Source organism: Pseudorca crassidens, chromosome 4 (genome assembly GCF_039906515.1).
Source record: "Pseudorca crassidens isolate mPseCra1 chromosome 4, mPseCra1.hap1, whole genome shotgun sequence".
NCBI classification, from domain to species: Eukaryota; Metazoa; Chordata; class Mammalia; order Artiodactyla; family Delphinidae; genus Pseudorca; species Pseudorca crassidens.
In genome coordinates, this window is record NC_090299.1 from 154,079,524 (window position 1) to 154,140,471 (window position 60,948).

Here is a 60,948-nt window from a genome sequence, read left to right on the forward strand (position 1 = left end):
ATTGGTTTTATACCAGCAGATCTCAGACGTCTGCTGGGCCTATTTTGTGGGCCAGCGTGATTACAATTCCAGAAATCACTGAGTATATAGTCACCAGTTTCTACTGGATATGCATTTTGTTCTTGCTGGAGATCCCTGAAATGAGCCGGGGGCTGCTGCACCTCAGATTCATCTGGGGAACAAAACCAGCGCACAGGAATGCTGATGTTCACTTAGGACAACATCTTTTGCTGTTCTCTTCATGATACCTTCAGCTCGACTCGTGACTAACTCACTGCTTTGTGACTTTATGTTAGAGTTCTGGGGGTTCAGTAAAATCCATTGTAGATACTATCTCTTTATACATATCTTCATCTCTGTGTCTGTGTTCAAGTATATATATTAATTTATATATAAAAAAAGAAACAGGCACTGTCTTGTTTTGGGGTTTTTTTTTCCCACCATGGAACTCCCTGCACCTAGAACAGTAGCGATTACGTAGAAAGCATTTTGGAAATATTTTTTAATGAATGAAAGTTTGAGTAATGGAAAAAGACATACTTTAGGGCTAACTCATCTAGAAACTGAGGCTTCGGATTCCCACCCCAAGAATAATGCTTGGATATTTACAGACTAACTTATGGCCAATCAAACGGGCCCCCAGTAACTGAACGATTAGGAGTATCTCTCTACGGGGAAGGCAATTTTAGAAATCTGTGTTGGAGAATTTTAGAAATCTGAAGGAGAATCAAAGTGGATTATCAGATGCCCACCTGAAGACCCTGTGTCGCTGCAAATTTGTTTCTTAAAGGTTAGGGTATGGGATGCTCTCCCAGCCCAGATGGGCCTGAAGTTTAGTGACCACTGGCCTCCGGTGAGTCCTGTGCTAACCGGCAGTGCATTTCAGATAGAAAGAGATCTTTGGGTGAAAGTTTGAGAAGTAATATTAACTGAGATGTGTTATGTAAAGCGTATTTTTAAGCTCTCCACAGCAGCTATATGTCATAATAAAAGATTCACAGTTTTACTTATAAACCTAAATGTAAATGAAACTTGAGTAAACTATAATCTCAGGATAAAGGTATGTTTTCAGGGGTTAACCTAAAACTCCCCAGTGATGTCATAACTCATGAGATTGATTGGCCAGAGGAAAAAGTAAATTTAAGTTTGGAAAAGTAACATATGGAGTTGAATTCCTCCATCAAACTCTACTAAAAGGTGCAAAAAAGAATGGATTAAGGAGGGAATTGAGTCATCCCAGTGTTTAAGGACTGTCAGAAAACCTGTGAGACTGGTCATCGTCAGCATGTTTTGGAGAGGAAATTCCCACCCTTCAAGGGAAGCTACAAGTCCTGATTGCCGTCGGTGTTTCAGTGGGTCTGTCTCTATGGGTCAAATATTGTAGAAATTGCTGCAGTGAGAATTACAGGCGGTAGCTGGGGAGACGGGGCTGAGGATGAACTCGTGCTTCTGTGGCCTGTCCTCCAACCGCAAAGAGGAATTACCTTGAAACACAGGGAGTTTATGGAAGTAAACTTGGCTCAGATCCAAGATAACTGAGCATTCGGCCAAGGACTGTGGGTCCTGGGAAGCACCTGCGGCTGCATTTGGGGTTGTTCATTGAGCTGCGTGGGACCCAAGCGCTGCCACACACCCTGAGAACCCCTCACGACCGGTGACGAGTAGAAGCTGAAGGAGCCGCAGGGCTGAGGGCGTAGCGCCGGCTTGCACGATGGCGCACGTCCCGAGTGCACAGTGTCTGGGGCACACTGCAAACTCTTCCTGCAGTCACGAGACCTCTTCAATGCTGTGAGCATGAACTCGGTTAAAATTCAATACACCAGGGCTTCCCTGGTGGTGCAGTGGTTGAGAGTCCGCCTGCCGATGCAGGGGACACGGGTTCGTGCCCCGGTCCGGGAAGATCCCACATGCTGTGGAGTGGCTGGGCCCGTGAGCCATGGCCGCTGAGCCTGTGCGTCCGGAGCCTGTGCTCCGCAACGGGAGAGGCCACAACAGTGAGAGGCCTGCGCACCGCGATGAAGAGTGGCCCCCGCTCGCCGCAACTAGAGAAAGCCCGCGCACAGAAACGAAGATCCAACACAGCCAAAGAGAAAGAAAGAAAGAAACCTCTAAGTTTAAAAAAAAAAAATTCAATACATCTTGATCCTCCCTCCCACCCTCCCTATCCCACCCCTCCAGGAGGTCACAAAGCACCGAGCTGATCTCCCTGTGCTATGCGGCTGCTTCCCACGAGCTGTTTTACATTTAGTGGTGCATATATGAGGAGATATGGGGATATATGTATACGTAGAGCTGATTCACTTTCTTATACAGCAGAAACTAACACACCATTGTAAAGCAATTATACTCCAATAAAGATGTTAAAAAAAATCAATACAAAATGGAAACCAAGCTTGAGGATTCCCAGAGCAGACAAAACCACTGAAGCCACTGAGAAGCTCCCGGTTCTCGAGCTGTTTTGTGCCCACTAAACTCTTACTAAGTACTGTTTATTGAGCTGGTGGTTTTAATTTTGCTGTTTCTGGATTGTTGACAATGCTCGGTTCCTGCAGAGTGTGTGTTCCACCTCTAATCACAAAATCCTGTCCTTTCTCCTTGGACATGTTCTCTCCTTTCTCATTTTCTCTCATGCTCCATGGCCACTGCCTTAAGACAGGCTTTCATTCCTGAAACTGGACAATAAATAGTCTCCCAGAATTCAACACCTCCTCTCAACAATGTAGTACATGAGAACGTGTCTTAGGTATTATGTTTCTCTTTTCGTGGCATTCTCTCATCCCAAATGATTTTAGAGTTTCCAATTTCCCATCGCCCCTTGCAAGCTGTCCATCTTACGTAGTCAGCATCGTTTTTGACTTCCTTCTGGTCACACTAATCCAGGGCAGCTCTTTCTCTGTCCCACAAAGTCACCAGGATGATTTGTTCCTCGGTAAATCTCCTCATCTTCTCCTCTTTTTCAGCAATATCCTTCCTTTTCATGGAAGTTCTGAAATCTTCCGCACTCTTCAAGGTTCTGCCTTCTCTGTTTACGTTCTCCCAGATTCTTCAATCTCTACTTAGTTCCTTTTTGTCTAAATACTCTATGACATTTAATCAGCACTCATTTTAAAATTACTTAAAGGTTATAATAAATCGGTAGTTAAATAAGACAATTGAACACTTTATATAGAAATTAACATAGAAAATGAGATATATGCAATTGACACTTTTATGATTATTAAATATAATGAAAAATTTAAGAAAATAATAAAATAAACAGCCACAAGCCTACCATTCATATTTAACATTATAGTTTGCCCTATCTCCCTCAGATTTTACATGGATTGAGTCAGTGCTATATATGTCAGTCTAAAACCTAGTCTTTTTATTTTACATGTTTACTGTGTATTCATGTTAACACATGAAGATCTAGTTTATTTGTTGCACAAAATTACATCAATACATATACCATGATTTATTTACTGACTTTTCCCCAACTAATTCCTATTTACATAATTTCAGTATTTTACTATAGCAAAGATCTTGCAATGGAACAGTACATTTCCTTTTGGTTATGTTATTAGAAGCGAAATTGCTGGGAGTTTCTGGAACGTGCTTTTCCACCTCGACTGTCTACTGCCATGTCAGTCTCTGACTTTGCTGTCTTAGTTCACACAGACTGTGTTTCCCATCAGATTATAATGTGAGCCTTTGAAGTGTCTTTTTTGTCCAATCTGATGCGTATGCATCTTATCTTTGCTGTAAATATTCAGTAGACATTAAGAGGCAGGATGGAAGTTGAGATTCTCTAGAGAACAAGAAATTACCGAAAAGTAAGGAGCTACTGCAGCAGAACCATGACCAGGATCTGTGTAGCTCTGATTGGATTCAGAGGATGGTAACCTGCTAGGGAGACTGTGATGCCCAGAGGGTCAGTGGGACGGGCAGAGGGTCCTACCTAAACTCTGTCCCCTTTAACACGAGGGAGTAAGTATTGCACGGCTCTTAGGCTAACATCAGTACAGGCATCGGCCAAATTGTCGGGTTGTTTTGGCGAGTTGTAAGGCGAGTGATCCGGGTGAGTGTGGTAGTTACTGGAAGAAAAACTCTTCTGACTGAGAATTTATCCCCGAAAGTTGCCGGTCAGTGTATTCTGTTCTGATAATTCCTTTGCGAGTAGTCATCACCCGAGATTTATTGCAATTTTCCTTGTCATGAAGAAAAAAAATGAGAAACGATGTTTAGAAAAAGGAACAGTTACTTTATTTCATTTATTTATTTTAAGCTCCATAATACATTTTATTTTATTTTTATTTTTTAATGAGCATTTTTATGGTGAATATTTTTTCTTTTCTTTATTTTTTTAAAAATTTTCATTGAAATATAGTTGATTTACCATGTTGTTAGTTTCAGGTGTATGGCAAAATGATTCAGTTATACATATAAATATTTTTTTTTCTTTTTTTATATTCACTTCCATTATTACAAGATATTGAGTATAGTTCCCTGTGCTACACGGTAGGTCCTTGCGGGTAAGAACAGTTATTTTAAATCATTCAGAAAACAAATAAGTCCATTTGTTCAGCAAGAAATGAATGGCTGACTTTGGAAAAAATGTATCTAATGTAGGGACTCTGTTACTTATTTTGTTAAATCATCTCATTACTAAACTTCTGAAAGCCTATTGGAGCATCACTCTTCATCTTCATCACTTCAGGCAAAATGAATGTTGGCATGTGAGTAATTACTTTTAGATTTAAGGTGATAGAAAATTTTCTTCTAGGGCTTAGCAGGAATAAAAATGATCTCATTGGAATGCCTATATCCAAAATCAGAATGAAGAATGGGGAGTGGCAGGAATACAAGTCATATGAAAAGGGATTTAGATCTACAAATCCAATTTAAAATCAACTGACACAGATTTTTCCAGAGTTAGGGGTTCTGAGAAAATAAGAAAGAAGATGAATTACTGCAAAAGCTGCTCAACAATTTCTACATGTTGGTCAGTTATCATCCACACAATAATATGTGGCAGCTTTTATGCAAATCCATTATTCCACGTTCTTAACATCTGCAATAAGTAAATACCTGTGGAAAGAGGAAGGAGTAGCTCAGATGACTCAAATATCAATTTTCAATGACATTCAACTTTTCATATGGTAACAACCACAATATGTCACCAATTAAGTGTGACTTCTGTCAGTGACCATTCGGATGTTCTGAATAAATTAGTGCATCTTTCTAAAGCGCTGGCAAATTTCTATCTCTATTAAGAGCAAATCAAAATCTCCTTGGAGCTGTTCCCATATCCTCTTGAGGCCAAAAAGGAGCTTTCTTACAATAAACAGCCCTATATTATTTTTGTTTTGAGCAGGAGGGAGAGAGGGGGAGAGAGAGCGCGAGACAATGAGTGAGAGTGAGAGCCAGAGAGAGAGAGTGAGAGAGAATGAGGGGAAGGAAGGAAAGGAAAGGAGGTACCTACCCCTACGACATGGGAAGTGCATGAGTCTCATCTCATGCATGATTCTTTTAAAGATGTCTACAGCACTCTTTTTTTTTTTTTTTTTTTGCGGTACACGGGCCTCTCACTGTTGTGGCCTCTCCCGTTGCGGAGCACAGGCTCCGGACGCACAGGCTCAGCGGCCATGGCTCACGGGCCCAGCCAGTCCGCGGCATGTGGGATCTTCCAGGACCGGGACACGAACCCATGTCCCCTGCATCGGCAGGCAGACTCTCAACCACTGCGCCACCAGGGAAGCCCTACAGCACTCATTTTTAAACATGATTTAGGGAAGCAAAGGACACACAGTTTTGCTGCACTGAGGGATGCATGGTCTTATGAGCATGATGCAGGTAACTGTAAAAGAATTCAGTCTCTGATCTGGGCATTCCGGAGACAAAAAAACTCCACATAAAATACTTCTGCTACACAGATATACGACTCTCTACACGGTCAGAGATTGTCATAATGTCTACAAGACAAGGAAGAGAAATCCACCAGGATATTATGCTCAACCAAAACTAACATTACAAAAGGAAATGAAAATTAGGGGGGAAATACTGTGCATGTTAACAGAACACTAATATCTCTATTACATAGTGTGTTCCAAAGCGTCCATAAAAACAAACATCCCACCCATAAAGAGGTCAAAGAATGCAAATATGCCATACACACAGGAAGAGAGAGATGAGAATGGCCAGGAAATAATGCATATACTAAAACTCACTAAATAATTACAGAAATACAAGAAAATAATGAGATAGAAATCAGGGCTTGAAAGATTTAATGAATATAAAAATACTAACAGTACTCTGTCGTGTTGACAGGAAAATGAACACCATCCTAAAGCACTTACTGTCTGTCTGAAGGGTAATTTAGAAATACATTAAGAAGCATTAATTATTATCAAAAAATTGCTCTTCTTGAGTGTATCCTCTGAAAATAATAAGAAAAAAGCACAAAAATTTATGAGACTCATTGCAGCATTATTTGTAATGGTTAAAAAGTGGAAATAAACAATATTAAAATTTTGTTAAATTGAATTAATGACTTTTTTTTTAATGACACGGGAAAATTCTGAAAGACTTAAACGGTGTATACAATATTCAAATTTTGTGAAAGAATATAGGAAATTGTATTACACAAAGGCTTAATGAGGAGGCAAACTTGAGTACCTGTCAAAGCATACAGAATATGGAGGACAGAAAACAGGGACTTGACATCTGGGAATGTAAGAAGACTCCCGAACGAATATACGGTGTGCTAGACACAGCGTCATGTAATCTTTAATACAACAAAATATATAAATATGAAAGGGGAATATACTATAAATACATTTATAGTGTTGTTCCCTGAACATATTTTGAGAAAAATGAAATTTTCTATTATGCTAAGTAGACTGTAACACAGCGAGTTATTTTTAAGTACTCCAGCTACTTTTTACAGTGAAGCGAAACTCCTAGCCAAAAATATGGAATAAGTTAGCTCCAGGTACCTATTAATTAGTTTGATTTCATTTTAGATCTATTATTCAGACTCTCCAGATTTTTCTCTTTTATCCCCAAGTAGCTGATTCATTCGTAATTATTTCTATTGGAATTACTCCATAAGGAAGAGTTGTCCTATCTCCCTCTTTTATTTATTTTTTTTCAGTCACTGATTTAAATCAGCATGGATTCAGAAAGGTTTTTTTTAAATACTTTGGTTACAATCCAATATTATCATTATTTATTTTATTGCTCAAATAAGATTGATGATAAGAAACATTGAAGAAGTCAGGTCCCTCCTTTTCTTGGAAACTGATATAACACCAGAAGAATGAATAAAGATTTTATATTTCACTGTCACAGAGATATCTGTTTTTAGTCATCAACATTAGAACAAATAGAAGAATGGAAATGGATTACATCCAGGTACAACAGAAGATGGGAAATAAAGGAAATGTCTTGTATATTTCTGAGAGACCTTGTTTGAAGCCTTAGAAAGGAAAGTCAAAAACGTTCCCTTGGTCAGCAGCCCTCATAGATAAATAGAAAATGCTAGTGATGGGGGCAGGTGCAGGACGGTGAGGTCGCCACCCTCTGGAGGACTTCCTCTACATCCAGGGAGCCAGCAGTCTGCACTCTGAGCAAGTCCCTTCGTGGAAGGACTCGGCCAATGATGCTCTCTTCCTACTCCCCCTCCAGCCCAGCAGAGCCCCCTCTTGAATTAGTCGGTCTCACAGCCTGAAAACTCTAAGGCCAATCTGGTCTTCAGGCACAATGGGGCCAGTTACTAACAGGACATCTCTCCTGGTGCACACCATATGGGTTCTCTTGTTGTATCCTGTGATTGCTGCCTTGTGTCCCTCTCTAGACCTGCATTGGTCCCTTGCCTGTGCCTCAGGCCTCCAAATCCTGTTCTTAGTGTTAGTCATCAGATGCGGGACCAAAACCACCTGTCATACCTCCTTCACGCTCTTTGTCCACCTGTCCAACTAGAACTTTATTACCTGACCGACAATCTTCTAACGTTTGGACACACACTGGAAGTTCATCACTTGCCGCTGCTCTGCTCACCTGTACCCTGAGAGACCTCAGAGAACACTGGTTGGAAGCACGGGCTCTGTACCTGGTTACCGTGTATAATTACTGGTTCTTCACTCACTCTTGTCTGACCTTAGGTGAGGAACCCAAACTTTATGTGCCCCAGTTTCCTTCTAAGTAAAATGGAGGTGATAATAAGGATATTTACTCAATGGCTTGCTACAAGGATTCAACACACACAAAATGTTCCAAACAATGTTGGGGACAAGGGCATTCTGTAGTGACTGTAGTATTGCCCCCTGATTGCCACCTGGTGATGTAGGGACAGCAGGGGATCTGATCACCCCTTAGCTTGTTCTTGTCTTCGAAGTTCAATTAGTAGTTTCAATACAGAAAACACTTAAAGAAATGCACATTTTTAAAAGGAGTGTGTAACTTTTATTATAGCGTTAACACTATTTTTACAAGAACTCTTTTTAAAAGGGATTTACCTGTTAAGGAATACAAAGAGCTGTATTTAAAGAGTTATGAATCGCAAAAATACATATATCAGGAGCAACTTTTTGGTAAGATCACATAGAAGAGCTTGTGGTCAGTGTGGTAGGGACATTTGCTCCCACTAAAGTCTGAAGAGTCCCTAAAGTTTTGGGACATTTTGTTGAGCACAAGCAAAGTAAAAACTGTTCATGTATATACATGTGCAAAACTTCTAGCAGCTGCCTTTTGCATAATTAATTTTTAGTTAATACCTGGGTAATATTCCTGTCAAATGCAAAAATAGCAGGTTGGGTCGACAGGGAAAGAACAATCTTTAACAGGAATACAAATGAACAGGAGAATGGAGTGTGGGTGGTACCTGAGTGATGAACTAAATCTTTATAAAGAGTCTTAGCTTTGTCAAAAGATAATAGTGTTTCATAATTGCTTCTTATGCAAAAACATTGCAAAAGAATCATCACGTGAAAATGGAAGGTCCTTTATCATCTGAAAACGCTAAGTTGATAAATGTCAGCAACTTATAAAAAGGTCCAATTTCTTTTTCCTTAAATATTTTTCTAAAAATCTCTCAGATAGAACTCATTTTTCTTTATTACAGTTCTTATCACCGTTTCTACTGTGTCATAGTACATAGAGTGTTTACGTTCAAAAGAAATGCTCTATTCAAAACTGCATATTATAAATGAAAAAGTATGAGCATGCATCTACTTTTTTCTTTACTTAATGACCACTTTCAACTATTCATCTACTCTTCTTGTTTTGTTTTTATAAATAACAAGGTATGACTCAGTGTACTGACAAGGAGCAAACGATCAAGTATCTAAAGGGACTATTTGCTTTTCATAGAAGATCTGAGCACATGCATCTGAGCACATGTCTGCTTCTATGAGTTCGCCCTTCTTAGATTCCACACATAAGCGAGATCATGCAGTATTTCTCTTTCTGTGTCTGGCTTGATCTCACTTAACATAATGTCCTCAAGGTTCGTCCATGTTGCTGCAAACGGCAGGATTTCCTTCTCTTTAAAAACTGGACAATATTCTACTGTATATGGACCGCATTTTCTTTATCCATGTCCCACTGATGGATATTTAAGTGGTTTCCATCTCTGGCTACAGATTTCTTTTTTCAACAGGAAATATTTTGCAAGTTAATACAAAACGGGCAATACATTTTATTGGTAATAATTTTTTTTTAAAAAACTATATGTACCACTCACTGACACTTCCTGTCCTTAATTTTTAAGAGGTTATCTTCTACTCAAGAAGATTACTGCTTGAAATAGAGGTACGTTTTCTCCCCTTATTTTTAGAGAATCAAAAGCCCAGCTCTTTACTAAAGAATTTGGACTTAACATAATTAGGGAAATATTATAGGGCCAGTTTTTAATGCTTTAATACTTGTATACACTAATATGACCTAGTCATTCTGATTTTAGCTTGGAGTCAAAAGTCTTCAGCAGGTGTTTGCCAGAGAGTTGTTTATTTCTTAGAAATTAGCTTTAAAATCACCCAGTTGATCTGCTCATTGGTACTTGACTTAAAAAGAGTTAAGACTGGATTGTCTTTCTAAGAATTCCCCAGAGGGCCAGGCCAAAGTCACAGCATCCCTGCCCTGAAATTTTCACCACAGAAATGTTGGAATTTTGGAGCAAGAATTAACTGTAGACATCATCTTGTCCAGCTCCTTTCACAGATTAGGAATCTAAGATGCCAAGACCACAGGGTTGGCCTTGCCAGAACTGGACTCAGGTTCTTGACTCTCCGGACAGCGGTTTTTGCTTTTGTTTGGTTTCTTACATCTACCCTATACTATTTCCTCTCTCCAATATGGTAGAAGCAAGAGAGAATCATTTAAATGCATTTTTTAATGCAAAATAAGGGGTTTTCCAATTTTCTCCTTGTCAATAAACAATATTTGTATTTGATAGATTTTAACATGAGTTACATGCAACTTAGCTTGCCTATAATGATTCTGGACGAAATTATAGCTTCTAGTACAAATGGCCTGTTTGACACTTTTACACACCTTTCTACAGAATCAGCAGGAAAAATGTGGGTGAAATTTCTGAACATGATGCATAGGAGTAGATTTCCTGCTACACAAACGGTCATAATGGCGTAAAAATAATTACTTTCATGACGTTCCTTTGACCGTAGCGGACAGTGGGAGGGATGAATTCCAGATTGCACGCAGGGAGCGGCCTTTGGTCCGGAGCCGAGACACGCCAGCGGCGCTTCCTACGAGAGCCCCGTGTCCTTCCCCTCCCCCCTCCGCCCGCCCCCACTTCGATTCTGCACGGCCCCCTCTGCTGCCCCCTAGCGGTCCTAAGAGCCGGCAGCGAGGCTGCAAAGAGAAACCTAATTAATGGTGAGCAGAGACGTGACTCTTTTCTTCCCCTGTAAGAATCTGCACCCATTTACAGTGTGGGGTGTTTTCCCCACCACAGAGCAACTCTCAGGACTCCGGCCGGGTGTCCTACAATGCAGCTCAGTCCTGACACCATCTACGCCAAGATCGCCTCCGATTCCTCAAGTTCAGGGCTCAGCCCTATAATACGCACCCACTTGGAGACCAAAGCAAGGCCAGGTTGTCACCCGCGCTTGCGACCAACCGGCTGCAGACCCAAGGTTCCCTGCTAGAGAGAAACACAAACCGAGGGACCCATTTTACTTACTAGCTGCCTTGTAATTACAAGAGGCTGTGACTCAGAACAGCCAGACGGGAGACACGCAGAGCTGCAGGCCCACCGCTGCCTCGCCCCGTGTCCACCAACCCGGAAGCTCTCCGACCTCTGGGCTTTTCTGGAGGCGTCATCACACAGGCCTGCTTGACGAGATCACTGGCTGCTGGCAAGCATTTAACCTCCAGGCCCTCTCCCTTCCCAGGAGGCGCGAGGCAGTGTGGGACTAAAAGTTCCCACCCTCTGAACTCCAGGTCGGTTCACCTGGCAACAAGCTCCCCCCAACCCAGCGCAGGCCCCGAGTCACGTCACTAACATGATGAAAGACACCTTTGTCATTTTCATCACTTAGGAAATTCCTGGAGTTGTAGGAGCTCCGAGCCAGAAGGGGACGGGGGCTAAGACCAAACGTATACACCTCTTATCACAAACCACAGTGTCACACCTTCCATGATGAAGAGACAGAACATGTCATCTGGTGACTCAATCAAGATTTCAGTAAAATGAGATAACGAACTGGTTCTGAAATATATTTGTGCGTGGGTATAAATTGCTATTCTTCTGTAGAAGTTTAAAAACATGGACATATTACCCTCAAATCAAGCTGAGAAACTCTTACCTTTCCATAACATTTGGTTCTATTGGTGCTACCCAGAAGGGCTGAACAGATGGGACCCAGAGGCACTGAGAGTAGGCTTCTCCAAGGGACGCATTAATTTACCTTCAGACAAAACCATCACAAAACCCAGCTGGTCTCCCGCCGCCTTCTTCCCACCCCACTTCCGTCCTCTTGTTTCTCACGCTCTGAGTATTCTTTCTGTGTCTTGAACATATTTCATCACTATGAATATCAGACGGTTTGGCTATTTGTACGTGTCTTTCACCCCTAAAATGCCGGGAGCTCGTCAGTGTCACTTCACACGTATCTGTGCAAATATCCTCCCCACCGCTGCCAAGGTTGGTCTTGCCGCTGTCATTGGAGAAAAATACCATCTGGGAATAGGCCTGATGAAGAGGGACCATTCAGCTTTATCCTAACAGCAGGGAATCAAAATGAAAGCCTGTAACAGGCAAAGTGACAAGATGTATTCCAAAAACGGCACTAATCAATCAAATGACCGACAAGACTATTCATTTCATTTTCATTGAATTAAAAACTGTCTAGAGACAAGTGGAAAAAATAATTTATTGCAGGATCTCTTACACATGAACACAGAACATTTTACACAAATATCAATGTGCTGATAGGAAATGCTAAATTTAAAGACAAACATTTTCACACAAAAGTAATTGTACTATATTTTATAAAGATAGATGTTAATAAATTATCAGAGATATTGAAGGACGACAGGCTAACGAGTCCAACAGGAATGCGTTCTATGTTGGAATTAAAGTAAGTTTTCTGAACACGATGCCCTGGATATAGTCACATTCTTGTAAGCTACGATAAAGGAGCTAATTTCTGGGAATAAAGGGCCAGCAGGGGCTCTGACGAACAGGAACACCCCAGCCATGCTTCCAGCTTTTTCCTTGGATGTGGTCAGAGCCCCTAACGTTTACCCCAAACTAACGCAATAGCTCATTGTGAAACAGTGCCGCTTTAATAGCTGCACGGGAGTAGTGAGACTTATAATTACACAAGGGGCACAATGCAAACGACAGCATTTTAGAGGAATTGTAATTGCCACGTGATCTGAGTGAACAACCCAATAGTTTAATAACAGAAATGTGCATTCTCTATTTCTGAAGGAAAGTGAGCATAATTCAAACTAGTGAGTATTTTCTTAGCATGATATATTAATTCTTATTTGGGGAGTCTCAAAATAAATTGCATTTTTTCCCTAAAATTCTGAATTCACTCCTTTAGAAAATGATTTCTATAATGATATACACCAACACGACAAAACTTTTTTATATGTTATAGTCATTAAAATATACATATGCATATATATAGAGCACTGAACAGATATGGAAAACCATGGGGGGTGTGTGTGTGTGTATATATATATATATATATATAGAGAGAGAGAGAGAGAGAGAGAGAGAGGGAGAGACAGAGAGACAGAGAGACAGAGAGACAGAGAGACAGAGAGACAGAGAGACATGGCCAAATACTGTTCTGTTTCATTTAATTAAATTCAACAAATATTTATTGGGTGTCTACTACTTGCAAGTCACCATGTTAGGTGATGCTTGGAGTAGATTTTAAGCCACGTGACGCTCACATCACCCACACGAAGCCAAACTTCAGATAATATACTAAACCTTGAAAATACTCACAAGCAGAGCTCAAGCTGAATAATGAACAAGGAAAGAGAGAACCAGGAGAAAGGCTTGGGGAAATGGAAAAGGACCAAGGGAATGACTGCTCCCAGGCTTGGCAGGAGTTAGGGGAAGACTGGACCTCACCCCGTCCTCTTCACCTCAAGGTCCAAGATTCAGTTGTCATCCTGCTTTGTTTCCTTTACAAAGTGGAAAAAATAGGGTATTAATTTTCAGTGATAATAAAGCTTGTAGGACTCCCAAAAGATCTTCTTTCTCTTTTTAAGTAAAATTTGATCTGCATTCATATCTACAGTTTTTCTAAGTCATTCCCAGCATCACGCTGGATGAGACACAAGCACCCAAGTCAAATGAGCAATGCTGGTGGGAAGCTAATTTATCAGAACATCGGGAAGCAAGCTAGCACCAGAGGTGAAAACAGTGAAGAGAAGATGAAGATAAGTATTTCAGAACTTGGCATTCCATTCCTTTTAGGACTTCTACTCTAAACGTATTTATAACGAATGTGTACATCCAGGAAAAGACATATAGTCAAGGAGTCTCCCCCCCTCTAAAGAACCAGCGCATCAGCGGGGAACAAAGCATCAGACTTGTTTCTGATGCAACCCACTGGGAGGGGGGAAAGCTGGCAGGACCTCGGTGTCACGAGCCACCCTGGGTCACAGGACCACCGAGCGAACCCCAGAGTTCTGAGGCCCCCCAGCACCTGGGTTCAGGCTGGAGTACACCCAGGGCACGAGCAGGCACCTATAGCCTCCCTGCGGAATCATTTAGATTCCGGAAAAGTATAGATCACTCTTCTCTCCAGGAAAGACACACGAGGGACCAGGATGTCCAAAAATGCCCAAACATCCCCCGAGGTGACAGCGTGGCCCTTACAAGGAGCTGGAGCGTCATGGTTAGGAAACCTCCCGCGAAGGCGGCCCTGTCTTGGCCCTGATGGCGCCCTCACGACAGCTGAGGGCGCTGGGGAGGGCCCGGGGGCGCCCCTCACCGCCCACTCCCCAGCTGGGTCTGAGCCAGATTGCGGAGGAACAACCAAATCCAGGTCTCCTCCGTCTACTGCTTTGGTTTTAATCTCATGAGAGGACAAAACCAGCAACCATAAAGTCTCCGCTAAGAAGTCTGTATAGTTCTAACCGGCTCACTAATGGTTCAGTATTTCTGCTGCTCTACTGAAGAGTTCGCGTAAGCAAGAATTCTTTGCAAATGAAGCGTGTTTTCAGTGATTATGATTTAGCTCCCATGTTTATAGTCTGTCTTAAAAAAGGAATTACACTCTGATGAGTCATACCTCTGTTCCCGTAATTTTTCTGGATAGAAACCAAACTTGCATTGGCTCTTTTTTGCCCTTCATGGACACTGGGCCTCTGTGCTCCAAATGGAATTGTGGGTCTGAATTTTCTGGTGTCATGAGACATCTAAAGGGGACAGGGAACAGGGAGAGAAACGTGGAGCATGGCTGCACACAGAAAGTGACACACATCAAAGCTATTTAAAGGTACCTTGAGGTTTTAGTAACAATGATCATAGCAGAAACTCCTAAGATGGTGAAGCATCACTTAAATTGGAAATAATGACACCATCTTCTCAAATAAATAATAAATAATCCTAAGAGCAGAGGTGGTAAATGTTAAAGGCAATAAAAGCACCCAGGGAATTAAAACACATGCAAAGAGACATTTTTCAAATCAGTAAACACCTAGATGTGTCTCTTACCTGTATGTATATTCAGACACATTTATTTTTCCTTTTTGTCCAGTGGTTTCTGTTCGGCTTGTGAGGTTGACAGTATTTCCAAAAAGACAATAGCGAGGCATCCTCTGCCCTATGACACCGGTGACTACCTCCCCTGTGTGAACTCCTATTGTTATCTGCAGAAATCAAAGCTCTGCCTTAATAAAGTCAATACTATGAATTATTGCTTCCTCTATATTAAAGAATAATGCAGAGTCATCATATAAAAATCATAAGAATTCTCTAGAACTCCAAGCATATTACAGACAAAAACCCTCACAGAAATCTTTCAAGAGAAACATTCTTTTTGTCAAGTTTGAAGCTTTCAAAGATGTGAATCTGGCAACTTACATGAGACACAGGAAAGAGATTTTAAAAAATAAACCAGAAGGGACAGGGGTTTTTATCTCATCCTCATGACTTTCAGCACATGCAATAAAGAAGATTTCAAACAGGTGGACAGGTTTCCCATTTCTATGGAAGAATGTAATACAATGGGTTCAATACAATATGAGTCTTTGTTTATACAGATGGCCAAAAGGCACAAGAAAAGATGCTCAACATCGCTAATTACTAGAGAAATGCAACTCAAGATTGCAACGAGGTATCACCTCACACCAGTCAGAACAGCCATCATTAAAAAGTCTACAAATAACAAATGCCGGAGAGGGTGTGAAGAAAAGGGAACCCTCCAACACTGGTGGTGGGAATGTAAACGGGTGCAGCCACCATGGAGAACAGTATGGAGGTTCCTTAAAAAAACTAAAAGTAGAGCTGCCATATGACCCAGCAATCCCACTCCTGGGCATATACCTGGAGAAAACTATAATTTGAAAAGATACACGCACCCCAGTGTTCACTGCAGCACTATTCACAATAGCCAAGACATGGAAGCAACCTAAATGTCCACTGAAGGATGGATAAAGAAGATATGGTGCACATATACAATGGAATATTACTCAGCCATAAAAAAGAATGAAATAATGCTATCTGCAGCAACATGGATGAACCCAGACATTATCATACTCAGTGAAGGAAGTCAGACAAAGACAGATATCATGTGATATCACCTATATGTGGAATCTAAAATATGACACAGACGAACATATCTACGAAACACAAACAGATTCACAGACATAGAGAACAGATATATGGTTACCAAAGGGAAAAGGGAGAGGGAGGATAAATCAGGAGGAGTTTGGGATTAACATACACACACAACTCTATATAAAATAAATAACCAACAAGGATCTATAGTATAGCACAGGGAACTATATTCAATATCCTGTATTACCATAATGGAAAAGAACATGAAAAAGAATACACGTTATATATGTGAAACTGAACCACTTTTCTGTACAGTAGAAACACAACATTGTAAATTATACTTCAATTAAAAAAACATTAAAAATCTTAGTCTTTGTTGTCAAGATGTTATTCCTTGTACATAATTAATGATTAGCTGGTCAAGAATATAAATCAGTTGTCCAAAAGGTCTATTACTACCATTATAATATCTGTTTTATCTACTAACCTGAACAGATTCACCATCTACCTGCACCTGGCCGGCAATTTCCATCATGTCCAAAGCCAGGTGGCAAATGGAACGTGCATGGTGGATGCAGGGCTCTGGTAACCCACTCACCGTCATGTACTTATCACCGACCGTTTCCACCTAGCAGGGCACAGATTGGTCAGTACAAACATGACTGTTTCACTTGCTACCCTTACACAGAACATGTTCTTCCAATTGCTATCAATAACTTTCAACTTTCCTCCCCTGAATCTCTTAAAATTCTGATACCTTCAACTCCAACAAGAAGAAACGTCATTATTTGAATGTACACATCTGGCACTTGGAGTCTGATTACAGGCATTATTTTTCCTCTAGTTAAGTCCCAGTTTCTCAGCTCAGATATGCTTACTACCCAGTAGAACAATTTACTACCCTATTTCCCCTTAAAACACTGATGGTTGGATGGGCCAAAGCTCCACTGCCCCCAGTTCAGTGATTTATCCTGGTCATTAACCACTGATTTTTATGATGTGCTCACCAAGTGTTACACTGTTCCTCAGAAAAAGACTATAAAATAAATAGTCCCTGTGACACTTCTATGACTCCAGATGCCTGGGTGTGGTTTAGTTCACATTCTTGCCTTTACGAAGCAATATTTCACTGACTGCATTTTTCCAATATTATATTTGTTACTAACTGAAACCAAGGGCAGAAATGCCTTATAAACATTTCCCTTCAAGCTGATGTTATCTAGAAGCAGGTCTGAGTCCCCTTCTTATGCTCCATGGCTTCTTTACTGTGCAAATCACTTTTACCTTTCAGTAAAAATGTTGCTTACAGACCAACGACACGAATGCCATGTTTATATTACGTGTGATAAACCACCTGCACTGATTTAACATTTTATTTTAACTAGGGAATCGTCTGTTCCATTCATTTGGGTTACAAGGAAGAGAATGTTTTAGAACGAGAGGTATTATTTATGAAAATGGTAAATAACGAAGGCATGAGAGCTGCCCGTACCAAGCCTGCAGGGCTACAGTCAGGGAATGGCACTGCATTAGGACAGGACCTGGACTTGCCTTATAAACAAATGGATTTTTCCGGGAATCCGTCAGAGTGTCGAATCTGGTATAGAGGTCGTTGAGGAGGTTGACAATCTTCATGGCCCCTTCCCCAGACGCATGCTTGCTGCAGAAGGCGTTGAAGCCCACGATGCCGCTGAAGAGGATGGTCACGTTGTCGTACCTCTTCGCGGGCACCGGACGCTTGTGCCTCAGCTCGTTGGCCACGGACGGAGGAAGGACAGAGTACAGCAACCTGTCCAGAGGGGTGAGGACAAAGCCACAGTGAGAGATGCTGAGAGCAGCTTCAGTGCCTCTCCGGCCCGCTTCGTAGACTTCAATGCCATGTGCACTGTGCAGGCTTGGGTTCTGACAGGACACCCGCTATTAGCCATCTTTGTAAGTCAAGTCGAGAAAATATAAATAATTGGTTTGTTTTAATCCCACAGAACATCCCCAAATCCAAACCAGTTCAAAGCAAATCAAAATAAGCCAAACGAAACAGAGGACTGACACCGGGAAGTCGAAGTTGTCTTGCGTGGTCTTGTGTGTCGACACTCCTGCTGGGATGTTCACAGGATGAAAGAAGCCATTCAAGCACTTAGCACTGTTTGGATCCCACAAAACCAGGGATACGTTCACCTCTCAGGGATAAGCCATCTGCCTCAACGTTTGTCATCTGACGTGAAAAGCAGATTTCCCCAACAAGGACCTACTGTACAGCTCAGGGAACTCTACTCAATATCCTGTAAAAACCTTTAACAGAAAAGAATCTGAAAACGAGTATGTATATATGTATATATAACTGATTCACTTTGCTGTGCACCTGAAACTAACACAACATTATAAATCAACTATACTTCAATGAAAGAAAGAAAGGAAGGAAGGAAGAAAGAAAGGGCAGATTTTTCTGTTTCATTCCTGCCTCACTCCTTCATGGAAGAAACGGATAAAGCAGGTAGAAATTGGTCTAGACAAGAAAAGATCCTATTTCCGTCGACAATCCTGAGACCACGCTGATGGGACCAGGGGCCCTGGGGAGCAGGGAGAGTGGTGAGCACACGGGAGGGGTGAGAGCTGAGCAGAGAAGCGGAAGCAGGCAGACCTGCGGTTCCTTGACGTGACGGCGCACAGGAGTAGCCACCACCTCCGAGCCTCTTCCTCCCCTAAGCCAGACGGCACCGGTGCCAAGGTTAAGGTGCAGAATGGTGCTGAGGTCTCAGTTTTTCGCTACCTTTAGTGGAATTTATTCAGTGTTTCACTTTTCACTTTCAAACAGAGAACATTTTATACAACATTTTAAAGCTGTATTTGAATATTAAATGTGACCAGTACAACTACTTCATTTCAACAAAAATTCATAGTAAATGTTTATAATTAAATCACCTTGAAAACCAAACACCAATGAAGATGGAAACCTTGGTGGTTTTCTAATATAACAGCCGAGCAGGGTCCGAGTAACTCAGACTTACAAATCCAGGTGACTGTGAGCCTTGGTGCTAAGTGCTATCTTACAAGCTCCATAAAATGTGTTATTTTTCATGGTGGAAGCTGTACCACAGACTGATAAATATACATTTTGAGTGGTTTCTCGAGCAGTAGGAGGAATCTGACTGGCCCACCTCATCCCACGTACTTTTAGAAATTTGCCAAATACCGGAACGCTTAAGGGGTTCCCTTCAGGGCTGTGAGGAAAGTAAAGTGGTGTCGAAGAAACTAGTTTTCAGCTTCATTATACAAAGTAAGAGAAGGGCAGGGAGAAGCTAGGGATGAAGACAGACGTTTACGTGGATTCTCTATCCATCTAAGCTGCCAATAAACAGTTAATTGATGTGTTTACCTGTGGGCACAGCATCCAGCCACAGGCAACACACACACATCAATGCAAGAAAAGGACAGGAAGCGGTGCTGTTACCAACCCTATGGTGTCAAGTAGAGTGACACAGTTCCTACACGAAGGAAGATGAGGTCAATTCTCCAAGACAGCTTCCTATTATGCAAACGTTAAAAATGAACACGCAAGACCACCGGAAAAATTCTCTTACGAAAGTCAGTGATTTCATGCTTTTAATTGATTTTAATTAATATACTCAAGCAAGGCCAAGCAGTATGCACAATGTGTATCTGTTTAAATGAATTACTTGAAAACGAAATATTATCTTAAATGTTACTTGCCCAGTAGTTCATAATTTAATCCACCATTCGTAGAAAAATAACAGTTTTGTGTTTTGATACCTTTGTTCATGTATCAAATTACAGATGCAACTGCTGTCATCACAGATGACACTACAGTCTGTCAGACTCACACCTGCTGAACCCAAAAATAATTTGGAGTCCAAGAACAGAACGCTTTTAAAATATAATGGCCAAATCTAAGTTCAGTGTTCTGTGTCCCCCAGCACCTGGGCAGCCCTGGCACCTAGAGGTACACCTCTTGTGTGAAGAACTGGATGAACGGGTAGTTGGACTTGAAATATGCACTTGAATTATTCTTCTAATGATTTCCAGAGACATGCTTTAGCGTATATTCTTCCAGCTTGGCTTGTAAAATCACTATTAGGACTGACTGATTTCTGTGTGCATAACTTCTATTGAAGTGATGTGTTAGAGTTTACCTAGGACTCCAGACCTACGGCAGGTCCCACGCCTCGGAGTCCTGTTATAGGGAAGAACCTCTGTGTTCTATTACAAGCTAATCACTAACGGGGTGTTGCTTATCAGATTAAATTGTACACGATGGCCCATCTCTGGGAACCCTGCTCCCCAGGTCACGAGCCTTAAGCTAAATACCTTTGTTTAGCTCCTAGGAAACAGCCTAACCAGGTTCACCAGGGAGCGGCCGCAGGAACGAAGACATTCACACCTCCCAGCCCCAGACGCTGCCCGGAACCAGGAAGTGCTTAGCTTTAGCCCCGCCCCTTTGGCGGGCCCCACCCACCTTTGGCTTTAGCCCCTCCCCTTTGGCTGGTCCCACCCCCTTCGGCTGGTCCTGCCCCTTTTAGTACAAAAGGAGCCCGAATTCTAACTCAGGCCAGATGGTCGTTTGGGACACGAGCCCGCCATCTTCTGGGTCTGCCGTCTTTCCGACTACGATCGCTGTTCCTTGCCCCAGCAACTTGTGTCTGGATTTACGGGCCTGCTGCGCAGCGAGCAGCCTGACGGTCAGTCTTAACTACGGCAGGGCCACCGGCTACCACGCAGGCCAGCCCCGCCAGCCCTGCCCGCCCTCTTTAAGCACAGGGCACGTGCTTACGTGTCTGTCTTCTTCTTTTCATCTTCCAGGGCACGCAGTGTGAGCTGCAGCCTGTCCGTGAGAATCTCCAGCTCCTGGGTCAGCTTGTACTCCTCTCGGAACTGCTCCCCCAGCAGCACGAGGTCCCGCGTGGCATCGTGCAGGGGGATGTCGCTCAGGTACAGCCCTCGCCGGGTCAGGTCGTCCAGGTTCATGACACTGTCACAGGGAGAAGGAGGCACTGTCAGTCCCCAGGGTCCCCACGGTAACACTGCCCTTGCTCCTGTCCAGGAGTCTAATCCCGCCGCCTGCCATTCAGCAGGTCAGGCGGAAGAAGATTTGGAGAAAAGCGAGAGGAATGTGCTTCATTCTTCTCAATATTTAAACATCTGTCAAAAGAGCAGTGAACCTGACATGCAGTGACCTGACATGCAGTGAACCTGACATGCAGTGAACCTGACATACAGTTTTGCCAAATGGCACTAAGGCCATCAGCCTAAATTAAAAGATAATGCGAAAAACTGCCCTACGAAACCCGCTCGGGTTTTTAACACAAGCCTGTTCCTTATTATTGCCACAGTTTTCCCTCATTATGAAGAGATGAAGAAAAAGTTATCTTTCCTCTCTTTAACAAGGATAACAGTGTTTCTTCTGAGAAGCTAGTTCATTGTTGCCTTGGGGTTCTATGACGTAACTAGGCATCTTCTCTTTCACAGACAATGATGAAAGGTTTACAGCCTGATTTATGACCCATCTTCAACATGACTTTTCTGTACTCATGACTTTCTAACATGCACTTTCTATTCTGCTCTTACTTCTGGCTCTAATTTCTTCTACTACTCTTATTTTCTTTGACAAATTTTCTCATTTATTTGAAACAGTATTTGCTCTTGCTGAATTCGATGCATCTTCGTAACTTAAGTCATTCTTAGAACAACGTGATATTTATTGATTCGGTGAAGATCTACCAGTAAAAAGTTGACTTTTAAAAAAATTTAGTATTTGGTTAAAATGTCTGAAGGTTACATTCTTGGTTTGAATTCTTTAAATGCAAAGTAATTATTTCTAGTTGTGCATAATAATAATTTCTCTAAAATGACATAACTGTGTTGTGACTTTACTAAAGAAATTGGGATTAATAAAATGTTTCCCTGCAATATATTCTCAGCATAAATGTCCATACATCAAAGCAAAAATTAGCATGCTAATAAAGAAAAATAAAATGATCAGTTTACTATTGACACACACCCTTCAGGAAAGAGGCCAGCTCATCCAGCAAATGGTCTACAAGACCTGCCAGTGAGCAGAGGAAAAATGACTATAACTGTGAAATGAAAACGAAGGGTTAAAATGCTCATACTGAGTGAGAAAACTTAATCAAAGTATGTCTCGATCTCAAAACATATTTATTATTATTTTAATGAGCTAGTATTTTTTTCCTGTTTTTTTCTTAACATTTTTATGGGAATATAATTGTTTTACAATGGTGTGTTAGTTTCTGCTGTATAACAAAGTGAATCAGTTATATGTATACTTATATCCCCATATACCCTCCCTCTTACATCCCCCTCCCACCCGCCCTATCCCACCCCTCTAGGTGGTCACAAAGCACAGAGCTGATCTCCCTGTGCTATGTGGCTGCTTCCCACTAGCTATCTATTTTACGTTTGGTAGTGTATATATGTCCATGCCACTCTCTAACTTCGTTCCAGCTTACCTTCCCCCTCCCTGTGTCCTCAAGTCCATTCTCTACGTCTGCGTCTTTATTCCTGTCCTGCCCCTAGGTTCTTCAGAACCATTTGGTTTTTTTTGGTTTTTTTAGATTCCACATATATGTTTTTCATACGGTATTTTGTTTTTCTCTTTCTGACTTACTTCACTCTGTATGACAGACTCTAGGTCCATCCACCTCACTACAAATAACTCAATTTCATTTCTTTTTATGGCTGAGTAATATTCCATTGTATATACGTGCCACATCTTCTTTATCCATTTGTTTGCTGATGGACATTTAAGTTGCTTCCATGTTCTGGCTATTGTAAATAGAGCTGCAATGAACATTGTTGTACATGACTCTTGGAATTATGGTTTTCTCAGGGTATATGCCCAGCAGTGGGATTGCTGGGTCATATGGTAGTTCTATTTTTAGTTTTTTAAGGAACCTCAATACTGTTCTCCATAGCGGCTGTATCAATTTACACTCCCACTAACAGTGCAGGAGGGTTCCCTTTTCTCCACACCCTCTCCAGCATTTGTTTGTAGATTTTTTGATGATGGCCATTCTGACTGGTGTGAGGTTATATACCTCATTGTGGTTTTGATCTGCATTTCTCTAATGATTAGCGATGTTGAGCATCCTTTCATGTGTTTGTTGGCAATCTGTATCTTCTTTGGAGAAATGTCTATTTAGGTCTTCTGCCCATTTTTGGATTGGGTTGTTTGTTTTTTTGATATTGAGCTGCATGAGCTGCTTGTAAATTTCAGAGGTTAATCCCTTGTCAGTTGCTTCGTTTGCAAATATTTTCTCCCATTCTGAGGGTTGTCTTTTAGTCTTGTTTATGGTTTCCTTTTCTGTGCAAATGCTTTTAAGTTTCATTAGGTCCCATTTGTTTATTTTTGTCTCCATTTCCATTTCTCTAGGATCAAAAAGGATCTTGCTGTGATTTATGTCATAGAGTGTTCTGCGTATGTTTTCCTCTCAGAGTTTTATACTGTCTGGTCCTACATTTAGGTCTGTAATCCATTTGGAGTTTACTTTTGTGTATGGTGGTCCGGATTCTTCTAATTTCATTCTTTTACATGTAGCTGTCCAGGTTTCCCAGCACCACTTATTGAATAGGCTGTTTTCTCTCCACTGTATACTCCTGCCTCCTTTATCAATGATAAGGTGACCATATGTGCGTGGGTTTATCTCTGGGCTTTCTATCTTGTTCCATTGATCTATATTTCTGTTTTTGTGCCAGTAACTGTTTTCCTCTTGGGGTTATTTATTTTGTAAGTAAAACTGCTTTCAGTTGATCTCATTTCGTGTGAGTACTGGTTTCTCTATACACATGAGCAGGTCCCATATGACAACGGGTGAGTGTGTCACTATGTAGCCAATTTCTACATATGGTGATTAACAAGTAGACTCTAAATTTCCTGCTTATATTTCGAAAGAAACCTTTCTCTCCATGAGTAGAAACTGTCCCTATTGAGAAGCTGTCATTCTACCGATGCTCAACTTGGAAAGCGGCCGAAGGAAGAACACTTATTTATAGCAGTTGAAGATATATAGTTAGATCAATGGAGTTTATTAATAAAAAATATAAAGATTTTATATTCCCTAATTTTGTCTCTTTTATTTTCGTAATATATATTCTCAGGGGAAAAACCCATCATTAGTCTTATAGAGTCTTTAATACCATATTAATAATTTCCAAGGAAGGTGTTACAAAATTCATTTGATTTTTCAGAAATTTTAAGACAATATCTTTAAATGAAAAGTGATCAATTGGACTTTAAACTAAATTTTTAATCAACAGCCCACCAAAACATCCTTTCTTGAGTGTTACTAGATAATATGCATACATTTTGCCTGCACAAAGTTATAAATACACAAACTATCACCTAACAACAAGTTCTCTAGTTATCTGTGTCTACTGCTCTCAAGTAAATTTAGATATGTGTTTCTTATTCTAAATCCCCATGCATCTTTTAGTAGAACGCTTGTCACGCTGGGAAAATACCAACCTACAGTCTTACTTCCCTCTAATGTTTATTATATCTATTTTTTTAAATTAATTAATTAATTTATTTGTTTTTGGCTGCGTTGGGTCTTTGTTGCTGTGCACTGGCTTTCTCTAGTTGTGGCAAGCAGGGGCTGCTCTTCGTTGCAGTGTGCGGGCTTCTCATTGTGGTGGCTTCTCTTGTTGTGGAGCATGGGCTCTAGGCGCATGGGCTTCAGTAGTTGTGGCACGTGGGCTCAGTAGCTGTGGCTCGCAGGCTCTAGAGCGCAGGCTCAGCAGTAGTGGCTCACGCGCTTAGCTGCTCTGCGGCATGTGGGATCTTCCCGGACCAGGGCTCGAACCCATGTCCCCTGCATTGGCAGGCAGATTCTTAACCACTGCGCCACCTGGGAAGTCCCTATGTTTATTATAAAAAACGTTATTTACATAAATGTCAACTTAAAACTATATTTTGAATAGTATATCTCAGTTAAAGTAGTGAAACAGTTTTAATATAAAATAGCTTACATCCAGAAATCATTAGAAAAGTAACTTCTTGGTGCCAAATATAACCATGTATTTCTGCCATCGCATTACATGCTTTATAGGTTTGCTTATGGACATATGATGTGTCTTTGGAAGGTACAAAGCTACAGAGTTAGCTACCTTCAGATTAGGTATCCCCGGATCTAATGGCATAAACACTCAGCAAATTGAATAAGATATGGCAAACAAAACAGAAGACATGACTCCTTCCGAGTTTATTGCAAATGTTCAATGAAGTTATCCTTGTTATAGAGAGGCGTATAAGAAGAGTTGTGAAGTCTAAGCATACTTTGTAGAAACAATTGAATAAAAAGATATTGGACTCCTTCATTAGCGCCAGATGGGTACTTCTATCTATTATAATTCACCTCGAAGTGATTACCTTGGTGAGCACAGGAAAAGTATGCTGTCTGCTTCAGGTAAGTAGATCATCTGGCCCTTGAGCCGTAAGCAGCTGATCTCAGTGCCCGTCAGTTCATCCTCACACTCTGATTTCTCTACATCCAACAACCCTTCCTGGAAAAGGCAAGACACAACCGTCCACTCATGCCTTTGTCTCTACCTAACGACTCAGCCGAGGAGGACACAGAGACCCTCATTCCCACCAAGCCGTAAGGGAGAACATCGGCCCAGGTAGAACAGGAGAGGCGTTTCACCAGAGTCCGCCAGGTAACAAGCAGACAGCCTTACATCACTGCAGAAAAGCCAACTGGCCGCTTCCTTTGAACCCAGAAAGACAGTAGCTGTGCTACTTTCACATCTTTATGGAAAGCTGCAGTGAGTCTTATTTCTGATTTTCCACCATGGCCACAGCACGTAATCCCAGGCTCTAGCAAAGGCCAGACCCAGTGTCCCCATGCCCACCCCTACATGCACAGAGCAGCTGGAAGCAGCTGGTTCCAAATACAGGAAGCAGGTGTGGGGAAGACCTTTGTAGGTGGAGGGCGGAAGGGAGGGTGAGCTTTGTCCTCTGGAACACTGGCTACATCAGCCCCAAGAACAGAAACTACGAGATCTGGGTACCACCAACTATCAACTGAATGAAAATGTTATCACGTGTATTTCCCCACAAAAATGCCCTGAAGAATAACAGACAATTTAGGGAACAACAAACCAGCGGCTTTGGGTGAAGTTTAAAAAATCTTTATTAGTTCCCCAGATTTCTAAAATAGGAGTCTGTAGCTGTATATTGAGTAAAAGGTGTTGGTTTCATCGTGTGCACCCGGGCAGCCTGGGCGAGGCCTTCTCCAAACTCTCACGCGTTTATTCTAACCAGAGGAGAGGGTCCCACTTCCCTACAGGCAAACCCCAAATCAGCACCGTTGCCTTTGAAATAGGACTCCCTTCGGGCTCTGGCGTTTCTCTCTCTACACCTTCTGCATCTCACAGAATGTTTTTGCAGCTAATTATCCCTGTGGAACACTTCTAATCTGTAACAGACCTTACTTCCTCACACTTACTGAAATAATATCTCAATTACCTTGCTTCTCAGTACGAAGACCGTATTGATGTGTGAGAGGATCCCATGGAAACTGATGTCAATATGAGGACGGACCAGGGAGAAGACAGACAGGAGGCTGCAGGTCCCAGGCTGGAGCTAAAATGCAGATGAAAACAAAAGGATACTTAGTCAACAATTCTTATGATCTGATAGTAGTTATTAGATCAGACCAGCTCAACAGCACTTAAACACAGAAAATCGTAATTATTTCGTAGGAAAGTGACCTCAACTGTGGACTCACAGCATCATCTAAGCAGCTTGGCGACTAAATGAACATCCAGTAGTTGCCTGAACATGAAACCTAATATGGAATCAGGGGACTAATATTCAAATATAAGCTAATCTAAACAAGAGAAGAATTTTTGAAGAAAAAAGAATGGAACTTAGCTTTTAAATTGTAGCATGAGGTGTTAGATGTCCATGGCCTAAAATGAAATTTAAATAGCAAAACCACCCACAACACTCATAGTTTATCGGGAGACGGCTAATTACCAATAAAAGGGAAAGTGGGTGACTGCTTACACTAAGTGATGTTCATCCACCCTCTAGCCTCACAGTATAACAAGGGAGAGCAGGCCAAGAGGGACGTGACACAGTCAAGGTCATCAACGGAGGAGAGGCAGAGGCAGCATAACAGCCCAGTCCACACATGGTTCTGCCTCCAGATTTACGGGTTCATGCCAGATCCCATGGGAGTTCATCCTGAAAGAGTCCTTAATTACAAGCAAAAAGTATCTCTAGACACATGTCATGTGCAATTCCAAAAGTCAGAAACGGAGAGAAAAGAAAAAGTAGGAAGAGAGGACTTGACAACAGGTCTGAATAAGAAGATAATATAATAACAATAATAATAATACAAGTCAAACGTACATTCCTGGCATCACCCAACTGCTGTCCTTTGATGCTTTTTCTACTAAACCCCACAGTAACCTCTATCGCTTTCCTCTTTGGTGTATTTTAAATTCCTTCCTTTTCCCTGCAAATGTCAGTGGTTGATTTTGAAAGTTATTTTCAGACAGTAGATATTCAGTGACTATTTGCTCCATGTTGAATAAATTAAGTGAAAACTGATTGTTACTGGAAAGTTACTCACTTCCTCATTAAAACGAGTACACTATTCCCACAGAATTCTCCCACTGCCCTTGTGATTAAAACAGAAAAAAACAAGTAGCTGTCCTAGGCAAAGCTGCAGTATGCTGAAACACACTTAGTGTGCAGTTACGGAACTTCTGTGACGTACCGTGTGCTCCACGTTACCTGATACATAAGCAAAGGGTTAAAGGTATGAATGGTCACCTGTAACGATAGTGTCTTTGTGGCCTTCTGTCTCAGGCCCCAAGGGAGTGTGATGTACTCTTACCTGGGGAAGGACTCTGTAGATGGCATTGCCACACTGAGTGACCACGAGATCCCGGTTGAAAATGATGTGAAAGGGAAAAGCTTTGCAGAAGGTATATGGGCTGATGCGTGATTCCTGGGTACCATTTTCTTCAAATCTGTCAAGATCTTCATAAAAATCCTCTTCTTTTGACTCTTTTTCTTCAATCAAAAATTGAGTATGATCGCATTCTTCGTTTCTTTGCTGAATAACCTGGATGCCAAAAGGGGAAATGGTGTTAATTGTCTGCGTTTAGTCACAATACCTAAATACCTAAGAAACTGGTGATGAGAACTTCCCTTAGCAGGTTAATTTTAAAACTTCAATATATGCAAACACTATACACGCCTAACATAGAAAACTATTGCTGGACATTGATTTATGAAACCTGAAGACTGACTAAGTAAATTCACAGAAAGGTAGCAAATCTGGTACGAGTCCCCTAGTGGTCCATGCAGCCTCTTTGGTAGAATTTGGGGGAAGCACCCCCTTGTCCTGGTGGGCTCAGCACCCCTCAGCCAGGCACACGTACAGTAGACGCCCTACACATCATACAGAGTGGTATGTTTAATATGATCAAAAATGACACGCACAAACAGGGAAATGAGACGACAGAAATACGTATTTAATATGCCATGTCATTTTTTTATCCATCCATCGGCAAGTATATAAAAATTACAGTGCCACATGAGGTAGGATACAGAAGAAGAGTCATTTCACATGCCACTAATGGGGGTATTTTGACTAATCTTTCTGAAGAATAGATCGACAAAATGCATAAAAATCCCCCCTCCCCAAATTACCTTTTTTGATTTAATTCCAAATCTAGGACTTTATTCTATGGGAGTAATCATGATCATGAGCGAAGCTCTCTAAAGAATAACTACATTTCCAAATATTATTCACAGGCAAATAAATGATTAAGCTTTAAAAAAGATTTTTCCTTTCGAGTTTAAGAAACTTCAACCAACACATCCTCTTATAAAGGGAAAAAACCGTATCTCAAATTGCGGCCAGATCAAAATGGGAAATAGCTGAATGAATATTTCTTCAGCTGCAGCTAAATGAAGGCAAAACATTGCTCTTTTTCACTTTTTTCCTTAGTTCACTGCAGCCAACTCTGACACTTAAGAACAAATCTCAATTAATATGGACGCTATTGTATATGTTTTCCCAAATGTAGTTTCACGGTGAAATCAGGATATTACTACTAAAACTGTCACACTAATCTACTACACTGCTGAAAGATTAGTATTCTTATTTATGATTGGAAAATTCTGCCCCATGAAGATAATTTCCCTAAAGTCTCATAAAGAAAACAAAACAATCTTAAAATTTTGATGTTCTGCTGTGTTTCCATTTCAGCTAGAAGAACTGAATTATATGCAACCTAAATTTACTAATGAATTCCTCAATTATACCCTTTTGCCTTGGTTAAATCAGCGAAATGAACAGCTTTTCTGATCATGTTTTTAACCTCTCCTTCGTGTATCACCTTCATGACATGGTCTAATATTCCTGAAGTAGTTAAATTGTCTGGTAGCTCTGGACCTATTAAACTTAGGGATTCAACATAAGAATACCTCAGGAAATTAAAACAGTGCCTTTGAAAAACATTAAATATACCAAATATAATTACCAAATGCAAATATTTCAGACATCTATATTGGAATACTTGAATAAATGAAGGTCACAAGACAACCCACATTGTATAAGTGGGATGTATAAAGTGAACCCCATAATTATACAGAGCGCTAATGCTGTCAACCTCCCATACCAAAGGCTCTAATAACCGTGGCAACTGCAGTTTCCAAGGGTGTCCAGTTTATGCTGCTTTCCTGAGGTTTCTATGCCCTTACTTCTTGCTCAGCTTGGCTACGTAATGAACAAACCAAGAGCAGACCCAGTGTTTACAACCCCCATGATACAGGCTCATGTGCTAAAAGTGAAGTGTTTATATTCGGTGTCAGGATCCAGAGCTGGAAATGAAAGGCGTATACAATTTTAATTGAATTCCAGTGAGATTCCTAATCACAGGTGCATTTCAATCCTTGACCCAAGTTTTTAAATGTCTCTGGATTTGATAATGCTACATTATCCATACTCCCACTTTCTAGTTGTAGAGAAACTAAGGATGCACCTGGGGATCACGTAAAAAATGACACCAACTCTTGAAAGTAAAAACACCCGTGAAATCTCATGTGACATTACTAGATTAAATATACGGCATACTTTTCTAAATTAATCAATTTAAATGTTACAATTTCTATTTGTGTAATACTGTACTTAAAGTGTGGGCTTCCCACACATGTTAGAATGTAACTATAGATCTAAGAAAGCACTGCCTATTAGATTTTCCATAAAGAAAGCAAACCGAAATAGGGTACCCTCGGCCCACTTTTCTCAAACCTAGGGCCACTGAAAAATGTCTCTTGGGGCTGAGCACACAAAACACAGCTCCCTGGGAGCGACTCTCTGGATTAGAAATAAGGAAAAATGATAGCTCCCTTTATTGCACAGCTATTGTATCAGTACCTTGAAATTATCACTCAAAACTGACAGGGGGAATTAGCAACAGCAACATATTTTTTAAAGTCTGAGACCAGCTTCTTTTACCAAGTGATCTAATTAAAAAAAAAAAAAAAAAAAAAAAGCAAAGGTTTTAGCCCACAAAAATGAAATATTCAAACCACATTTCAGGGACAGACCAAAAAGTCCACACACACACACACAAAAACCCAGTAAAATAATACTTCATCTCATATTACTTTAGAATGTGTCCATGTTACAGGGGTTTTTTTTGTATTCTGAAGGCCACAGCTCAGCCAGACAAAGGTCCTCCTGCTTCCCAGCTAGTGTGAGCTCACAGGAACTGCAAATTAAATTTCCCGTTGCCTTGAGCAATATATATAATTAGAAAGAAAAATCTGTTCCCACAAGGAAAAACTACCCTGTGTGTGCATTCCAAGCCAAATATAGAAGACTGCCAGTGTTACGGCTGGTACTACCTCTGCTGAGCGCCAGTAGCAGCGCTGACCAGGGGCACGTTCAGAGCACCTTTCTAACACCCCGCATGTCACCTGTGCCCAGAAGAGCCCCAGGTACTGACCATTACCTTCATGTCTATTTCAGTGTCGTGGATCTGCTGAGCTACCGTCTTAATGATCCCGATGACAATGTCCTGCAGGCCTTCTCTCTCTGAGTAGTAGTGCAGGATGAGCCCTTTGCCCTTCTCTGCATCGGTGCACCTAAAGGAAGGTGCTCGCATGCCCGGGTAGATGGTAGCAAGGTGGTCGTGCAGGGCATCGAGGTTCTGCAAGGAAGGGGACAGAGTGATGAGTAAGTCCTGCTCCCATGTGGCAGCTGCCCTCGGGAGAGAAGGCTGAGGAAGCAGACTCAGGTCTGAGCTCAGGCGCCCACGGGCCATGCGAACATGCACAGGGCACAGCCTTCCCTGCTGCATCCAGACGTCGGTAAGGCAGGAACCACAGAGAACTTGAAACTAAGGTGATGAAATTAAGAAGAACATCTGTGTGAATGGATAAAGAAGATGTGGTACACACACACACACACACACACACATAATGGAATACTACTCAGACATAAAAAAGCATGAAATAATGCCATTTGCAGCAACATGGATGGACCTAGAGATGATCATACAAAATGAAGTACATCAAAGACAAATACCATATGACATCACTTATATGTGGAATTTAAAATATGACACAAAAGAACATATCTACGAAAGAGAAACAGGCTTACAGACATAAAGAACAGACTTGTGGTTGCCAAGGCGGGGCAGGGGGGAATGCACTGGGAGCTCGGGGTCAGCAGATGGAAACTACTGTGTATAGGACAGATAAACAACAAGGTCCTACTGTAGAGCACAGGGAACTGTGTTCAATATCCTGTGATAAACCATAGTGGAAAAGAATATGAGGACTTCCCTGGTGGCGCAGTGGTTAAGAATCCGCCTGCCACTGCAGGGGACACGGGTTGGAGCCCCGGTCCAGGAAGATCCCACATGCCACAGAGCAACTAGGCCCGTGTGCCACAACTACTGAAGCCTGCGTGCCTAGAGTCCGTGCTCTGCAACAAGAGAAGCCACCGCAATGAGAAGCCCGTGCACCGCAACGAAGAGCAGCCCCCGCTCGCCGCAACTAGAGAAAGCCCGCATGCAGCAACGAAGACCCAACGCAGCCAAAAATAAATAAAATTTAAATAAATAAATAAATAATAAACCTTTGCATTAAAGAAAAGAATATGAAAAAGAATGTGTATATATGAGATAACTGAATCACTTTGCTGTACAGCAGAAATTAAGACGGCACTGTAAATCAACTATATTTCCATAAATTAAAAAAAAAGAAAAACATCTGTGACTGCTAACAGTGGAAATATTTTAAAGAAGGTAAACAAACAAGGGGGTGTAAAACGGATACCTGAAGCAGAAAAAAGAAACACAGTTATGAGCTAAGACAAAGGTATGCATACTTACAAGAGTTTGGGGCAGTTGTATATTTATGTTATGATAACCAGCATGGAATGCCCAAAGTGATCACATATTACACTTTGTTTCCACTACAATCCTAAAACTTGACTATTAATTCAAAAACTACATCAGAGTTATAAGCATATGAAAATATAAGCATACTCTTTGTGAAATAATATTTTAGTAATTAAAATTATTTTGGAAATTATATCAGTATAATTTCTTCATGTTCATTTATAGTCCCCAAGCAAGGTACAGCCTCATAGCTAACCTGTGAAACTGAACCTTTTGGAACTGAAGTCTTGGAAAACTAATAAATTTGCAAATAAATATTTTCTGTTCTGATAGCCTTGTGATTAATTTCTTTTTGATTAATTTAGAATGTACCAAATTCCCCACTTTCTTGTATTACTCTCTAATATTAAAAAAAAAATTTTGTTTAAAGATCACCAGAAGAAATGGTACAAACTATACTACTGACTGGGTGCAACATGGCTTTCCAACACTTAATTCATAATGCGTGTTGTGTGTGTGTGTGTTGCACAAATATAGTAGCGCACACACATAGCATAGCATGGTACAGGAGTTAAGAGCAAGGTGGCTAGAAGGAATAAAGACGGAGACGTAGAGAACGTACTTGAAGACACGGCGGGTATGGGGAAGCTTGGACCAAGTGAGAGAGTGTCGTGGACATATATACACTACCAAATGTAAACTAGATAGCTAGTGGGAAGCAGCCTTACAGCACAGGGAGATCAGCTCGGTGCTTTGTGACCACCTAGAGGGGTGGGATAGGGAGGGTGGGAGGGAGGGAGACGCAAGAGGGAGGAGATATGGGGATATATGTATACGTATAGCTAATTCACTTTGTTATACAGCAGAAACTAACACACCATTGTAAAGCAGTTATACTCCAATAAAGATGTTTTTAAAAAAACCCAAATATAAAATTAATCACTTATTATAAAAAAAAATCAAGCTGACTTTGGGAATTTGCTGGTGGTCCAGTGGTTAGGACTCTGTGCTTTCACTGCTGAGGGCCCAGGTTAGATCCCTGGTTGGGGAACTAAGATCCCGCAAGCTGAATGGTGTGGCCAAAAAAAAAAAGAAAAATGAAAAAAAATTCAACTATTTAAAAAATAACTTAAAAATAATCAAGCAAACTTGGATTTAAATCATGACACTGTCATTTCATGATAATGTAGCCAACCTACCCGACCTTTCTAAGGCTTGATTTCTTCTGATAAAATGGAAATAACTGAGGTGATGTATACAAAGCATGAGCCCACCCCAGATGCAGCAGGCAAAATAACGGTGTCCCCGAGATTCCAGACCTCGGCCCTGTGAACATGCTACCTCACGCGGCAAGAGGGATTTTGCAAATGGCGCTAAGCTTACAGACCTTGCTTGGGAAGATTACGGTTGGGCCCCAGCCTAATCCCATGAGCGACTGAGTCCTTAGGTGCCAAGACCCTTTCCTGGTTGCAGGGAGGGACGTGGGAACTGAGGAGGAAACAGGGTCTGAGGAACAGGACACCGCACGCAGGGCCTGGCGAGAGCCTGGGGCCTTACAAGCCCCACCACCACCGCCCCCCTATGGCCGGTAAGGAAACTGGTCCACAGCCCTACGTCTGGCCCCGGGGGCTGAATTCTGCCTACACCAGAACGAGCGAGGAAATCTTCCCCATCCCCCATCCCCGACCGCAGCCCTGCTGGCCCCCTGACCATGGTCCAGGGAGACCCCTATGGCCTCCCAACCTACGCAAATGCAGGATAATAATGTGTGTTGTTTTAAGCACTTATGGTTGTGGGCATTTGTCATGGTAGCAGTAAAACAGCTAATTCACCAAATAGGAACCTGTCAATAACTGGTGATTATTACTGAAGAGAATGGGAAAAGCAAAACGATCTCAGGATGCCCTGAGCCTCGAGGAGCACATCTGAAAAGGAGGTGTGGAAAGGGGCCAAAACGGAAGGACGGTTCTCGTTCCAGATGTCTCAGAGAGGCCAGTTTAGGGAAACAAGGATCCAGTAAGACGTCAGTTAGGACGCGGCGCGAGTACGGCAGGAGGTGGCGCCCTGAGGGCACGTGCGGCCCTGCGTCGCCAAACACTCATCCGTGCGCTGTCTGTGCAGCGTATAAAAGCATGTGCACTGCGCATGCGTCACGCAGGTTGTGCGCTGCAGCCAGGGGCAGGGGGCAGGGCCGGCCCAGATCTGCACCACACGGACCCGGACTGTAAGCGGTTCATGGTTTAGCTCACAAACCAATGTGCAGAGTGGCTTTGGGTGCCTACAAGGGTTAGGGTTAGACTAAAGGACGGGGTCCAAAGACGCAGAGTGCAGGTAAGAGCTGAGGTCACAAAGGCTGACGTTCTGATTGGGATACATGGCTCAAGTCCCCTCAACTGGTGAAGCGGCTTCTTTTTGAAATGCCTTCAGGCCTAGGGCTAAAATTTGGTTTTCTGCCCCCCAGTTCCACCTGTTATAATCAAGTCAGGCCAGTTCTTAACTCAAATACCAAGTGGTCCTGATTGCTCCACAGGCTGCCGTTGCCAGGTAAGAGGAACCCAACACGGCAGATGCTAAGGGCGGACAGTTTACAGAAACCTCGAGCAGCTGAAGGCCTGAGACGACTTCACTTGCTAAGTAACACGGAGGGTTTTCCTATGACGAGGTCTTCCCACGGGAACCCTTTCCTGGGAAGGGAGACATGAAGACTGCCCCTCATAACCCTGCCAGACCCCTTACACGTCTGCTGATGCTGCAAAAACGCTGTCATAGAAAAGCTGGTGAGAAAAAAGATCATCAAGAGAGTTCTGTATGTGTTTCCCGCAAAGTCAAAATTCAGCCTGTTGCTGCTAAATTAAATTTCTGTCCTTGTTCCTAAAATAATTTCCTAATGTAGTCAGGCCCGGGTACTGTGTTGCGGCTCATTTTCATGAAAAAATTTAAAAATGAGTCAAACAGTAACTTGAAATATGTAGGGTTTTTTTTTTCAATTTCTTTTCTATAAAATGTTCGCATACAGTACATCTTAAGTCAATATGCCTAGATTACTTTCACACTCATCTGTTTTCATCTTGTGTCATATTATATGAGCACATTTCTATACGCAGATAAGCAGATGGCAGGAGGCGGTACCCGATGGTACCATTCACCTTCTCTGCATCACTGATGCTAAAGAAAGCGAGAGATGGGCCAGGAGTCACACAGGGACATGCACTGCTCCCTAAATGTGGGGACATTTTAATTTAAATAATTCAATCAAGTAATGCCATTTTAATTTAATATCTGCCTTAAAGGTATTGTTAATACTAAAGTATTAATAATAAAATGTTGCTTAAATTTATCAATTCAAAGCAAGTGGGAAATCAAGACACATGAGGTCATGTCAATCTTTTAATAAGTCTCTGTGGTAACCAACTCTCCAGGGACTGACTGTTTTGTTGAGTTTGCTATTAATTAGACAACTAAAGTGCTTTCCTGGAGCATGAAAGATTTAACACCACTTAATGTAATATTGATTTTCTTTAGGTAGTATCTAACCATAAAAAGTACTCCTGGGATTTCTTTAGTTACAGCTTCCCTTACTGGGTCTTACTCTCTCAAAATTGAAGTGATTACCACTGCCTATTATGAGAAATGGAATTCATGATTATATATTAAATTATTTTCAACTGAGTACATCTGTACTGCTAAAAATGTACTTTCTTCACAGACTTCACAGATAATTGTTTGCAGGAACCTCAAAGGCCACAACAAAGATACTCAAAATAGCCAAGAGAAAAACCTTGTCTGTCTACATTTTATAACACCATCTATACAAAGGTAATTATTCGTCCACATGGTTGTAGCAATATATTTTGGAAAACAAGAGTTTCAATTAAAACTGGTTTTGTTTTATTTCTAAATATACCCATGGAGGTGGCTATACAAAGAAAGGAGCTGAATGGCTAGTTACAAAGAAGTACACAAATAAGAGAAAGAAAAAAATATAAACGCATGTATTTCTGCACAAGTAGATTCCCAGGAAACAGTAAAGCAAACCTCAAATACGCTTTCACGTCATTCTCCTTAGCTTTATGACACTAGGAAACAGGAAAGGAACAGAGAGCAGGTTCATTCATCTATTTTGCCTCAAGATGCCAAAAGGCTGGTCTGAGGTTTCCATTTCATTTCTCTGAATGTCCTGGTATCACTTTACTGCTTTTTCTACAAGCAAGATGAATGCACTGTTTCTCAGGAATTCTGCTACTTATAAGTCCTCCAGCCTTTATCATTTACAGAAGAAAAAACTAGTGCTGGCGTCCTGGGATTTAGTACACCCCACAGATTTAGGACCAAAAGAGACTTTATTAATCCTTTGAGAAATATTACTTTGAAGTTCCATATTTTTAAAGATCTTGGAATGCTTCAAAATAAATGCAAAATTTCTCTTTGTACTATGCATGGCACAAATAAGCTTATACATACTTACAGAGGCAAAGTTTTCCGGGAATTAACGACCTCATTCCCGTTTCCAGGGCATCTAATTAAAAATTCCTAAATGATGCACATAAATGGGTGTAGTAAGACCCTGCCTTGAAAGTGTTGAGAGAGAGAGAGAGAGATTTTTCAGCATTCAAGAACCCTTATTCTAGGGAGGTCCCCGGCGGCCTGGTGGTTAGGATTCCGGGCTTTCACTGCCGTGGCCTGGGTTCAGTCCGTGGTCGGGGAGCTGAGACCCCGCAAACACAGAGCCAGAGTAGCATGGCCAAAAAAATCAATTAACTAATTAAAAGAAAAAAAGAACCCTTATTCTAGGGGATGGGGAGAAGGGAGCTGTCTCTGTTACTTGAGAGCATTACTGCAGTCAAGAGCTGGAAAGAATCTTAAAACTCAGTCACTGCAAACCTCCCTGTTTTTAAGGAAAGAGGATGAGGGACAGCATTTCCTTTCTTTCTATTCCTCACACTTCTGAAAAGCAAGACCAACATCAATACTTACTTGTCAGAGTCGTGCACTTTGAAAAGCATTTTAAGTTTCAGAAGCAAGATGTTATGTTAGAATCTGAATGTGAAAAACGGAAACGAGCAAGACGCAGATGAAGCGGAAAAGTCACCCCTACACACCGGGAAGCAGCAGGTCCGGGCGTGAGTAGCACGAGCTCACAGCAAGTAAGGGGCAACGTTTAATGATACTTTTGTGCCTTTTCTACTTAAAGCTGCTCCTTGAGAAACAGCCTTCCAACCGAAAAGCTACAGGGAATCTTTTTTAAAAGAAATAATGTAAGGCCTTATTTAAAAAGAAATTGTACCAGAGTCACTAAAAATATTTAAATGGTGATATTTTTAAAACTACTTATAGTTATCATTACCATCCTCTCAAGAGAAAATTTAATTTTTTAAAAAAAAGGCAAAGAGTCATAGAATTACCTGTGTAAGCTATTTCACTTATTATAATACTGCCTTTAAATTCATGTTTAAAAAAATCTCGTTCATATACAACTTCTGACAATCGATATCTTGTAAAATTGTGAAAATATATACGAGTTATTCAAAGAAAAAGTTCTTAGAATTGTAAAATATTATCTTCCTTCAAGAGTTCTAGCATGTCGACTTTAAAATTGCAGATGCCAACTAAGGGATGTCACTCCTCACCTGGTTCTACAAGAATTTAGTCATTGAGCCCCTGCAGTTGCTGACCTTCAATACACCCAGGAAAGAATTCAGAGTGAAGATCAGGGATGAAAAAAATGTTAGCACAGGCCCTCAGGTAGTTAGGAAATTCTGATGAGCCTGGATTCTTGCATCTTCCGCCAGTCAGAAAAGCACTAAAGCCATTAACTAAGATCCCTGCTCCTGGTGGCCAGCAGACACCTGGTACCGAGACGTGCGCCTGACTGCACATACCCCTTCACCAACACCACATACACACTGACCTGCCCCTTCCATCTGTGCCACGGTTTCTCAGAGTCACCCGAGAGGCTGTGTCCCTGGCTACAGTCCTCAGCAAGACACCGAATCAACTCATGGCTCTCACATTGTGCGTTTTTTTTTTTCAGGTAGACACAGGTTATAGAAATTGGTGTTTGGGATTTTGAGAAAAGCTCTTCTTGAAATTCAAAAGTTAAAAATAAAATGAATGGTGCATTTTTTTCTAAGAAACATTATAAATAATTTAGGGAAATATTAGAATTTCACAGCTGTTCAGGAAAAATCCCATTTCCCGAAATAACACTTTGCACAAACATTGAAGACTTTCCGATCAGCCATCAACCCCAGATTGCTCCTGGCGGGCTGGCCAAATTACAGTGTAGTCTTTTAGAAGCCAAACCCTGGAGCCGACACAGATTGAAGAAGATCCCGTTGCAGGCTGAACAAAGGCCCTGGCAGAAGACTCTGAGGTCTATGAACTGGGAAAGTAAGTGAAAACGCCACCAAACCCAAAGTAGTGGAAGAAGCCAGTGTTTCCAGTGACCGATGACAGAATATTTGTTTGCTTATTCCACTGAGATTCCTATGCATGTTTAAGCAGGCTCATAATTTAAATCCTGACTGGTCTCTAAGATTGCACATTGCTCCTTTATTTTTCAATAGTCAGCTTTCCACGCTCATTTAGGTTTCATTTTACCTCTGTAAAATTATTGGGGAAGTAAAAAATATATAACATAATAAATAACAAGACACCACTGGAAATGAATCAGTAGCCCTGCTGTGGACTGACTTGGGTTCCAGACCCAGAGGTCGTATACCATCTTATCTCTTCAAACATGGACAACTCAAAGCTCTACTCATCCATCCGTAAATACAGGTACACATGTACACACACACACTAACACAGACACAAAACATAAAAGGAAAAACAACACACAGAGTGATTTCCCAATTATCCACCGCTGCATATCAAAGCACCCCAAACTTACTGGCTTAACACGCTAATATTATTTCTCATGGTTTTGTGGGCTGTCTGGACTCAGGTGGGAAGTCCACTCGGGTTGGAGTGAGACAGGCTGGGACGGACTCATCGTAACAGCTGAGAGCGCAGCCAGCAGCGCTGTCCGAGGGCCTGCACAGGCCCCTCCTGTGGCTTGGGCATCTCGTGTCATGGGCTGGGTTCCTACAGGGAACCTCCCAAGAGCAAATGCTCCCAGATACTCAGATGGGAACTTTAAGAGTTCTTATGAACTAGCCTAGGAAGTATCAGAATGTTACTTCTGCCATATTCTACTGGCCAAATCATCACTAAAGCCAACCCAGATCCAGGGGAAGGGGACTCCACCCTTTCATGGGGGAGAGGCACAGCCACACTGCAGCAGAGCGTGTGAGATGGGAGACATCAGTGTGGCTAGCTGGGGAAAAGACAATCTGCAGTAATGCAACAGGGCATCCGAAAGTAAAGGGGAGCGTGACTTAGGCCGGGAATACCATCAGACTGGACATTCCTTACCAGCTGTATGTTTTATGGGGCTTTCAAGTCCCATCTGTTCTCTGCATTCTTTTAATCAATACACTAGAAGCTTCAGATAGAAATTTACTACAGCAGCAGCATGAAACCACACTTTATTCCTAAATTAAGAATAAGAAAGCGGCAGAATAGGGAAAAAATTCTTGCTGAAATATAGTCTTACCTTTAAGACAATAAATCCAGATAAAATGTGTAAAATCCAAAAATCTAAATCAAAATGTCTTCCTATTCTTGTTTATCTCTTTTTTTTCTTCTCTACTTATTATTTTATTTTATTTTATTGGCCACACCACATGTGGGATCTTAGTTCCCTGACCAGGGATCGAACCCCCTGTACCCCCGGCATTGGGAGCACAGAGTCTTAACCACTAGACCGCCAGGGAAGTCCCTTGTTTAACTCTTTTTGATAAATCATGTTTTCGGTCGCTAAATCAGCAAAAGGATAATAATTAATTGCAAGGACTATCTACTTTTATCAATAGTCGACAAACTGATGGTTTCATAGGACATTTAACAAAAATCAATTCCAAATTGTGTGATGTCTTTGGAAGAATAATGTTTCTCAAAAGTTTCCTCTAAAACCTGTATTTTATTCCATTATCCATTTAAGATGTGTAGCTCTTTTCATGAAAGTCTTGAGGTAGACTAAAAATAGGCATGATGTAAAAATTCTTAAAATGACTTTGAAAATGCAAGGGAGAGTGTGTAAGCAGAGCCGGGAATTTGCTATTGGCAGCAAAGCCTTTCAAAGGAGAACTGTCCATTATTCAAGCTGGTAAATTGTTAAATTGTTTAAGTTCACTAATCAAAGGAAATGACAAAATCCATGAGAGAAACAAACATTTTTCCGGAACTAAACTACAGATACTATCTATACAGCGTCTCCTTGAGTATAAAATGTGCATAAAGGAACAGAGGTATTATCTGGACAATACAGCCTGGGCCAAATAAAAAGTATACACATAGAACTCAGAATTAACTAATGCTACCATTTGAAGACTCTTTATTGATTGCCTGTTATATGCTGTGCCTGGTACTCAGAAAACTTAAAAATTATTTCAAGAAAAGCAAAAATATGTATATTTAATAGGGAGTCGCTGTTAATAATGTATCCCACTGAGAGGCCGGGAGAGACACCCCCCAAGGAAGCCCTCCTCAGAAGGATGGGAGTGGATGAAGGAACCCAGCCTGACGCATGGCCAGTGGTCTCCCGTGGTACAGTCTCAGTAGCTATTTTCTTGTTGCCTGAGAGCCTCAGATGGAAATATTAGAACAACATTTTAAAAGAAATTTTAAAACATTTTCTTTTAAAATTTCTTTTAAAACAACATTTTAAAGGAAAACATTTTAAAAGTTTCAACAGATACAAGTAATGTCACTTGTATGTTAATGAATAAACAGTAATATGCCACGCCCGCATGAAGAAGAAATTGGTCTAGAGTGTGTCTATTCGTCTATATTTCAATCTACAATCAATCTCTAAACAAAGTTATATAGGCTCACTCAAAATGGGTTATTATTATTCTTAATAAAAAATTAATCTTGAGCTATTGGGGTATTCGCTTCCTATTTTTGTATAAACATCAAATATTCATTTTAAAAAATGTTCTTTCAGTCCCAGATAAAGTCTGTGATGATACCATCATTAAGAGACTATACACGACCTCTGGCCTCATGGCATTTACATTCCAGCCCCAAACAGGAAATGATCTACGGTGCGAGACCTCCTATGGGTGAGGAAATAGATGTACTGTGAAAACATGAGAAATGTCAGTTCCCTGATTCAAACAGGGTAGAGCCAGGAGAGAGGAGGGGAGCCTTCCTGGAAGAAGTAATTTGACCAGCAGGATGACGAGGACAGGTCCAGCTGAAAAGGACCAGGAACAGTGTTGCAGACAAAGGGAAGAGCAGGTGCAAAAGCTCAGAGGACAGAGAGAGCAAGTTTAAAAAAAAAAAAAAAAACCGTTCTGGAAGAAGTCCTGTTTGGCTGGGCTGGGGGGAGCTTAAGAGGAGAGATAGACGGGGATGTGAGTAGTTTCAATTATTTTAATTGCTTTTTACATTTCCAATGAGCAATTGGGAATCACTGAAGGGTTTAAGCAAGTAACTGATGGGAGGAGATTTATGTGCATTTCAGAAAAGTCACTAGTTATAGAATGGAGAGGAGATGGAAGGGTCACATGCAGAGAGATGCGGAAATCGATCCGTCACTGTATATAATGGTAGACTGTCCCACGGAAGGGTAGGGAAATGAAGAAAAGTGGTAGGATTCTGAAAATTCAGTACTTACGACGTAGAGTCTAAGGATTTAGTGACTGTGTAAAGTCAGGTGGTGAAGGACAAAAATAATCTTTTAACTATCCTTAGAATAAAACCCAGTTTATCTAACTCTTTAAAGTCTACCGTGAAGAATGTTTTATTATTTTATGTAATGAAGAACGTCAATTTTTAAATGCAAGCTAGGATCTTAAAACAATTTAAGAAAATCAGTTGCTTTATTTCATAGTCAGTTTTACAGAAAAATGGTCCATTTAATTTGTTTGTAATTAGCCTACTCATAACACAAATATCTACTTTTAAGAAAAGCAGTATGTTAATGTAGCCAATTTGCCATTAAGATATTAATTTCAAAACCAGGAAAAAAAACAATTCAATCAAAAATAGACAATACTGATGAAAACTTTACAGTATTCTAACTTTCCAGTTTCCTCACTGTTCACACTGGCACTGAAAGAAAAAAATAAAATAAAGTCGTGTGTAATTTAAAGGTATATTAACTAAAACTGCCTATTGACTTTGAGGAAAACAGACTCAGGACTATTTAAAATAATGCTGCCCAGGGAAAATAAAAGGCATTAACAGCCATTAAGGCAAGTCACAAATATTAGTCTTCAGGTCATGTTAAATTTTCTAGTGGCCATGTTTAAAAAAGGAAAAAGAGCCGCGTGAAATAAACGTCAATGATACATTTTCATATAACTCAGCATTTCCAAACTTTTACCATTTCACCATGTAATCAACATAAACTAGGTACGAGCTATTTGCATTCTTTTCGAAGCCTGGTGTGTTTTACCCAGAGCACGTTTCACAGGCTGAGCGTTCACGTGGAGACCACCCTGCCGGGCAGGGCAGCTCTAGAACAGGAGAAACCTCCGGAGCTGCCCATCCTCTGCTGTCCCACTACACACCTAGCAGTCGGTCACAATGAGTAAAGGGTAAAAAAAAAAAAAAAAAAAAAAAAGTAAACCGTTTGTGGACACAGATGTGGCCACTGACAATGTTAAAATTAAGGGAGAGGAACTGCAACTGCAACTTAGCTGAGGTGACAGCAGTCAACAGAAGTATTAAAAATGGAAATGTATTCAAAACCCCCAAATCCCAAACTACTTGTACATCTCAAACTTTAATCCATGTGACGTAATCCATTTAGATACGACCTGTTAAAGGTTAATTTAAGTATCTCCTGGCAGCTACTTCGTTTGGAAGTGGCAGCTTTTTCCGACACCAGCAGTTTCGTAAATCCATGGCAGGGACCACAAGCCAGTTTCCATCTTGATTTAAGGCTGTTTTTAGTTTATAAGAAAAATGTCACTATGTAAACCACCACCATTTTGATTAAACACTACAGTCCTTATTTTGGCTGTTAAATCAGTAATGCAGCCGGATCGCAAGCAGTTTACATTCCCCCCAAACTGGGCTCCGGTTCAGCTAGTACTGCATTGACATCATTTTCCAGCAAGACCTGGCTGCTTTCAGCGGCCAGTTTAGAAACATCCTTTACAAACAACTACATAACATTCAATGTTAACACATTTCAAGAAGAGGGTCTCACAAGTGCCTGTGCTTAAAATAGGACAGTCAATCCCAAAATAGTCTCCCACCTAATGTGTCATTTGCTAGTATAATACAAAAATAATAATAATAAGGTAATTTTAACAAGAAGACAAAGGCCTTTGACGTCATTATTTACCTTTGACCGCACCTGAGACTGACTTTGGACGATTTCCTATTTTCCTCTCCAGAGTAGATTGACTAATATGTAACCGGCAGCAATGATTCTCAAACTTGTTTTGGTGGCAGGCACTTTCTCCGAAACAGCGAGCTTCAGGTAGAACATCACAGATACTGATACACTCTTTAATTACGCTATGCAAACTCGGAGTGACTTGCAAGTAGAAAGTAAGCCCACGTTATATACATAAAACCACAGCTACTAGCACAAAGAACTATTTTTAAAAAGGCAGCTGCAAAGATCACAACATGTTGAGTCTTTCAGAGACCACTGCTTTACAACTTGAGTATTCAGCATCAGTACCAAAAATTAAAGGAAAAATGCTAAAATGTATTCAAGACCATCCAATAATTATTATTTTACGTGAATTAGGAAAAATGTCACTATGATTCCATTTCAGCAGTTAGACACTCATCCAGCTGGCTGAATAAAAGGATTCTAGAGACTACACTGGAAAATCAAAACCTCAGAACTTTTAGCACCAGGACCTCAAACTGCTCACCTGCAGAAATTCTCTGACATTAGATCCCAGCACACGCAGGATTGTGTCATAACCAGATTCTTGACAAAAGACGAAAAACATCTTCCCAAACATTTGGAGGATTTCTCCAGCATTGAGATCTAGTTTATAGATTTGAGAGGCAACAGAAAGAAAATATATTAGAGATGGAAAATTGTTAGTGGGAGGAATGAAGACAAGTGCATAATAAAAAATGTTAAATATCCTCAATTTCTGTGCAGAGTGAACAGATCACAGGAAAAACATCTGGCCAGGAAAATACAATGAAATCTGAGAAGACAGCGTATTGACGTGTTAACAGGGTAAGTCTGTACTTACAGCAAAGCAGTTTCTCAGCTTGCATGACAAAATTTTGAGCTTTTTTAAACTTATACTTAAGGTATAACCTACTTTTTCCAAAAAAATACAGAAGGATCTTGAAAATCATCAAGAATGCACATGATAATATTGTGGTGCAAAATTATTTTTCTTTATATAAATATCCATATTTAATAACTCGGTTGCATACAGTATGTACCCTAAGACCCTGTGTTTTTCTTAATATTCAATTATTAATATTTCCTAAAATTTAAAATTTTTTCTTAATATCAATTTTAATCACTATTTTATCCAACACAGATATGCAACAATTTATTTCACCAATGCCTGCTTGTTCAAAATGTAGGCTTTTCCAATTTTTGATAATGTAAGTAACTCTGAAATGAAAACACCCATAAATCTTAATGTTAACAAATCTAATCATTTCTTTAAGAAAAATTTCTAAAGGATTTGAACATTTTTTAAAAGATTTTGACTGATGACGCAAAATTATCCTCGGAAAAAACTCTTATCTTACCAACAGATTTTAAACGTGCACCATTTCCTCTTTAACTCTACCCTTGACTACACTAGATATTTTTTTTAATTGCCAAATTTGTATAAAAATTATTTCACATTTGTGTCAATTCTGATTACCAATAAGGCAAAATATTTTTCTTCTTATTATTAACCATTTACCATACTTTTTTTTTTGGTAATTCTTGTATCCTGCAAAAGGTAGCACTTGCTCTTCTAGCTGTATTTGACAAAGCCAAAAACCATCCATCTAGTCTATCCGACCTGTAGCCTAGCTGTAAATTAAGTGCCACGAGGATGCGAGATACTACTCTGAGAACAACATTTTTCCCATGAAGTGTTTTTTTTTTTTTTTTTCCTCGGAAATAAAAGCTCATTTAATAATCTGTCCATGAAGGTTTTTTTTTTTTGGACTTTGCCTTCCTTGCATGAGTTTTGCCTGATGCAGACCTCAGTTTCTTGTTTCTTTTACCAATACCCAACAAAACCTGTGATTACAACAGAGATTTGGAGATAATATTTTCTTTATTCTACACTTTTGAAATTACTGTGCTGTTGACATGGCAACATTAAATTATTATCATGTTATTAACTTATTACATTAAGTATCAATACTTTTTTTCCTTCCTCAACACATGGCTTTTTGTGGGGAGGGGCAGAGAGCTCCTCTCTTCTCTAAAGAGTCTGTAAAAAGAGCAGTGGGACTCAGTGTGGCCTGAGGCTAACATTACACGTGACTGGGCCCCAGTGGGGCTGGGCAGCACGCTGTCCTGCGCAGCTCACACCGCGACCTTGGGCCACGCATGCCTTTGGACGTCTACGGTGGCGAGTCACATTTAACTTACTGAGGACTTTGCTTGCGGCAGCAACCAGATCATATGTTTTAGAATCTTCGTATATTATTCGGACAAGAAACTGCCCTTCTTCATCTAACTGTGCCTCTCTTCTAGAAAACAAAAAGAAGACAGACAAATAAAAGAACAGCTACAATGATCATACAAGAAATGGCTGCATATCTGGAACAGAATTTACTTTTGGCAAATTTGGTTAAATCAGTGACAGGTACCTAAAAGTCTAGTGATTGCAAAGATCTTACTTCACATCCCCCCTCCCCAAATTAAAAATGATATATTTAAGTATGTTTTAACAAGATTAACATTTGTATAGTACTCTAATGCCCAATACCGTGCCTGATATTAAATATGATCACGAAATAACTTTTGGTGAAATTAATAGGCAGCAAATATGTGTTGAGTCCCTCTATGTGCCAGGCACAGTTAGAGGCACTAGGGATACAGCCTTTAGTAGGAGAGAGTACCAACCTCTTGGAACAAATGTATTCTAGGAGGGGAGACAGAAGGGCATAAAACTAAGATAGAACTAAGATATACATACATACACACACACACACATACACACACACACACACACACACACACACACACACACACACACACACACACACACACACACACACACACACAATAATGGCAAGTAGTTTGGAGAAAAGTAAAACCGGGCAAGGGGGTAAGGGACTCAAGTACGACAGCCGGAAGCATCACTGAGAAGCTGGCAATGGAGTCAAGTGCGAAGCATGCCTGCAGGGAGCCCTGAGCAGCCTGGGAGCCCCGGACAGGGGAAGAGTAGGTGAGAGCGCTGGCAGGGGCAGCCCAGGGCCTTGGAGGAGGAGCAGAAGCTTCAGTGAGGGGACGGATCCTAGGGCTGCACTGAGCATGGATGGAAGGCATATAGGGCGGAGCAAGGTCACAGCAAGGTGACAGCAAGGTCAGAGCAAGGACAAAGAGAGGACACAGCAAGGTCACAGCAAGGACAGAGCAACATCAGAGCAAGGACAAAGAGAGGACACAGCAAAGGCATAGCAAGGACAGAGCAAGGTCAGAGCAATGCCACAGCAAGGACAGAGCAAGGTCACAGCAAGGACAAAGCAAGGTCACAGCAAGGACAAAGAGAGGACACAGCAAGGACAGAGCAATGTCACAGCAAGGTCAGAGCAAAGACAGAAAGGTCATAGCAAGGACAGAGCAAGGCCACAGCAAGGAGACCAGGTTAGAGGCCACCGGGACATTCAGGCAAGAAAGGCCCGTGACCTGAGTTGGGGTGAAAGCAGTGGAGGGAGGGAAGTGGCCCAGATCCTGGTATACAAGAAGGTTCCACGTGGCTCGCCGATGAAACGGACGCAGGACGTGAGAGAAGGGAAGGACACAAGGATGACACTGAGGTTTTGGCCGGAGCAGCCAGAAGGATGTTGCCACCAGAGGCTGAACTGGGACAGACGGCTGGCTGTGGACCAAGGGGTAAGGCCCGGAGCTCTGTATTAAACACGTGAAGTTTGAGGTGCCCGGTGGACAGGTAGCATCGTCCACCACATCCTCAGCGTGTTAAGTGCAGTAACTCAAAATACACGCAGGATTAGTGACAGGAAATCACAGTTGTCAGTTAAATAGTGGTCATGGTTATATATTCATTTTGATGGGATTTAGCTTTTCTTAAACTAGTGTCTAAACGGGAGGAGAAATCCACACTCAAAACACTGCCTGCCCTGGAAGAGCGCAGCCGAGGTCCCAGACACCCCGTCCACATGAGATGCACAAAAACGGGCGGCTCGGGGAGAACGTAACTGGGTGATGTTTCACCACATCGTGGGGCGGGGGGGTGCTCCTCCGCACCGCCTGGCAGCCTCCTGCCTTCTGCCCCTCGGAAGTGGGGCTGCCACAGTGGCCGCCCGTGGCTGTGACACCAGTGTCTGCTCCAAATGGCAGCACAGCTTGGGTCCAGGGAGGATGGACATTTCTTCAAACACCCTGTGTTCTTCAGAGCAGTCCAATTATTTGCCTGCGGTTACGCGTAACAGTGCACGTGGGGGGAAGAGCATGATTTTGGTGGGCACGAAGACGTGAATTTCAGAGCCCAGGATTTCCTAGTCGAATGAACTTGGACAAATCACATAAAGCATGTGAGCATTAAAACCCCTCTCTCTCGGGGGAAAGAAGGATTGGGAGTTTGGGGTTGCAGATGTAAACTATTATATACAGAATGAATAAACAACAAGGTCCTGCTGTAGAGCACAGGGAACTATATTCAGTATCCTGTGATAAACCGTAATGGAAAAGAATAGGAAAAAGAATGTATATATGTGTAGAACTGAATCTCTTTGCTGTACAGCAGAAATTCACATTGTAAATCAACTATATATACTTCAATAAAATTGTTTTCTAAAACCCTCTCTTCTACAATGGGAGAAATAATATACCCCACCTTCCACAGCTGTAGTGAGATGAAGAGGGCAAAAGTGTGTTCTAAGCCGCTGAAGCATTTTACGTATATAACTGATATGTATAACTGATGACCGCAGTGCTTGCCATGCCTAAAATCAAAGAGCTACACACAAGCTGTGAAACTCTCCCCTTGGCCGAACATACGCTGCTGTTAAGTGAAAGGAACACATCTTCAAAACTGCAAGTCTTTTTAATACCAAAAGTCAGTGAAATATTCCCAAATCATGAAAATAGAATGTAAAAACACTTACTCATCTTTTGATAAATGCTATTGTGTAACTTACACATTCTAATTTCTAACTGTATAAAAATATAAAGTATATGAAATGAAAAACTTAAAACAATCCTCCACTATCCTGAGACAACCACCGCTGGTATATTCGGGTTGCTTATGCTTGAAAATAATTGCGTATATAACACACACCAGATCATAATGCTTTAAAACCTCCTTTAGTGACTTAAGTGTTTGACGGACATCTTTTCATGTCAATAAATATACCTTTCTGTACCTTGACTACATAGAATTGCATTGGTTAGGCACACTGAAGTTTTAGTAGATATTAAATTCCTTTTATTTTTTCACAAGTCCAAACAAAATGTTGTGATGAATACCTTTGTAGCATTATTTATATTTCTATGTAAAAATTCTAGATTTAGAGTTAAATTAAATTCTAATGTATACTAGAATAAATTCCTAGGAAAGAAATTACTGATTTGTAGGATACGGAGAGTCTAATTTTTCTCATTTTGTCACTAACATTTTATTATGAAACAGCATTGGTCTACAGATTGGAATTCTGAAGACTCTGATTTAGGGCCTTCTAATAAAATATAAATAAATTTTAATTAAATATATAATAGAGGACAAATTAACTCATGCTCTCACTATGCCCTATTCTTTTTCTTCCAACTGAGATAAATCAAATGACATAAGTTTCTGTAATGAACTCAGTTTCTCAGAAACAGTCATCAATTCATAACCGTTAAACAGAATACAAAGTTCTTTTGCACAAAACAGAGAAATGGCCATTTCCCTAGAAATCCCCTAACCATGAGTCAATGCATTCCCTCTTTTCTTTCTCTTGCTTTAATAAAATAAGCGCCCGTATCTTTTAAGCTTCACTTCCTGGAATAATCAGCCCAACATGCTCCCGGGAGGGAGGCTGAGATATAAATTAAACAGCAGTACATGAAAGGAAATAATCGTCTTCTCAAAAATCTCACACTGAATTCCAATAAATTATTCAAAATGATTAGAATTCCTTATTTACATTTGTCTTAGAAATCTTTGGGAACTCTGGGTCGCCCTTTGGGTCCTTCTCCCCCTGGGGGACGAGTCTTGCCACAAATAACTGAACACTATTATGCTCCAAGCCCTTTCTGAGCACTTTTAATAGATGAACGAACGAGACAGATGAAGATTCCTGCCTTCAAAGAGCTTTACATTTCAGCAGATGGAAACAAACAACGAGCATGCATCATTATATTCATGTATTATCATATTTATATATTATGTTTACATGATATATATGCACATTTTGTAATTTATTACGAGGTGATAAATGCTACAGAAGAAAGGAGATCAGGATAAACGGGGGAGGGGAGAAAGCGGAGGAGGGGCAGTATGCAAGGTTAAGCAGTGACCACAAGAGGCTTCCTGAAGCTACCTCTCAGCGAAGGGTCCAGAGGCAACACTTTTACCTCTGGGACCTCGTCTCTCTGGACCCAACGCACGTCGTTCTGCAGCCCATTCTTCAGACTCTTCCCTTTTTGGGGTAAAAGCTAACTGGAGATACTGCAAACACTTACCGACGACTGGTCTGCTCCATTACACTGAACAGGAGAATTTACAGAGCCAAAGCAGTCATACCCCCAAAATTAATTTCTGGCAATACGGCCATTGAAGCCAGTAGACATTCTGAGTGAGTGTCTCTCAATTCCCAACACTGCTTTTCTTCTAACTTGGAGGTAAACTTAGGTTCGTTCAGACTCTTTGTTGTCAAATGTTTCGGCCTCCAGAGAGCACAGTCGTGATAACAATAATCTCTCAGTTGTACCTGTTCTTTGAGGGAAGAAAATGTTTTTTCACCAGCTACCTGAAATCACAGAGGGTGACCAACAAATGAAAGGAAGGTTGGGAAGTAAGCTACTATTCGGATTACATAAACACCGTACATAATTCAGGTAACATCCCCTTATACTTCTCTATCCCTCATTTTGTCATCCCATAACTTTCAAGTTTTTTTTTCCTCCTTAAAAGCAAAGTAAAGGATGACTCAAATATACACATACAACATTTCTAACAATATTTGATTTATTTTCTTGATATGTAGAGTTCCTTTCGTGCTTAAATTATCCAAATTCAGCCATGCACACTGACCGAATTTTCCAGACTCATTCATTATTCAGAGTATATTTTTGGGGCAGCAATTTTGTTTAGAATGTTGCGTTACACAAGACAATTATATAATTCCCCGTTATTTAAATTACATGTGGTTTACATGTGAGGAAAACACAGGCTTCTCTGAGAAACATGATTGAAAATTTTCCCCAAAATGAAACACTTTGGACATGTTTTTTTTTTTCCCCCAATAATTTTTAGCTGACAAAAAAGACCATATCAAGCCATAGGCAAACTGGATTAAAATGTATTCAACACTGTTCATCTATCAAATGGCCACCGATGAAACACTATCATCAAATATCTTGCTGTGTGTGTGATTACACTCTGTTGTTTCCCATTATGACCGTAACGACCCCCCGGATAAACCCAGACGACTACAGTCTCCCACTGTTTCCAAACAGTGTGACTGACCGTAGTCTGTGTTATCTTTCCCTGTACACTTAACAACCGTGTTTGGTGGTTAAGCATTAGATCTTTCCACTTGGCGCATCACTCCCTGAAAGAGGTCAGCAGACAATAATAAATATTTAGAGAAGGTTTAGTTTTAAGTTTGCCTAGGTGAGGTGGGGTGAGGTAAAACGGCGCTTTCCTTGACCACCAAGTAAACCCAGATGGAAAGAAGCTCAAGTGCTTTCAACCCAGGTCACAGTCTCGCCTTGCACACGCCGGAGAGGAAGGACCCCACACGCACCGCCCCGAGGATGGGCGCGCTCGCCTCTCACAGGCAGAACCGCGCCACCTGGGGCCGTGCTGGTGGCAGACGAATCTAGGGAGAAGGCCTCCCACATTCGATGTTCCGAACGTCTAACTGACAGTAGTCAGTAGCTGAAGACGACGAAGGCGGGAGGACGAGGAAACGGCGAGTGGAAGAAGCGGGGACAGCGCGGGGAGAGGTTTCCACTCAGCATCCGAGCAGTTAAGCTAAAGTTGCACTGAGTGTGCCGCTTAGCGGACAGGATTTCTTGCCTCAGACAGCCAAACCCAAACGGGCGCCACCTCTCCCAAGAGCTTTAAAAATAAAGCTCTAACCTGCACCTGGAAACAAAACCAGAAATAACTCTTCTATATATGTGTAGCCCTACGAAGTATTTGAAAATTGAGTCTGTATACGTGAAAAAAATGTTCCCAGTAGCAGTTCATTTCCTACTTACTTTTAGAGGTGGCTATTCGTTGGAATTTAAACTGATCATTTATTTACACAAATTACCTTTCCCCAAAAGGGTCGCAGCTATTTTTATTATGGTGGGGGTTTTATGGTTTTGTTTTTTTAATCACTGGTGCCTAACCCAGATACCTGGATTAGAGCATGCACTCTGTGAATGTGTGCATGTTTGAAAAGAAGTGAATGAATGAATTAAATACATTTCCCTCCACGTGTTTCCAAACTCCCTACCAAAAATCAAACAATCACACATTACCGGCAGAAGTTCAGAGTTTGTTTTCAAACTTGGGAATTTTTTTACTTAAAGTTGTCAGAAATATCCAGGCAGCATTTCTCACAACTCCATACCTACTGAGATATTCCTTATCTTCAAACTGTGAATGTACAAAACTGAATGCATATTCTGACACTGAGCTCCTGCTATTATTGTACACCTTTCAAGGAAGTTTAGGATACTACAGAGACTGCTGGCTAGTAGGTAAAGAAGCTTCCCAGCGAGGTATGAAAACGGGAATTCTTAGATGGGACAGGCTGAACGCGGGAGTTTCAGAATAAGGTCTGGTCTCAGGCAGAAAAGATCAACACATGTCAAACGATCAACCTGACCAACGACAGCTCCCAGGGGTGCAGATCCTGTAAAAACCATTATCCCAGCACATGCTGTATTAAAGACAGTACGCAGATATCGTCGTGACGATAAATCCTAGGACAGTCCATTTTAGTGAGAGGTAAGGACGTTCAAGGCTGGGTTGTGTCCATCTGGTATTAAAATTAAAACCTCCCACCACAAAACAAGGCAATTACGATGTATGACACCTGAAAATTAAAATTCTACATCCTTTACTTGGAGCGGCTGTGAAGCATTAACTACCTCTCCATTTTCAACAGCACAATCGCCAGTTCCCAAAGTCTGCATCCCCAAAGGAGAGACTAGTTTAGGGGGTTTGGAGGAGAGAGGCCTCCTGCTTGGACCCCCTTCCAGTTGGTGAAGGTCAGTCCTCTCAAGCCAGTGTCTTCACTCATCCAAGCCCTATAAACGGTGACAGTCACGTTCTCACAAGTGACACGGATTTAGACAAAGTACCACTCTGGATACATCATGGTATTTTTTTTCTGGCTGTGTCCAGCTTGCCGTGAGACAGCCTCCTAAGTAAACTGCCCCAGCTCTGGAAACACAATCACAAACATCTCAAAGGAGCTCTCGGCAGCAGCTTCATCACACCAATGACTCCCTCAGCCCTGTGTGTCCTTGACCCTGAGCACAGCGGCCCAGAGCGCTTCCAAAACTACATAAACTGCTCAGAATTTCTGAGGCTCTGATTTTCTTTAGTAGAGGTCCTGTTCCTGAATAACACCGCCTGTAAAAACATAACAGCCACAAGCACCTGGCAAGCACGTGAAAACAAAAACAAAGATGGTAGTAGTAACACACATATATGTTGCCCGTTTCCATGCTAAACTGTCTTTGGAAAATCGGAAAGGAGAAGCTCCTTAAGTCCTTGTTTGGGGAAAAGCACATAATATGATCATTACAAGCCTATCTGGGTCCAAATCTCTGCTCTGATGATTGACAAATGAGTGGCTTGAGGCAGGCGTTTAAAGTCTTGAAGACTCAGTTCCCTTATTTATGAAATAAGAATAATGAACAAATCTATCTTCTATGGTGGATGTGAGGATTAGGTGAGTTAACAAGTACAAAGCTTTTAGGACCACTACTGCGGAACATATGGTAAGTGTCCAACATGTAGGAGCTGTTACATTCAACACTGAAGGTCCTGGTGAGCATTCTCATCTGGTTTTTAAATTTAATTTCAGCATCACAAACGTCTACTTACAGTCTATGATACTGACTTTAAACAGCACCTTTGAGACACTTGCTAAAGGATTCAATCTTGCCCTGAATCCAACCCAACAGTGTCTTGGGGTTTATGAAACTGGTAATCCAACAGCAGTGTTCTTAATCCTTTTATTATATCCATGTGTGAACGCTGACCCTCCCAAAAAGAGACGTTATAATTTACTGCTACATCTTCTGCCTTTGTTAATATCAGAAATGCCCATCTCAACGGAGCTTATATTTTATTAAATAGTAGTTGAAGATGTCACCATTCTGACATAATAAATCCTGGTTACAGAAAAAAAATATTGAGTGTGATGAATATACACGTGCTCTATTCTCTGTAAATTAAAAAATGAAAGATAATTCATATATATATATTATAGATAGATACAGAGAGAAAGAAGGCTTCTGCTAGTTATAGATGCTAGACTTTAGTGAGATAAGACAGCTGTTCATCAAATAATACTACAAATAAGTAATTATAAACTTGTGCATGTTCTATGAAGGAAAAGTACAGCTGTGGAGGTGAAAGAGGTCTTCCCTTAAGAAGTAAGATTTGTCTTGCCATCTCAAAGCTGGGAAGTATTTCCATTTGCAGGACAGAGTGAGGCATGCGGAGAGGGACCCTACTGAGCACAGGTGTCCTCCCTCCTGGACGGGAAAGGCCAGCCTGGCTGAGGAACTGACCCCCGGCCCATGAGGGTGCTGAGAGTAAGCGGGTCGTGTGGACTGAAAGGTCCCACGTTTGGGTGATCTGAAGACTGACCACAAAGACTTTCAATAGAGGAACAAATCATTCTGCAATTTACAAGTACATCTAATCCATACATCATACACCTTACACAATGTTATGGGCCAATTACATCTCAATAAAGCTGGAAAAAAAATTGAGGTAGAAAGGCCTTTCTTATTTCAAATGGGTATTGTGGCACTCATGTGAAATTAAAGAGGAAAGGACTTTGGAAATTTTAAACAGCTTTTATAATAAAAAGTACTGTTAATATTTTAAGACCTACTCAAGCAAGAATATAGGAAGGTATAGAAATTGAATTATATTGCCTCAGGAATAGGAAAATCTGATTAAAACATGGCGAAATGTGGTCCACTATTTGGTTTTAATTTGTTTTGACAAAATGATTAAGAGCATATGGAAGCAACCTAAGTGTCCATTAACAGAGGAATGGATAAAGAAGATACGGTAGATATACACAATGGAATATTACTCAGCCACGAAAAAGGACGGAATAATGCCATTTGCAACAACATGGATGGACCTGGCGGGTATTACGCTTAGTGAAATAATGCACTACAGAAAATGAAAGACAAATACTGTATGTTACCACTTATATATGGGATCTAAAAAATGAAACAAACTAATTACTGATTTTTTAAAAGAGCATATGCTGCATCTTCAAATAACAGCACACTTAGAAGGACGTGGCATGTGGATTCAACGGATTACTCTTATGTAGGCGGAGCTGGGGAAGGGACGAGCTGAAAAACTGGATCTAGAGTGAAAATCGTTAACAGCTACCATTTATTAAACAGTTACTTATCGAGAACTGTGTTGAGTGCTTCACAGGCATCATTCAACATATGACAGCCCTATATAGTAGTTATTATCTGTTTCCTTATAGAGTTGAGTCTTGGAAAGTTTAGGCAACTGGGAAAGTCGCATAACCAGCTTACAGCCACGCATTTGCTTATATGAACTATAATGATTAATTCGTGATTAGCAAATTCAAGTAGATGCATTCGTTTCAAAACTGGAAGATCAGAACATGCTATCCAACAGCCGAATGCTTCCATGTTTGAGTTACAGGCAGAAAAATCAAGATATAATAAGATTAGAAATATCCTGATATCTCTAGACTCGATCTGAAAGCAAGGATTATGTCAAACATTTTCCCATCCTCACCGCCCGAACACTAGACTGTGCTCCTTAAAACTAAGCTTAACTAGAGAATGAAAGCAGGTTTGAGTCACTGAATGAAAAAGTCCGCTGCCCTGCTATAGATAAATCTCCCAACACATACCAAACATGTCTGCGTTCTTTCCACAGGGAAGTAATCATCTTCCTGGCGGCCTTCTAAAGGAACACACTCCAATATTTATCAACTAACAGTGTCATTACTCCACTTGCAAATCACATACCAAGATTCTGGACCCAGTAATTTAATGCAAAGCGAGCGCAGCCAGGGCCGACGGCAGGGTGACAGAGACGGTCATCAAATCCAGTATTTAGGTGCTTTTCTAATACGTATATCCTGACTTGATGTTCTTCCTGAAATGGTGACCGATATTTCTCATCCCTTAGGACCCACGGCTCCCAGAAAGGGCCATGTCTAAACTGAAGGGACGCCAACAAAACAAGATCTGAGGTAGATCCAGAGGTCTCTTTGACTTCTTTTACATGTATTTATGGTCTAGATCAGAGGCGCAAACTACAGTCTCTGGGTCAAATCTCAACCAACATTGGTTTCTGCTCTTTGGGGATCTAAGAGTGGCTTTTCCATTTTTTAAGTGGTTACCCTTCAATGGTTACACAGGTACGCATAATATCATCAATATTGACGCATGGCCTGAAGCACCTAAAACATTTACTATTCTGCCCTTTAAGGGAAAGTTTGCTGACCCTCAGTCTTGACCATTTTTCATTTTCTTACAAAGAGGAATTTAAAACTGTTGTGAAATGGTTATATTGTTGGTAACAGTGTAAGTGGGTACGGAGTTTACAATGAAGCATTTCTGGCTCTAACCCACTTAGGATTTTCTGTCTGGAATCTGTTACTCAGGATTTTACTTGTCCTTAAATGTTTGGCATATACTTTCTGAAGAAGGATGGATGGCCACTTCCTCCTAAACCGAAACAGTATTCTATGAAATTTTATAAACGTCAATTTAGACAGTTTCTCACAGAGCAAAACGGAAGCTAGAGGACACTGGAATTTACTGAGACAAAAACGTTTTCTTTCATATATTCAGTTTCCATAAAAAGGTAAACCTGAAAGTATCTTGGACCAGTGACTGCAGCAACCCTCCCTGGAGCAGATGGTGAGGTCAGAGGAGGACTCAGCATCTCCAGGGAGCATTTTAAACTTAAACCCTGCCAACCTCTCCTGTCCTGCCCTCCGGCAGTGAGAATCTCTAAATACTCCTCCAGGGAGCACACGGTGATCCCTCAGGGGTCCTGACAGTGAGCTGTTCTGAGGTCCTCCATGCAGGGAGCTCAGCAAGGTTCTCTCGTCCAGATACTACAGCATATCCAAGACGAGATGGGCTCCCCCCAAGAGGGATGCTGAGACAAAAGAGAACCCAACTTAACACCTGGATTGCCAACACTAGTATAACCAATGGCATTTCTCTTGCAGGGGCACACGATCCTTGAGGTCATTTTGTAGGAAAAAGATCCATGATTTGCTTCACTTTACCAGAAAAAAAAGATGTTTTGTATGATTTAAATTATTAGCACTTAAACAGATGAAGGATACTGCTTGATGCTACTTAAAAATAAATTCATGAGTTAGACGATATTGATGTTTAATTCAAAATTAATACATTTTTTAAAGGAAAATGAAACAACATTCTTAGCGCGATTTGGTAGAGTTAAACTCTCACATCGAGGGGATTTGTAAATTTTTAGATTTTTTTTTACCTTCTCTGTGGAAAATACAGCCAACATAAACAAATCACTCGATACTTTAATTTTTAAATTTCCGACACATTTCCCTATGAGGTATTATTTTTCATTTCTGTATTTGACAGTGATTGAAACTGATAATGGGTAAGACACACGTTCTAAATCCAATAAACATACATACGACTGTTTCACCACAATAGCCATCCTGTGCTCTCAAAATTCTAAACATATTCATTGCCATCGCACATCCACCGGGAAATCTGGGGACTTCTAGCTTACGGATGAGACATTACCACGTGGGAGATATATATGGTGCTTTCATACCTTCACAGAGAAAGCGGCTTAAAAACAATCCTACACTGAGATTACATCTGTTTAACATCTTCTCTTGATGCCTGCTTTCTCTATAACTCTGTCTACGAAGAAACATAAAAATTATGACGGTATTAATAAGGTGGATAGAAAGTTCAAATCCCAAAGTAAGCTTTAGTGCCTAGATTCTCATTTGATTGAACCACATAACTCTCAAATCCCCACTTCTCTTTATAATAAGTAGATGTGCTCCGTGGGCAACATAAGTGGCTTATGGAACCTGAAACAATGCTCAAGGGTACAGACCCGAGGGGAGGAAAAGTTGCATTCTACTGCTTAATATTTAATCCTGGGCATTTCCTCGGAAACAGATCTGTAGAAGAAATCACTATCGCGGAACTGCATGATAGAGCCTGCTGGCATTCACTGCCACTAGCTGTAATACATTTAGGAGCATACAGCATAAAGCATCACCTACTTGACGTAACAGAAAGAAATCCGCGAGCAAAGGCAATGAGAGTGAATAACAGTAAGGTGTTCTCTGCCCACAGAGGAAAACACCGTCTCTCCCTCTGGTTGCCTGTGGCAGTCGCACTGCTGTCCCAGGATGCAAATCCAGATAGTACTGGGTGTCGGTGTGGCGACTTGGCTGCGGTCATCCATACACGTTACACGCAAATTTCACCAGAGTGAGAGGGAGAAAAGGAGAGAGCGCTGCTGGACTGCAACGCTCAGGGGTCCACAGGGACGATGCCCCGGTCGCTGCAGCAGGTCTAAACTCCCAGTGGCTGCGGTATTTCCGCGCACGTGCAGAGCACTGGGCTCACAGCTCTGGACAGAAACTAGGGTGCCCTCCTACCGCTGACAGCCTTCACCACAGCAGAAACCAGACGTAAAAGACGGAGGGGGGTACGGGAGAGGCGGGGGGCGGGAGAGGTGTCCCTTCGTTTCAGGGGGAAAAACGCGCTCGGCTCACAGCTGCTCAGAAGGGAGTGTCCGCAGCCCGGAAAAGCGTCCCTGCCGCGCGTGCCTGCGAGGTGTGCAAAGGGCCCGCGAGCCGGTCTCGGTCCGCTTGCGAGGCCCCGCCATCCCCGGGGCCTCTCCACTTGGGAGCCGCCGGGGCGCGGACAGCGCGTTCCCACGCCCGCCGGGGCGGAGGCCGCGCGACCCCGGGCTCCTTCCCGCCCGCCCCTCCCGGCCGGCTCCGAGCGTGGGAGCGCGGCGGCCCCGGGCAGGAAGCGGGGCGGCGGGCACGCACTTACTTGATGTCCTCCCACACCTCCGGACCGTAGTTGCGGATCACCAGCAGCTCCAAAGCGTGATTCACGAACCCGTACTGCGGGGCCAAGGAGAGCCGAGCGTCAGGGACCGGCTGCGGGGCAAGGCGCCGCGCCCGCTACCCCGCCCCCAGCTTCTGCCTCCTCCGCCGATGCTCGGCCGGGGGGCGCGGGAGCGGGGGAAGGGCGGCCCCGGCGCCGGCCGCGCGCAGAGCCCTTCGGTCACCGTGCTCCCCACCCCCAGGCCGCCGAGAAGTGCTGGGCCTCCGGAGGGGGCGCGAGCCCGCCCCCTCCCCGGCCGCCGGCCGCCTGAGACGGGCGCCCCCCGCCTCGGCCGCGCGCCCCCTGCCCGAGCTCGGGAGGCCGCGCGCACCCTGCCCGAGCTCGGGAGGCCGCGCGCGATGTGGACTCCGGGAAGCCGGGCACCGGTCGCCCCCGCCGCGACCCCGGCCGTTCCGGTCTGCCGGCTCCGGACGCCGGCGAGCCGCCAGGCTGCCCCGGGCCCCCGCGCGTCCGCGGCGCTCGGCCGGTCCCCTCGGCGGCCAGGCCCCACCGGCCGGCGGGACGCGCGGCCCGGGCGCCGAGAGCACTCACCATGATGTCCGCGCCCGCTCGGCCGAGCGACCCAAGCGGCGGCGCCCGGCGCGCCCCGACGCCGCCCCCGCAGCGCCCGCGCGCCGAGCCCCCGGCTGCCACCGCCCCCCGCCTCCCGACCAATCCGCGGCCGCGCAGCGCACGGAATTCGGTGGCTGCGGTGCCGCCCCTCCCGCTGACGAGCTTTCGTTTGAGGCCGCGGCAGGGACGGCGGAGCAGCCGCAGCAGCTCCGCGCACCAATTCTGGGGCGGGGAGATGCAGCTGCTGCGTCCTCCCACCAAACGTGTTCTTATGCAGAGGTCTGCCCCGGGGGGGAGCACCTACTAATAAGGAGGGGTGTGTGCGTGTGTGTGCAGACTAAGGAGGGTGTGCGTGTGTGTGTGCGTGTGTGTGTGCGCAGACTGAGGGTGGGCGTGTGCAGACTAAGGGTGTGCGTGTGTGTGTGTGTGTGTGTCTATCTTGCAACGCACACGCCTTGAAAGGAATACGCCCTCGTGGCCAGCATCCTCCTGTTTAGTGTAGTGCTGCAGATAAACGTTTCCTCTGTGGCTTGTGCCCTCAACATCGTTTATAGCAAACTGAAAGCTAGTAAGACTGCGCTCATCACGTTTCACTTTTCGTCAATGAGACTAGTTGAGAGAGCTAAAATTGTCAGTAACATAGTTTGGATGAGCGTCGTGTCAACCAGATCTGCCCGTTACTCAACTGCCCTGCCAGGTCCAGGGGGCGCTGGACTCCATCCGGGTGGGACACCTGACCCAGCACCACAGCCAGGAGCCACGACTCCAGGGAGTCCGCAGCTGGCCACAATTTGGCCTCTGTTGCACATTCTCCGAGGGAACTGCTGAACTGGAAAAGGCCGGGTACCAAACGAGCAGACTTTTAATTAATCTACTTCCGGTCTCCGTTCTACCAGGCACTTAGGTTAGTTACTGCCCCGAGCTCCACCGCGGAGAGAAGATG

The 60,948-nt window shown here is 42.0% G+C and overlaps 1 protein-coding gene and 1 long non-coding RNA gene across 4 annotated transcripts in view; one reads left to right on the forward strand and one right to left on the reverse strand.

Annotated features, from left to right (window-relative positions):
* LOC137223289 (uncharacterized) overlaps positions 1-831 on the forward strand; it is an 8,199-nt gene extending 7,368 nt beyond the window's left edge. The window contains exon 3 of the long non-coding RNA XR_010942777.1: positions 132-831. This is a non-coding gene — a long non-coding RNA (uncharacterized lncRNA). The remainder of the gene's footprint in view (positions 1-131) is intronic.
* An 11,516-nt stretch (positions 832-12,347) lies between these two features.
* Positions 12,348-60,061, reverse strand: GUCY1B1 (guanylate cyclase 1 soluble subunit beta 1). 3 transcript variants are annotated; one of them, XM_067737105.1, is made up of 14 exons: positions 59,985-60,061; positions 59,376-59,449; positions 46,305-46,405; positions 44,608-44,726; positions 31,265-31,462; positions 28,132-28,362; positions 26,751-26,867; positions 25,653-25,786; positions 21,039-21,236; positions 17,804-18,041; positions 16,740-16,880; positions 15,188-15,342; positions 14,763-14,889; positions 12,348-13,647 (listed from the first exon to the last, which is right to left on the reverse strand). In XM_067737105.1, the coding sequence occupies exons 1-14, from the start codon at positions 59,985-59,987 to the stop codon at positions 13,624-13,626; spliced, it is 1,860 nt and encodes a 619-aa protein (XP_067593206.1). In that variant the 5' UTR covers positions 59,988-60,061; the 3' UTR covers positions 12,348-13,623. The 3 variants fall into 3 exon arrangements, with proteins under 3 accessions (XP_067593206.1, XP_067593208.1, XP_067593207.1); XM_067737107.1 differs by lacking the exon at positions 59,985-60,061 and adding an exon at positions 59,764-59,786; XM_067737106.1 differs by lacking the exon at positions 59,376-59,449 and having other exon boundaries at positions 59,985-60,007.
* Between the last annotated feature and the right edge of the window lie 887 nt (positions 60,062-60,948).

Coding starts and splice junctions, on each gene's coding strand:
- GUCY1B1 (XM_067737105.1), bottom strand. Junction 26,868..28,131: donor TCTACAGAGTCCTTCCCCAG/GTAAGAGTACAT, acceptor TCTGCATTTTAG/CTCCAGCCTGGGACCTGCAG. Junction 16,881..17,803: donor AAAATCCATTTGTTTATAAG/GCAAGTCCAGGT, acceptor GTGCCCTGCTAG/GTGGAAACGGTCGGTGATAA.